This window comes from Octopus sinensis, linkage group LG1 (assembly GCF_006345805.1).
Source record: "Octopus sinensis linkage group LG1, ASM634580v1, whole genome shotgun sequence".
Lineage (NCBI taxonomy): Eukaryota > Metazoa > Mollusca > Cephalopoda > Octopoda > Octopodidae > Octopus > Octopus sinensis.
The window spans coordinates 194,652,571-194,724,659 of record NC_042997.1 but is presented as its reverse complement, the minus strand read 5'-3'; the positions used below and the strand labels follow the sequence as shown (position 1 = coordinate 194,724,659).

General features: G+C 38.3%; 2 protein-coding genes and 1 non-coding gene across 4 annotated transcripts in view; 2 read left to right on the top strand and 1 right to left on the bottom strand.

Moving 5' to 3' along the window:
• LOC115231596 (regulator of G-protein signaling 1-like) overlaps positions 1-7,740 on the bottom strand; it is a 15,100-nt gene extending 7,360 nt beyond the window's left edge. The window contains exon 1 of the mRNA XM_029801605.2: positions 7,604-7,740. The gene's annotated coding sequence lies outside the window, so the exon portion shown is untranslated. The remainder of the gene's footprint in view (positions 1-7,603) is intronic.
• Positions 7,741-20,008: 12,268 nt separating this feature from the next.
• On the top strand, positions 20,009-65,356 carry LOC115214109 (kinesin-like protein KIF22). Of its 2 annotated transcripts, none has more exons than XM_029783186.2 (18): positions 20,009-20,080; positions 34,174-34,351; positions 35,577-35,704; positions 35,801-35,949; positions 39,360-39,505; positions 40,438-40,611; positions 42,185-42,260; positions 43,111-43,155; positions 45,279-45,426; positions 47,348-47,495; positions 51,675-51,784; positions 53,762-53,908; positions 56,907-57,035; positions 57,846-57,881; positions 58,308-58,432; positions 60,359-60,418; positions 62,651-62,689; positions 64,858-65,356. In XM_029783186.2, the coding sequence occupies exons 2-18, from the start codon at positions 34,200-34,202 to the stop codon at positions 64,864-64,866; spliced, it is 1,821 nt and encodes a 606-aa protein (XP_029639046.1). In that variant the 5' UTR covers positions 20,009-20,080; positions 34,174-34,199; the 3' UTR covers positions 64,867-65,356. The 2 variants fall into 2 exon arrangements, with proteins under 2 accessions (XP_029639046.1, XP_029639031.2); XM_029783171.2 differs by having other exon boundaries at positions 62,651-62,706.
• On the top strand, positions 59,399-59,502 carry LOC115220342. Its single transcript, XR_003882511.1, has one exon. It is a non-coding gene; the product is annotated as a U6 spliceosomal RNA (small nuclear RNA).
• Positions 65,357-72,089: the final 6,733 nt, after the last annotated feature.

The following is a 72,089-nucleotide window of genomic DNA, read 5'->3' as shown; positions in this document are numbered from 1 at the left end:
GACACATACACATACATCTATATAGATACGCACACACACACACATATAACTACATACACACTCATACCTACACACAGACACCCATATACACACACATAATCTAGTTGATATTTTTTGAGTTTCTAAAAAACTTTTATCTGTGAATGGGATATGTTTTCTTTTCCTTTTAAACAGTCAAATTTACCCCAAACACTGTGAAAAGTGGCAAGCCACAACAACAACAGTAACAATAGTCCCATGAACTTCACATCACATGATTCTGAAATCTGCCACAAAAAAATCATGCCAAACATACACACACACATACATGTATATGACGGGCTTCTTTCAGTTTCTGTCTACCAAATCCACTCACAAGGCTTTGGTCAGCCCGAGGCTATAGTAGTAGACACTTGCCCAAGGTGCCACGCAGTGGGACTGAACCTAGAGCCATGTGGTTGGTAAACAAGCTACTTGCCACACAGCCACTCCTATGCCTATGAATAATTAAACACAAAACGATATACATAATTATTACACTTTGGTTTTTTGCTGAATTTTTTCTTGAGAACACATTCTTCGTGGAAAATGGCGATTTTGATGTCTATATCTAGCATATATGCTGTCCATTTTTTTTTAGTGGTCAGTCCTCTAAATTTTGTATGTAAAAAAATTTTTAATCTTCGGAATTTTTTAAAATATGCTAGGCCACTGGTTTTAATTGATTAATATCAATTTCTACCCTTATTTAATTTTAATTATATAAATATATATTTAATATATATAATTACCTTCTACCTAGACTACAATTTTGATCTCTTCTTTTCCTTGAACATTTAAGCCAATAGAGAAATCTAAACCTCAAGATACTCAGTGACAGACAAAATTAAAAAAATATATTTCTTAGGGCCTGAAGGAATCCTTATACTCATCAACATTTACACGTACCTGTACAAACACTCTCAATTCCCAGAATCTAGAAGCAGAGTAAAATGGTAACAATTCTAAAGCCCAACAAAGGCCCAAATGAATTAACCTAAATGAAGAACATCACAGAGATACATTTTCCTTCTGTGTATATCCTAAAAAATTCTGGAATGTTAATGTTGGATTTCCCTCATTTACACATTTCCACTCTCCAAATCCTAACATGGGTTCAGACCTGCACATAAACTATTTGCAAACCTGATATAGAAAACACACAATGCCTTTAATAACAAACAAAGCTGCAAGATGGGTGTGAGACGTTTTGGCACAGCTGTTTTGGTTCTGTCAGTTTGGCATCACTGATTCGATACAAACTTATTTGTCATCAGACGTTTTAATGTTTTCCTCATTTTGATCTCTCTGTTTATTTCTCTTTATGTGAATTAGCAGAGGAAAAGTGTTCATGTCAATTCTATGTGTATATTTCTGTGTGTGTGTGTCTGTGTATTTTGCTTTCAGTGCCAAAAAGTATAGTCACCAAAAGAGCCATGGCTAAAACGTCTAGTTAGCCATGCCAAATTGTCAGCATCCAAACAGCTGTGCCCAATTGTCTCATTCTGCTCCTATATATATCATTCTTATTTCTTTACTGCCCACAAGGAGCTAAACATAGATGGGACACACAAGGACAGACAAAGGGATTAAGTCGATTACATCGACCCCATTGTGTAACTGGTGCTTAATTTATCGACCCCGAAAGGATGAAAGGCAAAGTTGACCTCGGAGGAATTTGAACTCAGAACGTAACGGCAGATGAAATACCGCTGAGCATTTCGCCCGGCACGCTAACGTTTCTGCCAACTCACTGCCTTATATATATCATTCTATCAACCACATCAGCAAAGCTTTCAAATCCGTTTTTTGTCATCAAATTATGCACAATCCGCTCAACCCATGTTTAAAAAAAAAACAACACAAAATGCTGACAAGCAAATTATTTATCAGGTCAACAAAGATGAACAGTAAAATGGACCTGGGTGGAATTTGAACTCAGACCATAAAGGGACAAAACTAGATACTACTGCAAGTAATTTTTGTCTGACACTTTAATAATTCAACTCTCCGTCATTTTCTAACGATTAAATAATTTTAAAAAAAAATCGATCCTTGGATATCATTTAGCACAGCTATTTATAGTGTTTAGTTAATCAATAGATTAATTAAATCATCTAAAAGTAATAATCACATGTTAAGTGTTATGACAACAGAGAAGCTGAATGCACTTTTTAAATCCCTATTAGTTGTAAAGATAATCTGCTAAGATGAAATCGTGCTAGTAGATGAAGCAGTAGTAGTAGTACTGGTGGTGGTGGTGATGGTTGTAGTATCGTTGCTGTTGTGTAGCCCCAGGTCAGCCATGATCAGACAGACTGATGGCATTTAGGTGCTCAGGCAAACGACTTGGTGCAACACATGAATCCATGCCCTTCTCTCTCCTTCTCTCCTTCTTCTTCCACCTCCTACTCCTACTCCTGCTCCTGCTGCTGTTGTTGTTTAGCCTAGTGTCAGCTGTAATTGAGTTAACCTATAATTCTAGTTGTGGCCTATGTTCTAATTGTGACAATCTCCTCTTTTTCTTTTTTTCTCAACTGGGGTTCCCTGGAACTCTAGGGTTTCGCAAAAGGTCCCTACTGCAAGACAGAGTAAGATAAGCTAATGCTAATTTCATGATATATAATTATATACACACTCACACACATATATATAATTATATATATTATATATACATATTTATATAATTATATATATCATATATATATTTATATAATTATATATATATATATATTCTTTTATTTGTCTGTCATTTTGACTGCGGCCATGATGGAGCACTTCCTTTAGTTGAACAAATTGATTCCAGGACTATATATATATATATATATATATATATATATATACACACACAGATATATAGAGCACCGCTTGACTGGCATCCATGCTAGTGGAGTGCTAAGAGCACCATCTGTGAATAATTAAGCATTACATTTGATAGAGTAATCGAAATGCTAAAGGATTAATTGGCAAACACTCATTAAAACAAAACAATATTATTAATTGTTAATTTTAATTAATACAACATGCCGTATGCCCCTCTCTGGCTCTTCTATTCCAAATAAAAATGGTCACTGTTTGTCTGGAGCAACAGCATGTATGCTGCCTTAATCTAGGTCCATTTTGGCTCAACAATTTCTCATACTTTTGTGATTTTTATTGTCTCCTGTCTTTTACAAAATACTTTGATCAGACAATCTGCCTTCAAAATGGTAGCACAGCAGTTAGAGTGTGTGCCATAAGGGACAGTTTTTGCATTTGTTGTCTCCTGCCATTCTGACCTCCATACCGGCTTTTGGAGATTAGGCTGCTATTTTCTAGCAATTTGGACCAACCAAAGCCTTGTGAGTGGATTTGGTAGATAGAAACTGAAAGAAGCCCGTCGTATATATATACAATGCAACAACCACTACTACAACTTCTGCAACCACATGACTGCCGCTGCCACCACCACCACCACAACCACCGCCGCCGCCGCCGCCACCACCACCACCACTAGTAACATTACAAGTCAAGTACAGAGCCTTTACATGACTATTTGAATTGCTAGAAATAGCAGCCTAATCTCCAAAATTGCTAGAAATAACAGCCTAATCTCCAAAATTGCTAGAAATAACAGCCTAATCTCCAAAAGTAGATTAAAAAATGCTTTCACCATAGAAGCATCGTCCAGCGTGGGCTATCGCCATCTCCCCCTCCCTAGCTACCCTACTGTTCCAGATATCCTGCTCTGATAATTGGTGGTGACTTGGTCAGTGAATCCTGTGATGGTCAACAATCAATAGCAAGATGAGCTGCTATGGATCACACTATTCCAAAGTATGTATGTATGCGACTGGGGACCAAATGTAAACTTGTATTCCCACTGAATCTCCAACCATGAGCTCTACACCTCAACAACAAACGATGACTACAGTTATGGCTTCTGTGCTATCCAATGCATTCGCTCCCCAGTGGAGTATTTGTCAATTTTGCAAGCTGGATTTTTGGGTTGCAGGCAGAAGCTTTTTTTTGCCTGCCGGAATGTTATGGTCAACTGTCGGATGTGGTCAGCATTCAACAGAAACATAATCAACTCACTAGTCAGAGCCAGCTTAATCTACCCCAAGTGACGGCCCATGTTTCACTGCCATGTAGCATGGCTGTTCATACACATGCGTCATACAGTCTGCCTTTTACTCTGAGCGAGAGGCCCTTTGTCACCAGTAGAGGTAAGAGCTCTTTGAACTTTGCCCACTGAATCTCCAAACATGAGCTCTACACCTCAACAACAAATGACGATTACAGTTATGGCCTCTGTGCTATCCAATGCATTTGTTCCCCAGTGGAGAATTTGTCAATTTTGTAAGCTGGATTTTTGGGTTGCAGGCAGAAGCTTTTTTTTTTGCCTGCTGGAATGTTGTACTTACTTGTACTTGTGACGGCGTTCACCCAGGGCGGGTTGAGCCAGCTTCTTCTCTGGTCCTAATGGCATCCCGAACCATGGTGGCCCACGCTTGACAGTCCCGTGTGGGGTCACTGGAGATAGCGAGCCATTCGCAGTTCCATCTGCGCAGACTGACCTGAATGTTATGGTCAACTATTGGTCAACTGCTGGAATGTTATGGTTGAGCCGGCTTCTTCTCTGGTCAGCTATTGGATGTGGCCAGCGTTCAACAGGAACATGGTGAATTCACTGGTCAGAGCTAGCTCAACCTACTCCAAAATGAACAAATCCACATGTCACATGTAGGAAGCAGTACACCTGAAACCCTTTGCAACCTTATAACTGCTCGCAATTTCCAACGTACATCAATGTCCAGAAATTCAAGCTAAACATAAAAAGAAATTGATCTCACTGATCTGGGGAAGGCCAGTAAAAACTATTGGACATTGGCATTCCTTTCACTATAAAACAAACAAAAATATAAAAAGAGTCACAAGCTTCTTGACCTGCTGTGCCCTTTGTCTCTTTTTGGTGCAGACACAAATGTTCACTGCACATTGGGACCAGCAGGAAGGAAAAGACAGGATGGTCATGGAAGGAATGCTTTTGATCAAGGCACATGAGTGGCTGTGTGGTAAGTAGCTTGCTTACCAACCACATGGGTCTGGGTTCAGTTCTACTGTGTGGTACCTTGGGCAAGTGTCTTATACTATAGCCTCGGGCCAACCAAAGTCTTGTGTGTGGATTTGGTAGATGGAAACTGAAAGAAGCCTGTCTTATATATATATGATGCAGCAACCACTACTACAACTACTGCAACCACATGACTGCTGCCACTGCCAAACCCACCACCACCACCACTGCCACCGCCACCACCACCACAACCACCACCACTACCACAACCACCACAACCACCACCACCATCACCACCACCACCACCCCTACCAGCAACAGTAACATTACAAGTCAAGTACGGAGCCTTTACATGGTTATTTGAATTGCTAGAAATAGCAGCCTAATCTCCAAAATTTAGTCCTGCATATCGGTAAAAAAAAAGACGAGATGATCAAGGCTGGAGTGTCTTTGACCATAGGTTTACTCTATCAACAGCAACAACAGTAGTAACTGTAATACTAGCTACAACATCTGCAGCAGTAACAATGAGGAAGAGAACAAAAACGAAAACGAGATATTGCAAGTCAAAGTGCTTCTACACAATCACACAACCCGCTAAAAATAGCAGTCAAATCTCCCTGAACCCACATCCTACGATCTTACATCAGGGGACTTCATATAATGTGGTCCTACATATGCTGTACATGAAAAATAGGCATATCTCTGCCCAGCCCCCACTTTGCGATTTTTTTGTCCTAATAACTTTCAGGAAAATGGATATGTTTGATTGAAAATTTCTAGAAACACCATTCAGATGGTATAGTTTACGATTATATTGGAAGTTGTTGTGAAAAAAATTTTCTGAGGTGAGGCAGGGAGAGGAGTTTTGGAAAATTCACATGAGTTATCTTTGTTTCCTCATATCTTACAGCAAAATGGGAATGTTTTATTGAAATTTTCTACAAATACTTTTCAGATGGTGTAGATTACAATTATATCAGAATTTAATGTGTAAAAAAAAAAAAGAAATGGTGGGTACACTCAGGCACATGAGTGGCTGTGTGGTAAGTAGCTTGCTTACCAACCACATGGTTCTGGGTTCAGTTCTACAGCATGCACCTTGCGCAAGTGTCTTCTGCTATAACCTCAGGCCGACCAAAGCCTTGTGAGTGGATTTGGTAGACAGAGACTGAAAGAAGCCCGCCGTGTGTGTATATATATATATATATATATATAAATGAAAAATAATATTGTAATACAAATGTATTACTTTCCAGTAAAATTAAGCCCCATAAGGGTAGAATTATACGTATAAAAATAGATAAGTGGTACAACAAGGCACCAATATTTACTGGAATATGCAGTGAAGCTATACAATAGCGTCGTATTGTCACAATTTATGTTCCTACCACTAGCTGAATGATAATTAAGTTATTTTACTAAATTCTTTGTTATATTTAAAATTTATTGAAAGAAACACAAAGCATCTCAAAATAAATACAGTAATGAAAGGGTTAAATAATGTTGTCTGAAATAGAGAAAAAGATGAGGTGGCTGAAACTAGAATACTTCAATCATAAATCTTGTTCATTGAGTGACTTGGTGCCTTTGACCATATCCGTGGACATATTTACAAAGTCAGAAAACAGCACAGCTCCCATGACTTTAGGAAACATTTTTTCATACTGAGAGTTACTGAAGCATGGAACAAATTGCCGGCATCAGTTGTTAGTTGTCGGAGCACTGCATCCTTCAAAACTTCCATGCTTCCTAAGATTTGTCAACACTTACACCTGATTTTCTTCCCTCCATACACACGCAAGCATGTATCTGACTCATACACTGTTCACTTTCCAGACATTTGTACATTACTGCAGATGCTTTATACGCACTTTCTGACAAGTTGTGGTGCACCTGAGCACTGTATACAATAATTTTATTATTATTATTATTATTTTATTATTATTATTATTATTATTATTATTATTATTATTCAGTAGTTTTATTTTTATAGCGTGCTTTCACTTCACTACCGAGCGCAGCTCTGTATGCCTTGGGTATGTGCTGTGATGCTCTGATGGTTATTGTATGGAAAGTGTTCTGCGTAGGATGTGTGCAGTGCCTAGTAGTGCAATTTTCTGTATGTTATATGTGTTTGTAAGTCCTGGTGTTTTTGTTATGTATTTGTCTGAATATTTTTTTATCATGCCTAATGCACCTACTATGATAGGAATTGTTTCTGTTTTTAGATTCCACATTCTGGTTACCTCTATTTCCAGGTCTTTGTATTTTGAGAGTTTCTCCATTTCTTTTAGAGACACGTTGTCATCTGCCGGTATTGATACATCAATTAGAAAGCATTTTTCTTTTCTTCATGATCTCTGACAACTATATCTGGTCTATATTATTATTATTATTATTATTATTATTATTATTATTGGTTAATTTGACCTGGGGTTAAACAACAATAGCAACATCGACAACAATAGTTTAATATTGTCTGACAATTTCGTGAAAGAGAAACTGTTAAAAAAAGTATCAACTTACTGCAGATTGATGTGGAAGAAGGTCGTTCTGTTTCTCTGGCAAGAATGAGGTTTTCTGTCTGTAGTTTGGTGTGGACAGTGTGATTTGATTAATAATAAAACTCCATCCCATTTGTGCCTCAGGTCATGTTTTATACACTATAAATCACCAAAGATTAGAGCGTTAGATAATCTACTCTAAATGGATTATGAGCAAAACGAAAAAGAAAAAAAAAAGAACTTAATTCCAGCAGAAAAGGTTAGAGTTAGGATATAAAGGAAAAGAATTAAAATCTGCTGTTTTCGTTATTTTTTTTTCTATTTGTGTGAATTTAATTGGAGTTAGTTAGTATGCTAGAAATAGCAGGGATCACGTGAGTATATTCTAAGGTTTATCACTTACCAAACAGCCATACCAACAAATTCATCTCTGATCTCCCACCTCATTTTTTCCAATCTAAATTCCAATATTATTGCAATTTCTGCCATCTGAAAGATATTTGTAGAAAATTTTGTTAAAAAAAATATTCATTTTCCAGAAAGTTATGAGGAAACAAAGTCAAAATGACACGCTTCTTTAGTTATACCTATTAATGTTTTTGTTATTATTTTGTCCCAGGTCAATCCTGATAGAGCAAACCTATGCTTAAAGACTCTCTGACCATGATTATCTCATCTTTTTAAGGGTATGCAGGACTAATTAGTTAAGATGTAGAGAACCGAGTATTGGGGCATTTACAATTTACTCTTCCATAAATACACTCCAGTGATAAACTGTCCTATGTGTATTTACTATATGAAGAATATAGTCAAATGTGAGGTGGTATACTTAATAAAATAACTCTTTACTCTTTTACTTGTTTCAGTCATTTGACTGCAGCGATGCTGGAGCACCGCCTGTAGTCAAACAAATCGACCCCAGGACTTATTCTTTGTAAGCCTAGTACTTATTCTATCGGTCTCTTTTGCCAAACCGCTAAGTTACGGGAACATAAACACACCAGCATCGGTTGTCAAGCGATGGGGTGGGGTGACTAACACAGACACACAAACATATATATATATATACATATACATATATACGACGGGCTTCTTTTTTTTCAGTTTCTGTCTACCAAATCCACTAACTAGGGTTTGGTTGGACTGAGGCTATAGTAGAAGACACCTGTTCAAGGTGCCACACAGTGGAACTGAACCCGGAACCATGTGGTTGGTAAGCAAGCTACTTACCACACAGTCACTCCTCTGAAATAATTTTTAACAATTGGAAATTTAAACTCTTAACAAGAAAAATAGTTAGTGTTAATGATAATTTTTGTTAAGTAAAGGAAGGGAGAAAACTTCAAAATTGAAATTGAATATAAATTAAATGGAGACAAGCAGTAAGGATTTGGAGTGTGTTAATTGGCTTCTTACTTTCAAATATAATAAAGAGACAAAGGCAGAAGATCTTATAGCAAGAAAACTACTCCTAATGATCCAAATTTGTGAACAAATTTCAATTCTTGACAGACGTCTCTTTACATCTCTGACATCACTATTGACTTTGAGAATGAAGATATTATCCCTGTTACTTGTCAGAAAGATAGATATTTTATGCCTTGTGAAAATATGAATACTTTCAACAAACTGCCCGCTGATGGAGCTTGGTGTTCAAGATATAATTCAAAGCTGGTTGATGTAAATTATCATGTGAGGTATCTCACCATTTTGAATTTCTGTATCCAATTGAGATTGATGTATCATGTCATAACTAGTGCTTATTTTATCAAACTGAAGCTTTAAATAAAATATCAATAATATATAGTAATGAATCACTAGACCATATACTTTACAATTATCGATCACATGTTTACTCAACCATGGACTACTGCCAGTTAATTAACTGCTATTGACATCGATTTTTACTATGGACAAAATATGAAATTTATCACTGTAACAATACCTATTTCTTTATTACCCACAAGGGGCTAAACACAGAGGGGACAAACAAGGACAGACATAGGTATTAAGTTGATTACATCGACCCCAGTGCGTAACTGGTACTTAATTTATCGACCCCGAAAGGATGAAAGGCAAAGTCGACCTCGGCGGAATTTGAACTCACAACGTAACGCAGACGAAATACCGCTAAGCATTTCGCCCGGCGTGCTAACGTTTCTGCCAGCTCACCGCCTTAACAATACTGTAACAATACCGTTTACTGTATCTCTCTCTCTTTTACTGGTTTCAGTCATTTGACTGCGGCCATGCTGGAGCACCACCTTTTAATCGAGCGACTTGACCCGGGACTTATTCTTTGTAAGCCCAGTACTTATTTTATCGGTCTCTTTTGCCGAACTGCTAAGTGACGGGGACATAAACACACCAGCATCGGTTGTCAAGCAATACTAAGGGGACAAACACAGACACACAAACACACACGCACATATATATATATATATATATATACATATATACAATGGGCTTCTTTCAGTTTCCGTCTACCAAATCCACTCACAAGGCTTTGGTCGGCCCGAGACTATAGTAGAAGACACTTGCCCAAGGTGCCACGCAGTGGGACTGAACCCAGAACCATGTGGTTGGTAAGCAAGCTACTTACCACACAGCCACTCCTCCAAGTTTATTTACGTAAAACTCAAAAAATTTTATTACATATATAACACATATGTATATGATATATGTATATATAGTACAAATGAAAGACAAAGAAAAAAAAGCAAAAAAGGGAGAAAGAAAAGAAAGAAAGAAAACATCAATATAGTACCAAGTACTTCAATTTGTAACGGAAATAATTGAGTTGGTACAGTTACCAATTGTAACGGTAGAAATTGATTGTTAAACAATGTTATGATGATGTTGTCAGCAACAGTTGTGATGATAATTATTTGGTTGTTATAATGGTAAACTGTAGGATGTGAAATAGGAACAATGGATGAAGTTTAAAAGAGGTGTTTATTTACTGTTACGTTACAAATACCTTGCCTCGACGGGCAGATTTTGATACATCCAAAAGCATGCGAAGTAAAGTTTGTGCTTGTGTCCTCTTCATTGTTTAGTAGTAATTGCTGAGAAAGATAGAATGATGTTGTAAGAGAACAGAATTAGAGCTAGAGAGAATTATAGGGTGTTGTCTGACAGTTGCTTTCTCCCTCTGATCAAAGTTCTAGCTGGTCAGCCAGATTTCGTTCAGTCGTCACGACTGTGATGAACTTGGTTGAATCGTCACCCGGCTGGTGACTAACTGATTTTTGCTTGGGATGTGCTTGCTTATATTAAGATCCAGAGGGATAGATATATCATTGAGAACAATAGATTTAGTTGGTGATCTTGTTATCCATTCTAGCTTTTGGTGGAGTAGAAGAGGTTAGAAAGGATCAAGTGGTGAAGACATTATTTTGGCCTAGCTAATGGCATCTGGAAAATGTAAAAACTGCTGTCAGAGAAAAAACATTGTTCCATCGTGGGAAAAGTTCTGTAGCAGTGTTGATTTAAATTTGGCTATAGTGGATCGAATCCACTTCAAGCTTGCAGAATTTGCTACAAATTTGTCTCACACCACAAGATTAAACAGAACCTACTGAAGCAAGCTAGCATGTTCACAGCATTACCATGGGTGATGGCAAGGCTAAGATGTTGGAAAAGCTAAGCACCCTCAAGGGCATCACCTAACACCTCAGTGAGGCAAGCTGCCAACAATGACAAGAACTTCACCATTAGTGGCCCAATCCCTCCAAACGTTTGAAATGTCACAGGTTGGAAGGGATAGTTCATTGTCAGGTCCCGGTACTTCAGGGTTTTGTTTCGTTCAGCTACGAAAGCAATGACCCTCCCATTTATTACCCCATCCAGGATGTGAAAAGGGACAAAAGAGTCACAGACTGAAGCGACCCAGAGACAGAGAGTAAGACCATCTGATTTCCTCCCATTACTTCTGGATTATCCCACCGGCTCCAGAACTGAGGGGATATTAATCCGAGCCAAGGCCTGCTTAATGAATAGTTTTAGCTCGGTGTGGCGAGCAAAGCGATAAGCATTTTGGCAGCAAAATATCAAATGATTCATTTTGTTTTTGAAGAAGTTTTCAAAAGAACTTTTACAGGTGTAGGTGTGGCTGTGTGGTAAGTAGCTTGCTTATAAACCACATGGTTCAAGGTTCAGTCCCACTGCATGGCACCATGGGCAAATGTCTTCTACTATAGCCTCAGGCTGACCAAAGCCTTGTGAGTGGATTTGGTAAACGGAAACTGAAAGAAGCCCATCGTATATATATATGTATATATATGTGTATATGTGTGTATAAGTTTGTGTGTCTGTGTTTATCCCCCCAACATCGCTTGACAACCGATGCTGGTGTGTTTACGTCATCAGAACTTAGGATTCGGCAAAAGAAACCGATAGAATAAGTACTAAGCTTACAAAGAATAAGTCCCGGGGTCAATTTACTCGACTAAAGGCAGTGCTCCAGCATGGCCACAGTCAAATGACTGAAACAAGTAAAAGAGTGAAAAAGGGAGTAAAAGAATAAAGTATAAAACCTATTTGAACTTCACTTTGGAGCGCTTTACTTCCAGTTGCAAAAGAATAATCATTTATTTTTGTTGTAGCACCGTCTATCAGCTGTATAGTTAACATTGCAATCAAATCACGCAACCTCTTCATTTTATGGTGTCATAAAATCTGCTTAATCTATTTTCATAGCTCAGAGATCAACTCGGTCATATTGATCTGAATACGTGAAACAATATATAGTAATTTGTAGAAACTGATTAAAAAAAAGTTGCTCTGTTAATTATGTGATTTTAAATGATTTTCTCAAATCGTTTCCACATCCTATCTCTGTACTTATCGACATGATTGAGTTTGAAAACTAGTACTTGTAGGTGTGCACAGAAATTTGCTTGCGTGTAAATGTTTTCTTAGCAAAGTAACAATACCATGTACTGTATCTCCAAGTTCATTTACGTAAAATCCAAAAAATTTTATTACTTATATAGGCGCAGGAGTGGCTGTGTGGTAAGTAGCTTGCTTATGAACCACATGGTTCCGGGTTCAGTCCCACTGCGTGGCACCTTGGGCAAGTGTCTTCTGCTATAGCCTCGGGCCGACCAATGCCTTGTGAGTGGATTTGGTAGACGGAAACTGAAAGAAGCCTGTCGTATATATGTATGTGCGTGTATGTTTGTGTGTCTGTGTTTGTCCCCCTAGCATTGCTTGATAACCGATGCTGGTGTGTTTATGTCCCCGTCACTTAGCGGTTCGGCAAAAGAGACCGATAGAATAAGTACTGGGCTTCAAAGAATAAGTCCCGAGGTTGAGTTGCTCGATTAAAGGCGGTGCTCCAGCATGGCCGCAGTCAAAATGACTGAAACAAGTAAAAAAAAAAATGAGAAATATAACACATATGTATATGATATCTTTATATATAAAAGTTAGGTTGTGTGCTGTCTGTCTCCTACGATTTAGATTCCTAACTACTCCCACATTTTGCGGTGCAGTTTAACCAAAACCGGGTATCTTATAGTTGTGATTCATATCGAGCCCTTCTGGGTATTAGTGCGCGTCTACGATGAGTCTACAATTTAAAAAAAAATTTACCATGAATTTTTCCCATTTTTAATGCATTTTTGGCATATATAAGGGAAGTAACTCTCTAAAAATTTATTATTAAATCTCAGAACGTAAAAAGCTACAGTAACACCCCACTCCCTTTGTGGTTAGCCATATTGAGATGGCTATTATACTTTACATCTCTAAAAATGCTTATATAGTTATTTCCCTTACAAACCTGAGCAACGCTGGGCGATACTGCTAGTATGTATATATAGTACAAATGAAAGACAAAGAAAAAAAAAAGCAAAAATTTCCAAGTTTTCTCCCTTCCTTTTCTTAAAAAAATTATCATTAACACTAATGATTTTTCTTGTTAAGAGTTTAAATTTCCGATGTTAAAAATTATTTCGGAGTTATTTTAACAAGTATACCAACTCACATTTGACTGTATATTCTTCATATAGTAACCATCGAGTAACCATCGCCAAAATTAATTTAAAGAAAACTGATTTCATATTGTAAACCTCATGTACACACACACTTCCATCTCCTTTATAGTTGTAAAATATACGTGTACACAAGTGTACAGTTTGGGGACAACACTGTTTGTTGTATGGCAAAGTTTTGTGAAATAAGCTGTATCACTGGTCACAAGGAAAATAAAGAGATGGGTGAGAAAAGTTTATATTGCCTCCAAAAAGTTTCTGACATAAATTTCATAGACACAATTGACATTTTGTGTAGGGTGTTTAGTGAAAAAGCAACATTGTTCAACACACATTGGAAGTATTTGAACACTGAAAAAAGCAATGACGAAGGCTTTACCATGTATGAACCAGGATATAACTCCTCAGAAACTGTCAGAAGAGTATGATATGATATTAAAAGTAAGAAATCCAATGCAGAGATTGTTTACAGATAAAACCAGTGTAGAAGATAAAGTGTTTCACAAAAAAACACGATATACATCAAGAGATAAACCCATGTATGGCATGAAGGGGAAGGTACCTGTGGAGTTCTGTTTTTGATTCGACGGTCATTCGGAATGCTCACAGCAGCCATATTCCTACCGCTCTATGTCACGCTGGTGAGACCCATATTGGAGTACGGGATTCAAGCCTCTTCTCCTTATCTCCTCAAAGACATACATCATCTTGAAAGAGTCCAGAAGCTGGCTACCCGCATGGTTCTTGGTCTCAAGAATTTGTCGTATGAAGAAAGGCTGAAGACGTTCGACCTTTATTCTCTCGAAAAATGCCGCCGCCATGGTGATCTCATTCTTGCTCACAACATCATAAAGAAAGTGTAACCTCTTGAAAGAGCTGTTCTTCACTCCTGCTCCAGAGCATCAGCTGCGGGGTCACTCCGAAAAGCTCTATCTGTGATGATTTCATCTCAATCGAAGGAGAGGCGCTTTCTCCGTCCGGGTTGTGGATCTGTGGAATAAGCTGCCGGACGAGATAGTGAAGATGCCAACGACCGCTTGGTTCAAAGTCTCTCTTGACCTGAAATGGCCTGAACTCTTTGCATGAACACCCTCCCAGTACATAACTCCATGTCCCCCTACATGGCCTTGCTTTTTGATTTTTGAGCCAAAAACTTAACTTAACTTAACTTAACTTAACTTAACTGCACTGTAAAACTAAGATGACAAAAAACTGGACCAAATGAGAAAAAAAAGTTTGTCATCAGTAAACAGAAAATTGATCAAGGTGAGAATCGAAACCACTGGTATCAAAAGGCAATTAGACATGGGTAGTGACATCACTATCATAAATGAAGGTGGAGGCGCAATGGCCCAGTGGTTAGGGCAGCGGACTCGCGGTTTTGATTCCCAGACCGGGCGTTGTGAGTGTTTATTGAGCGAAAACACCTAAAAGCTCCACGAGGCTCCGGCAGGGGATGGTGGTGATCCCTGCTGTACTCTTTCACCACAAACTTTCTCTCGCTCTTACTTCCTGTTTCTGTTGTACCTGTATTTCAAACGGCCGGCCTTGTCACTCTCTGTGTCACGCTGAATATCCCCGAGAACTACGTTAAGGGTACACGTGTCTGTGGAGTGCTCAGCCACTTACACGTTAATTTCACGAGCAGGCTGTTCCGTTGATTCAGATCAACCGGAACCCTCGTCGTCGTAACCGACGGAGTGCTTCCATCCATCATAAATGAAGAAACATGGTGACAAATCAGTAAGCCCAAATTATCTAAAATAATCAGAAATATTAAATTTCTAAATGTCTCAGAGAGACATGAGTGGTGGTGGAGCGATAGAGTGGTTGTATACTGTCAACTCAATGTGACAGTCCCATAAAGGGAATCACACCACCACTGTTTAGCCCTAGGACGCATCGAACGCTTCCTGTTGGCTTTGACACATTTCCTGTGTCCTTATATTTGTGAAGGGGAGGCAAGCACCCCCACCAGCCAAGATTCACACCTGAGGACATGCATGTTTCTGGGTCAAAGCCAACAGGAAGCGTTCGACGCTTCCTAGGGCTAAACAGCAGTGGTGTAATTCCCATACGGGACTGTCACGTTAAGTTGACAGTATACAACCACTATATCTAAAATGTGGAGGCGCAATGGCCCAGTGGTTAGGGCAGCGGACTCACGGTCGTAGGATCGCGGTTTCGATTCCCAGACCAGGCGTTGTGAGAGTTTATTGAGCGAAAACACCTAAAGCTCCACAAGGCTCCGGCAGGGAGTGGTGGCGATCCCTGCTGTACTCTTTCGCTACAACTTTCTCTCACTCTTTCTTCTGTTGGCCTGCTCGCTTAGCCTGCGGGGTGGCGTCATTTGAAGGCTAAAAAAACAATGTGAAGCGCATTGTGACCAGCGATGTGTAGCAACATCTGATAGCCTGGTCGTAAAAAAAAAAAATATCTAAAATACCTTTCTTAAAATTATTAATCAGTAGAAGACAGCTGCAAGCTAGAAGAAACATTAGCAAGTTGGACAAAATATTTAGCAGCAATTCTTCTGGCTCTTTACGTCCTGGGTTCAAATTCCACAAATGTCCACTTCGCCTTTCATACTTTCAGGGTCGATGACATAAGTACCTGTTGAACACAGTGTGCAATGTTATGAATCCAGGTAAAAAAGTGACAGGAAAAAAAGTCACGGGTTTTGTCCGGGGGAGTTTTGTCCAAGGAGGTTTTGTCTAGATCCCATAAATTAATTGTGACTTTTTTCCCTGTGACTTTATTACTGGTCACCGATGTTATCGACTTACCCTTCCCTAAAAACATGTTGGGATCTAGTCAGTTTGGTTGCCAACTTCAATTCTGCTCGAATAGATTACATATTCGGTGTAATGATATACCTTTAAAGGTTAGTGAATTATGTGAAAATCATTTTCGTTATAAATCAATAAATAAAAATTATTAACTAAAATTTTATGTAATTTAGCTAATTGTAAGCCACAGACATATTCATGCATGTTTCCATAGTAACAAGCAGAACATGAGAAGTCTTTTGTGTGTGAGAAAGCACGTGTTGGCAAATATTTTCCACTCATTGAGGTGGTTGTCAATTGTACTAAAAATAGCAACTAAATAGGCCTTAAATCATGCACCAAAAAAATGTTTTAAAAAATTTTTGGACAGTCACATGAATTCCTATGTGGGCAAGACTTCTACCCGCCCAACCACCCTTTAAATTTTTTTTTCGACACAACCCTGCCCCACCTTTTCAGCTACGGGGAATACGAATCTGCAAAAAAATTGGCAAAAATCGACATTTCTAAATTACCCCCATCCTAATTTCCTTAATTTAAAACTTTTTGCACGCTTTTTTTTTTTTCAAAATGTGCGGAAAAATACAGAGATTATGATTCTGAGAAAAATTTCCAAAAATCTTTGTAACATTTTTTTTAACAATTTTTATTTTCTAAATATGTAGAAAAATACGGACATCATGATTTGGACAAAGATTTCAAAATATTTCTGTCCTTACGGTTACGGTTTTAGGGTTAGTGTTGGAGAGAAAATCAAGATTGAAGAAGTTGGGGGGAAAAGGGGGGGAAATTTCACAATGCCGATTTTTGGTAATTTTCCGGAACCTCCGTATCCGAAAACGGGGATTTTTGGTAAAAAAATTTTCAAAAATAAACAAATTTGGGAGAACATTGAGGGGCGCGGAAGTCTTTCCCCTCATGTGTAGAATACATATTCGCAAAATTTTTCTGAAAACACCAAAAAAATAATAAAGTCATGAGGGGTTAAAGATCGCCATATGGGCATTGCTTCGCTTTGAATTTCATACATGTCAATGAACGTGCGTAGAGCAGAATTTGATTTGTTTATAGTTGGCAACACATGCTGTGAGGCACAAAGTGACAGCTTACATATCCTGTTTCCTGACTGGGTAAAAATGATTAAACTTCTATACCTTTTTAAAAACATTTTTCTGGAAAAATTGAAATAACTCCAGTAATTCAGCTTGGAAAAGTATTTCATTGTGCAAAATTTAAAAATTTTCAATAAACTTTCATTTTCGAAATGTTGGCAAACCAAATAAATTAGATCCACTTGCTGGTTTTGTGCCAAAAACTGAAATCGTTATCAATTGGCTAAAGTTACACAGTAACTCAAGGACTGAGAGATACTTACCAAACTAAGTACCTATTTCTTTACTACCTACAAGGAGCCAAACACAGAGAGGACAAACAAACGGACTAAGTCGATTATATCGACCCCAGTGCGCAACTGGTACTTATCTAATCGACCCTGAAAAGATGAAAGGCAAAGTCGACCTTGGCGGAATTTGAACTCAGAACGTAGCAGCAGATGAAATACTTCTTTCTTTACTACCCACAAGGGGCTAAACACATAGGGGACAAACAATGACAGACAAACGGATTAAGTCGATTATATCGACCCCAGTGCGTAACTGGTACTTATTTAATCGACCCCGGAAGGATGAAAGAAAAAGTCGATCACAGCGGAATTTGAACTCAGAACGTAACAGCAGAAAAAATACCTATTTCTTTACTACCCACAAGGGACTAAACACAAAGGGGACAAACAAGGACAGACAAACGGATTAAGTCGATTATATTGACCTCAGTGTATAACTGGTACTTAATTTATCGACCCCGAAAGGATGAAAGGCAAAGTCGACCGTGGCAGAATTTGAACTCAGAACGTAACGACAGACGAAATATCTATTTCTTTACTACCCACAAGGGGCTAAACACAGAGGGGACAAACAAGGACAGACAAACGGATTAAGTCGGTTATATCGACCCCAGTGCGTAACTGGTACTTATTTAATCAACCCCAAAAGGATGAAAGGCAAAGTCGACCTCGGCGGAATTTGAACTCAGAACGTAGCGGCAGATGAAATACTTCTTTCTTTACCACCCACAAGGGGCTAAACACAGAGGGGACAAACGGATTAAGTCGATTATATCGACACCAGTGCGTAACTGGTACTTATTTAATCGACCCCGGAAGGATGAAAGGCAAAGTCGATCACGGTGGAATTTGAACTCAGAATGTAACGGCAGACGAAATACCGTTGAGCATTTCACCCAGCGTGCTAATGTTTCTGCCAGATCGCCGCTTTCTACCAAACTAAGTACCATGTACGAAATTCTAGGCCCTTCGTTTCAAAAGTTACTTTGTGGTTTAAAAACAAAAAAAGAGAAAGAAGGTAGTTTTTGTTTTTTTGTTTTTTGCGGTGGTACAGCGTACGCACCCCAACACTTTTTCGATTTTAATTTTTTATTGTTTTTCGACGGAATCCGACGTTTCTGCAACAGAGATTCAGAATAGGCAAAAAAAAAATTCAAGGTACTACTTAAGAAGAGTGGCCCCGGTGCGCGCACTCGCGCATCCGCACTAGCTAGTCGTGTCTAGTCGATCCTACAACGACTACCAAGCAAAGTAAATAAAACACAAAATAAATAATTTTGGGGATCTTTTCGCTTTGATTGGTTGAAATTGCCGAAACGCAAGAAATTTAACAAGAAATAGCTTACAAACTACAGAATTTTCTCAAGAACGCCAAGAGGAAAAGATGTTTTATGTAACACACTACCAGTATACGAAGTTTAAAAGTGTTTAGTTACAAAGAAATTATTTTAAATATCTGCCGGTCAAAGCGAAAAGATCCAATTTTTGTTAAACAAAGTAAATAAAACACAAAAACACAACGTAAGGATCGACTAGTCATGACTAGCTTGCGCGAGTACATGCACTGGGACCACTCTTCTTAAGCAGTACCAAAATTCAGCACTTCAAAATTTTAATCACCCCACCCAGCGCAATTTTTCCTTTTTCACTTTTTCAGAATTTTTTTTTTGAATTCCACTTAAAAAAAAAACAAAAAAACTTGTAATATAGGCGCAGGAGTGGCTGTGTGGTAAGTAACTTGCTAACTAACCACATGGTTCCGGGTTCAGTCCCACTGCGTGGCACCTTGGGCAAGTGTCTTCTACTATAGCCTCGGGCCGACCAAAGCCTTGTGAGTGGATTTGGTAGACGGAAACTGAAAGAAGCCCGTCGTATATATGTATATATATATATATATATATATATGTGTGTGTGTGTGCGTGTATGTTTGTGTGTCTGTGTTTGTCCACCTAGCATTGCTTGACAACCGATGCTGGTGTGCTTACGTCCCCGTTACTTAGCGGTTCGGCAAAAGAGACCGATAGAATAAGTACTGGGCTTACAAAAGAATAAGTCCCGGGGTCGAGTTGATCGATTAAAGGCGGTGCTCCAGCATGGCCGCAGTCATATGACCGAAACAAGTAAAAGAGTATGATCTGTAAAAGACCCAAAATGCTGTGCTTCGTTCTTCTGTTTTGTTGAAGCCCAAATCTCATGAGAGTTATCTCCCTTCGCTGCCCGTTATAAAAACCATTCATTCCAGCGCGTATTTCAAAACAGTCAACAGCTGACCTACCAACATATTCATTTATATAGACATCTTCATATATGTAAGTATAATTGTCGAAACTTATATTTGTCTATCTTTTTAACAGCTACTTAACCATGTTAATGCTTTTATATGATGCTTACTTTTCTTTATGAACGTTTAAAAAATGTTTTTTCTTCCCACTCAAATTTACTTCTCAAAAGTTTGAGTGAACAAATTGTCAAAAGCAAAACGAAATATAACCAGATATATTTTCCTTATTTCGGTAAATTTATAGTTTACCCTTATAAATTTACCCTTATTTCTCTATGATAACCAGATAGATTATTATACTTCACATAAACTTCAACTTTTAAAAAATTCGTTTCAAAAATATCTTCATATTTGTTTGCTATACGTTTCATATACTGAAATTTTCAGCTTTAAATAATATTGTAACGTATATTTTTTATGTTTATGTTAAACTAATTCTGTTACTTGCAAGGATGGTGTACTGTATCATAGTATCAACATCCGTTTATTAACGACTGATAAGCTATGGGGACAGACACCATATAACCATTCCTGACTTTATTTTCTTGAATTTTCAGAAAATGTTTACGAATTTATATTCTACACACGAGAATTAACACGACAACGAAAATTGAAAAATTCTTTTTGAATTTTTTGTAATAGACCTGCTAAAAATAAAAGCCAAATTATTTTTAAATGACATCCTGCCATTGTTAAAAATTAGGTTACGCTATTCTGTATACACCATCTGGGAAGAAACGAGGATGTTATTGTCAACATTTATTCACCTTTTCCCGAATCTTTACCTTAATAAAGCGGGCGAAGAGGCCAAAAAGCGTCGGGATTGCCTCATATTAAACTTTTGTCATAAATGTACTTGATCTTGATTGACTTCGATCTAAAGTAACTAGCGACTATTGCTGGATTTGAACCAGAAACAGCTAAGCTAGTAAAATACTTGTGGTTCATTCCTTCTCTATTCTTCTATCATAAATTTAAAAATAACAATTGTTTATCACTTTAGCACCTGACCAATATTTTAGGGACTGTCGTATGTATTTTGATATTACGGCATTTCGTTGGTCTCTATGTTATGAGTTCAAATTCTGCCGAGGTTGACTTCATCGTTCAGAAACCGCTAAACGAGTAAAATACTTCTGGTTCATTCCTTCTCTATTCTTCTATCATAAATTTAAAAATAATTGGCACTTTAGCACCAGACTAATATTTTCGGGACTTGGCCATCTTTTGACTCGACCCTGCCCAATGTATTTTCATATTACGGCATTTCGTTGGTCTCTGTTATGAGTTCAAATTCATCGTTCAGAAACAGCTAAGCGAGTAAAATACTTCTGGTTCATTCCTTCTATATTATTCTATCATAAATTAAAAAATAACAATTGTTTATCACTTTAGCACCTGACCAATATTTTAGGGACTTGGCCGTCTTTTGACTCGACCCTGCCCAATGTATTTTCATATTTCGGCATTTCGTCGGTCTTTGTTATGAGTTCAAATTCTGCCGAGGTTGACTTCACCGTTTCATCCTTTCGGAGTCGGTGAAATAAGTACCAGTTGAACATTGGAGGCGATGTAATCGACTTGTCCTCCTGCTCCAAAGTTTCAGGCCTTGTGTTTATAGTAGAAATGATTATAAAGGTGTAAACGACCGTGCGAAAGAGAGGTGATGAGAATGGCTCCTTTAGTACATCGCACTGTCGATACAATAAAGGCGAAAAGTATGAATGCGTATAAGGGCCAGAAGGAAAAGAAACGCACAACCGGGAAGAATGTCTAAGAGATGATTTTATTTATATGTTAACATGTGTGTGCGTCATATATACATAATAATAGACAGGCCATCATGTGTACAAAGGATGTGTGCGATAAATGCAGAACATTGAAAGAGTCTATAATGTGATGTTAGAAGAATGTTGAGACACAAGGATGATAAATACACGGACCGCAGCCCGTTTCGGGTTTTTTTTTCCTACAGAGACCCACCTTTTCGACTGCATTTCGACTGCAATCAATCGGCATTTCAAAATTTTAACTATCCACCCCCATTTTTTTCACTTTTTGGAATTTTTTTTTTTTTTTGTGAAATATGTAGAAAGATTGTTTCTGAAAAATTGTAAAATTTCAATTTAAAAACAAAACAAAACAAAACAAACAAACAAACCCTCCCCTCCTAAAATAGCAGGCGTAAAAAGTATCTAAACAAAACTCAGCATGTTTAGAAACAGCAGCTAAACTACGAATAGCGTTTTCAAAATTTTAATTTCCCCCACCCCCTTTTTTTCTTGGCTTGAGGGGTGGAGAGGGGAGAAATAATTTTGAAAACGTGTTTTTTTTTTTTTGGGGGGGGGGGGTTCAAAATCTTCAATTTTTAAGTACGCCCTAACCGGGAAAGTCCGACAAGCTAGTAACAACAGCCAAACCAAAAGATCCACTTTCTAAATATGAATTACCAAAATTTAGAAATGCCGATTTTTTTTTTCTAGATTCGCAGAAGTCGGTTTCTGTAGAAAAAAAAAAAAAAGGGGGTGCGGTCCAATGTCCTTTATCTGCGCCGCATCGGACTGTCACAAAATTTACTTTACTTATTTCCTGCGACTCGTCTTTGTCTTTTATGTCTTCGAGATTGAGGGCTTAACTGAATTTGGCGCCCCAGCTCCAACTTTGTTCGCTTATAACTTTCGGGAAAATGTATATTTTTTAAAGAAATTTTGCAAGATACACCTTCGAATGTAGTTTACGATTATATTGCTAAAATTTAGAAACGAAAATTTTCTAGAGGAATTTTAAATTATTTTTCTTTCGACGATTATATTGCTAAAATTTAGAAACGAAAATTTTCTAGAGGAATTTAAATTATTTTTCTTTCTTCTACCGAATTTGTTATCTCCAATATCCTCTGCTTCAGGATATTCCAATTTTTTCTCGATTTGTTCGAAATATCAGCATTATGTAAGCTACACTCGATAATTTCAGTAAATGTCATTTAAAAATGTGCATGTTAAAGAATTATGAAAGATTGGGGTTGCAGCCCCTCCCCCCAAATATCTTGGGAAAAAATTATTTACTACCAAAATCTAGTCTGGTGTGAAACTATAAATTTGCCAAAATATCTTTCATAAATTTACAAATTTATATAGGCACAGGAGTGGTAAGTAGCTTGCTTACCAACCACATGGTTCCGGGTTCAGTCCCACTGCATGGCACCTTGGGCAAGTGTCTTCTATAGCCTCGGGCCGACCAAAGCCTTGTGAGTGGATTTGGTAGACGGAAACTGAAAGAAGCCCGTCGTATGTGTGTGTGTATATATATATATATATATATATATATATATACACACACACACATGGTAAAAGAGACCGATAGAATAAGTACTAGGTTTACAAACAAGTCCTGGGGTCGATTTGCTCGACTAAAGGCAGTGCTCCAGCATGGCCGCTGTCAAATGACTGAAACGAGTAAAGAAAAAATATGAAAAGGAAATATATTAGGGGAGGGGCATCAAACTTTGGATTATGGAGAAAATCACTCAGTAGTAGGACCCGAGATTCGAAACCGAATCCACCTGCTTGTTGCTTATCAAGCAAGCGGGGAAATTGTGTTTGCATTTCCATACCAGATGATTGAGAAACACTTGGTAATCGGCTATTTCACACTAACACACAACTCTAGCCACTACAATTGTAGCGAGTAGCTGCAACGCTTGAGGTTTTCACAACGAAGAAACTAGTAATGAAATATCGAAGACTAACACTAAAAAATGGAAGGAATTCTATTTATATTTTTATTAGTCCGACAAGTGGTTAGTAAGACGGCAGTAATCGTAGTGACTGTGACAAAAGGTTCGGCCGCTGCCTGGCAGTCGATAGTGTGGAAGCTGCTTTCTGCTAGTAGAGTAGGGAATGTACGGCGCTGACAAGAGACGAAAAAAGTGTAAAGGTGGCATTGTCCCTCTTTGATTTCAGCCGTAAGATTTTAGTATGGTGAGTGAGGAACGAAGGGAAGTGTTGCAGCTGAGGGCGAGAAAAGAAATGGTCTGTTATAGATCTGCGGCCAAGTATGTAGGTCAAATCCTAAACAAATGATTGACCTTTCCGTGACCAACAAGGTCCTTGTAGGTCGTATTTTCCATTAGTCGTCTGGTGTGGAGATTGCTTGACAAACATGCAATGGATTTGGTTTCGAATCTCAGACAGGTAGGGTCAAACGAGTTCCTACACTGTAATAATTAGTACTCGCCCAATCCAAGAATATTTTTTCTTGTTTTATGGGAAAACACTCGGTACTATTTAAGAGTGGACCCGACGCGCGCATCCGTACGAGTCAGTGGACGCGCAAGTCACCCGAGATAACCCCCCCCCAAACTCCATATATTAATGTGTAAACTGTAAATCGGGAGGTGTGTGTGTATTATCTATCTAATAAAACAACCGACTGAATGAAAATATAACATTTTGGATCTTTTCGGTTTGAACGGCAGTTTTTTAAAATAATTTCCACGTAACTAAACACTTTTAAACTTCAACATCTTTTTCTCTTGTCTTTATTGAGAAAATTCTATAGTTTGTAAGATATTTGTTGTTTTTTTTCTTCGATTTCTGCAATTTCAACCAATCAATGACGTCTATTTTAGGTGAAAACATTCTGTGCCGTATGAATATGTCCCTCGTTTAAGAAACAGATTGGGTTTATTTACATTTGTGAAGAAAAAAAAGATACCCTTCCCCCTAACCCCAAAACGGATTGAAATGCAATAGATCGATACTAGGGTCATAATTATGGGTGACAATTTCGTATGACACCGCTAGAAAAAAACTGCCGTTCAAAATGAAAAGATCCCAAATTTTAAATTAGAAAATGTTACCCAAAAGTAGTCATAAAAGTGAAAATAAAACGAATTTTGAAATAAAATCTTACTCAAAAGTAGTCATTAAGAAAAGTGAAAATAATGAAATAAAATGTTATTCAAAAGTGAACCTAATTGAAAGGTGTTTTAGAATGTTCTGAAAGCAATTTTCATTCCCGTCAATTGATTGTTTTATTTGGTAGCTAGATAACCCTTCACCGTTTACATGGGGTTTCTTTTTTTAAATTGAGAGTGCGCCCGTCGGGTCCACTCTAAGTAGTACTAGGCACGGTTAAATGCTTTAGTTTAACCCTAGGCACTCCTGCAAATTAGTTGTAATATAAATTGTAGTTATTTAATTTTTCTTATGATGCAAAATAATTCGCTCGACAGGACTTCCTCAAACTCGTTGCCTACATATTTGATTGTTCCTGTGGCGGGAGAGGTACCGCAATAGAACATTTGAAAATTTGTTCAAATAACTGAGCAATATAGGATTTTGAACTCGATACAAACACTTATATAAGGCACATACATACTGACTCAATTTTATTTTCGAAATTTCAAGTTTCGTTTTGTAAGAAAAAAAAACTCAGAAAAATTACACTTGTCATTTTTCTGTCTTTTTATCTCATTATGCCCAGGAAATCTTTCTAAAAAGGAAAGTTCAATGCTAACACTAATTATTGAATGCACATTTCTTTCATTATTTTATCGCAATAAACTCAAGCAACCCATCCTCTACGCAGTCATTTCGCATGCTAGGAATAGAAGGATAGCAAGGTTCACATGGTTATGTTCCTAAGGCCTATAGCGTATCAAAAACAGCCATACCAATCAATGGCATTATTTCGTTGGCGAATATTGATATTTCAATATTCGTCCCCTTTAAACACATTTATGCTATAAAAAAAAATTAGATTTTTTTAAAACCCCACTCATTTTTTATAATTATAAAAAAATATTGGAGAGCCTGAGAAAAGTATTGCTGGGATTTATCCAGAGTGATTTTAATGTAAAAGATGACAGCATAATTTTGTTAGAAAAGGTTTTTCTTACAAATACACGGTCTTGCTCTGTTGGGGTGCGAGTAAAAATTTAAATTGCCATTTTTTTTTTTTTTGCTGATATACCCCAGCAATAGATTATGCGGGTGTTACTTTGGCATCATTCCATAAATTGTGTTTATGGGGAGGAAAATATTGAAAAACATCAATAGATGTGAATGAGAAAGAAATGACAGAGGTCTTGGGATGTGCTAGAAAGAACAGCCAGGTCTCCCTTAAATCACAATTTCCTCTGAAATTATTAAGAATTTTAATTCGAAAACGTTTTACGTATTCTTCCGCCAAAAAGCCAGTTGACTTTTTTCCAGTTTCATTTTGTGGGATGCGGTGAACCGGAAGAAAAGGTCAGTGACGTCAACGGAAGAGGGAGCGACGAAGTTAGAGAAACGGGACCAGTTCATTTGGCCTGGGGCAGTCGTGATGAGCAGACACATGTGCACGCGTGTTGAGACAGGGCGGTAAATTTTAACAAGTTCACCCTCAGCCGATTCACTAAGATAACGTCCATGCCCATCACCACATCATGCTGTTACTATCGCTCGCGGTTTTAGTGTTCTACCCTGCACAGCCATTTCCACTTCGCTGCCATCGACCTCGGAGTTTTCGCGTGGAATCAACTACCCTGACCTAATGTATCTGAAAAGGTCAATATAAAGATCCTCACCCGTTGACGAAAAAAAAACCCCAACCTGCTGGGTATTAACTGTTTAGAAAACGAATATGAAAGAAAAAATTGCGCAAACGAACCTGGTGGGGAGAGAGGACTATGGGAAAATTCACAAGATCCGATTTTTCCCTCATAACTTTCTGGAAGATGGATATATATTGAAAAACCCCAAACCCTTCCCTCTCAATTCTACGGCTTTTGCCTTCAAGCAGGCTATCCACATTCTTGAAATAACAGCCAAATCTTAAATGGGTAAGATCACTTGCACATATAAAACATTGAAATTTCGTGGAGGGACATAAGAATGGGTAAGAAGGACAGGTATCTATTTTCATCAATACCTGGCCTGATATTTATTCATTCCCTCAAAACAATTCCAGGTACCCTGTCCCTGTTCTAGGTGAATTCGTCTACATTTTATCTGTGTGGGTTTCAGATGAATTGTAGACAAATTCAAAGGATAAATCGAAAGCCCTCCATACAAAATTGCTTTTCAACTGCATAAAGTAAGTCTCAAGTTTTTAAAAATCTCATTAGCTTCGTATCATTTGTTTTCTTATTTTCATTTGTCTCCCCTCTTTCATAGATTGCCCTTTCTTTCTTACTTTATCCATACTCATCTTTCTCTCCCTATTCACACACACACACACACACACACACACACACACACACACACACACACACACACACACACACACACACACACAGTGAAACGCATTAGTTTCGGCGGGAAAACTTACAAAGTGAAAGATACTATTTCAAATACTCTTACTTGTTTCAGTCATTTGACTGCGACCATGCTGGAGCACCGCCTTTAGTCGAGCAAATCGACCCCGGGACTTATTCTTTGTAAGCCCCGTACTTATTCTATCGGTCTCTTTTGCCGAACCACTAAGTGACGGGGACGCAAACACACCAGCATCGGTTGTCAAGCAATGCTAGGGGGACAAACACAGACATAAACACACCCACGCATATATATATATATATATATATATATATATATATATATATATACGACGGGCTTCTTTCAGTTTCCGTCTACCAAATCCACTCACAAGGCTTTGGTCGGCCCGAGGCTATAGTAGAAGACGCTTGCCCGAGGTGCCACGCAGTGGGACTGAACCCGGAACCATGTGGTTGGTTAGCAAGCTACTTACCACACAGCTACTCCCACGCCTCTGGGATTAGTATGTCCAATGAGTCTAAGAGGTACGAAAAAGCTGTTTTGTTTTAATGTTATACATTTAGTTGTCTCACACACAAGCACTAACGCTTATTTTAATTTTATTAAAATTCTTTTTTTGAATTTTGTATCATTCTTTCTCTCCTACCCACCCTTCGTTACCACTAATTTCTATAACTTTAGCATTTTCACTTATTCTTTTCAAACTTGTTCGAATTTTGGATCTTTTCGGTTTGAACGGTAGTTTTTTCTAGTGGTGTCATATGAATGTCACCCATAATTATGACCCTAGTATCGATCTATTGCATTTCAATCTATTTTAAGGTTAGGGGGAAAGGTATCTTTTTTTGGCACTGTCATGCTTTTAGTTGTCAGAAGTGAAAGTAGTCAACTTCGTTTTCTTCACAAATGTATACCAACCCGGTACCAATAAACCCAATCTGTTTCTTAAACCATGGACATATTCATACGGCACAGAATGTTTTCACCTAAAATAGACGTCATTAATTGGTTGAAATTGAAGAAAAAAAAAAAACCCCAAATATCTTAGAAACTATAGAATTTTCTCAATAAAGCCAAGAGAAAAAGGTTAATATAGGGCGTTACGATTATCAGAAAAAAAAAAGTGTGTAATAGGTGTAAAACAACTTCCTATGAACGAATATGAAAAAAAAAATTCGCGCACGCGAAAGGGGGGTGGGGGAGAGGCCTCGGAAAATTCACATCGGGAAGTTCCGAAAGCGTCTGAGGGGCTGACCCGGGCACTAAAACAAAAAAAAAATAGTGTAATATGTGTAAAACAACTTGCTCTAAACGAATATGAAAAAAAAATGCGCTCTCGCGAAAGAGGGGTGGGGGAGAGGCTTCGGAAAATTTATATCGGGAATTTCCGAAAGCGTCTGAACCGGGCACAAAAACAAAAACAAAAACAGCGTAATAGGTGTAAAACAACTTGCTCTAAACGACTATCATGAAAAAAATGCGCGCTCGCGAAAGGGGGGTGGGGGAGAGGCTTCGGAAATTTCACATCTTCAGTCCACGGCCTTTAAACTAAGAAAAAATAGTGTAATTGGTGTAAAACTACTTGTTCTAAACGAGTATCAAGAACACACACTCACACATGAATCATAAACTCCGTATTTTTGTACATATTTCGCAAAAAAAAAAAATAATAAAGAGAAGAAATTCTGGAAAAAGTGAAGAAATGTTGGATCTCCGCCATGTGAATCAAAATACGTGTCAGAAACATCTTGAAATACTACAGAAATTATGTTACGAAAATGATAATGTATACATACCTCTTTGAGTGGTCCATCGATAATGATGATAAAGAAATGAGTTGGATTTGAACTCAGAATATTGACTAACACAACTACATACTACAAGACTCAAAATATTCAGCCAAGTCACCACCCTTTAACTAGCAATAATAATAACATCAATAACATAACAGCCAAAAGATTTATTTGTTCTGAAAATAACAATCATAGTAAATAAATATGTTCTTTAATATTCACATTCACGTGCACAGTTAAACACACTTACATACAAACAGTCACGCATGCATAATACAGAACGGAACACATAAATGAAGGATGCATTACTTAGTATATATTACATCTAGAGAATTTTGATTAATAAGTCAAATATGCAAATTATAAAGATAATTAATTGCTTTACTAAACAGTGTTGTAAAGGTGAAAAAATAAATTTGGGAAAAAAATACACGCCAAAACTAATTAAAGGATAATTAGGGAAGGATTGACACAAAATAATTATTTTTTCTGTCTCTTTTTCTGATAAATGCATCTTAATAAGTGAGAAGAATTGCATATATCTGAACTATTTCAAAGAAAAGCATAAATTTAATGTTTAAAATAGCTTTAACCAAGGAATGAGATCCAACATTTCTTCACTTTTTCCAGAATTTCTTTTCTTTTTTTTTTTTTTTGCGAAATATGTACAAAAATACGGAGTTTATGATTCATGTGTGAGTGTGTGTTCTTGATACTCGTTTAGAACAAGTAGTTTTACACCAATTACACTATTTTTTCTTAGTTTAAAGGCCGTGGACTGAAGATGTGAAATTTCCGAAGCCTCTCCCCCACCCCCCTTTCGCGAGCGCGCATTTTTTTCATGCTAGTCGTTTAGAGCAAGTTGTTTTACACTTATTACGCTGTTTTTGTTTTTGTGCCCGGTTCAGACGCTTTCGGAAATTCCCGATATAAATTTTCCGATGCCTCTCCCCCACCCCTCTTTCGCGAGAGCGCATTTTTTTTTTCATATTCGTTTAGAGCAAGTTGTTTTACACATATTACACTATTTTTTTTTGTTTTGGTGCCCGGGTCAGCCCCTCAGACGCTTTCGGAACTTCCCGATGTGAATTTTCCGAGGCCTCTCCCCCACCCCCCTTTCGCGTGCGCGAATTTTTTTTTCATATTCGTTCATAGGAAGTTGTTTTACACCTATTACACATTTTTTTTTGATTTTCTGATAATCGTAACGCCCTATATTAACCGAGAAAAAGATGTTTTACAAACAAATTCTACCAGTATACGAAGTTAAAAATTTTTTAGTTAGAAATCATGTTAAAAACTGCCGTTCAAACCGAAAAGATCCCGAATTTTCGCTCTTATGTAATCCACACTCTCGAAAACGTATACTCTTTTACTTGTTTCAGTCATTTGACTGCGGCCATGCTGGAGCACCGCCTTTAAGCGAGCAACTCGACCCCGGGACTTATTCTTTTGTAAGCCCTGTACTTATTCTATCGGTCTCTTTTGCCGAACCGCTAAGTAACGGGGACATAAACACACCAGCATCGGTTGTTAAGCAATGCTAGGGGGACACACGCATATATATACATATATACGACGGGCTTCTTTCAGTTTCCGTCTACCAAATCCACTCACATGGCTTTGTTCGGCCCGAGGCTATAGTAGAAGACACTTGCCCAAGGTGCCACGCAGTGGGACTGAACCCAGATCCATGTGGTTGGTGAACAAGCTACTTACCACACAGCCACTCCTGCGCCTATCTCTGCAAAATGTTATCTAAAAATATGGGTAAAGAGACAGCAGAAAGCAATTTAATGTTTGCGATATTACCCGGAAACAAAAGCGAAACAAAGAAAACTAGTGCAACAGGTATTAGAAGAAAAAGAGGTAGATTTCGTTTTGTGTAGATTTGTAAACAAAGCCCTCGGCAATATGTTTCTTTATTGCCCACAAGGGGCTACACATAGAGGGGACCAACAAGGACAGACAAACGGATCAAGTCGATTACATCGACCCCAGTGCGTAACTGGTACTTTAATTTATCGACCCCGAAAGGATGAAATGCAAAGTCGACCTCGGCGGAATTTGAACTCAGAACGCAACGACAGACGCAATACCTATTTCTTTACTACCCACAAGGGGCTAAACATAGAGGAGACAAACAAGGACAGACATAGGTATTAAGTCGATTACATCGACCCCAGTGCGTAACTGGTACTTTAATTTATCGACCCCGAAAGGATGAAAGGCAAAGTCGACCTCGGCGGAATTTGAACTCAGAACGCAACGACAGACGCAATACCGCTAAGCATTTCGCCCGGCGCGCTAACGTTTCTGCCAGCTCGATCTGTGAGCACGTGTTGTCGGCTACGTGCCTTGTTCTGCTTGACGTGTCGAAGTGGAAAGAGGAAGCTAATGGTTTGTACGTCTGTGTGTGCATGCTTTTCTGTTTATGTAACCCTCACCCAAAATTCTTCAATTTTGACTTTCCCGAAACCCTAACCGTGACTACAGAAATGTTTTGAAACTTTTGTCGGCATTCCTTCGATATAACTCGACAAAATCAAAACATTTCACTTCGGGTGCTGGCAGAAACGTTAACACGCCGGGCGAAATGCGTAGCCGTATTTCGTCTGTCGTTACGTTCTGAGTTCAAATTCCACCGAGGTTGACTTTGTCTTTCATCCTTTCGGGGTCGATTAAATAAAGTACCAGTTTCCAACTGGGGTCGATGTAATCGACTTAATCCCTTTGTCTGTCTTTGTTTGTCCCCTCTATGTTTAGCCCCTTGTGGGCAGTAAAGAAATATATTTCCGTGGAAGCAAATGACAGTTCGAGGATCTTTTCGGTTTGACCGGCAGTTTTTTAAAATAATTTCCACGTAACTAAACACTTTTAAACTTCGTATACTGGTAGAATGTGTTTATAAAACATCTTTTTCTCTTGGCTTTATTGAGAAAATTCTATAGTTTGTAAGATATTTGTTGTTGTTTTTCATTTTCTGCAATTTCGACCAATCAATGACGTCTATTGAGGTGAAAACATTCTGTGCCGTATGAATATGTCCCTCGTTTAAGAAACAGATTGGGTTTATTTACATTTGTGAAGAAAAAAAATACCCTTCCCTCACCCCTAACCCTAAAACAGACTGAAATGCAATAGATCGATACTAGGGTCATAATTATGGGTGACATTCATATGATATCGCTGGAAAAAACTGCCGTTCAAACCGAAAAGATCCTAGTTCGATTATAATAAAATGAAGGAAATGGGGGGTGGTAAATTAAAAATATCGATTTTTGCCATTTTTTGCAGATTCATATTCCCCGTAGCCGAAAAGGGAGTTTTGTGTCGAAAAAAAGAATTTTAAAAAAGGCGTTCATTTCGGGGGTGGCGACGGAAATCTGGCCTTGAATTGTAATCTTATTTTTCATCGGTTTTCGCAAAAGAATAAAAAAAAAAAAGCAGCCAGATTCCAGGAGGGGTAATTGAAATTTTGAAAGTGCGATTTTTGAAAACCGTGACCCCACCTACATCTGTTGGTTTGCGCGCATTTATTCATTCGTTTCATACAATTTTACACCTGTTGTACTAGTTTTTTTGTTGGGTAATATTGAAAGCATTAACCGGGTCTGTGAAATTTCCGAGAAAGCTTTGAATTTTTCTGATGGAATCAACTACCCTGACCATGTGTCACAAACCACTTATTTTGATTTGAAAAAGGTGGGGTGGGAAACTGAACCTCTTCTCTCTCACTCTTGTACTTGTTTCAGTCATTTGATTGTGGCCATGCTGGAGCACCACCTTTAGTCGAGCAAATCAACCCCAAGACTTATTCTTTGTACTTTATCTAGTACTAGAATAGTACTTAAGAGAACACATTCGCAAAAATTTTCTGGAAACTCCCAAAAATGTGAGGCTATGATATGCTTAAACCATAATTCTGCCAATTTGTATTTTATTCTTGCATAATTCTAGTTAACTAAACACTTTAAAACTTCGTATACTGGTAGAATGTGTCAAAATAAAACATTTTTTTCTCTTGGCTTTCTTGAGAAAATTGTAATTTGTAAGTTTGACGTAGTTTAATTTTTCGAATTTTAACCAATCGATGGCCTGTATTTAGCTAAAATCATTTGCTGCGTCTAAAACAGACATCCTGTCACTGACCCTCACCCCAACCCTAACCCTAAATTTTAGCCTTTTTTTTCTTAATTGTTAAATTAATTTAATTGTTACGCGTGTCTAAAATTATTTGCTTTGTTTTTGTTTTGAGATACACGTGTATTGTTTAAACTATTTTCCATTGATTAAGAAAAGGAAAAAACGAAAGGCTAAAACGAAAGCAATGGAAAATAATTTAAACAATTAACAAACAAAATAATTCTATAATTTTATACACATGCTTTCCGTACTTAAACACAACAGTGACAGAATGTTGTCTCAGTTTTAGACGCAGCAAATGATTTTAGCTCAATAGAGGCGATTGATTGGTTAAAATTCGAAAAATTAAACTACGTTAAACAAATTACAATTTTCTCAAAGCCAAGAGTATACGAAGTTTAAAAGTGTTGAGTTAACTAGAAATTGTATTGAAAACTGCCATTCAAAAGGAAAAGATCCCATATTCCAACGTGTAGAATATTTACAAACGTAAACTAAACAATTACCCATAAATTAATTCTGAAAAAAAAATTAGTGGGTGAGGGTTTATAAGGTGTTTCATAACCTCACCACCGGATCCCAAAATTTTCACTCTTTATCGTAATTTATTTTTCATAGTTTTATATGGAGAATCCAAACCTTTTAAATGAAAACTAGCAATCGTTGTTTAGTACCTGGTTAATCCTGAGTGGTTACAGGTTTGTGATCAGATGTTGCCTCTGTCAGGCGCAGGGAATCGTAGATCACACTTAAGGTGGGTGTTTGGTTTGAGAGAGATTTGACTGCTATTTCTAGTACATTGAATGATCATACATGTATATTCTTCAGGTAAATAGCTCCGAGATAGCACCACGGTGTCTATCTGTAAAACCTCTTTCTCTTAAGTTAACATACATGTTGTCTTCTATGTTTTGCAGGTAAATATCTCCTGGCTAGCAGCACTATGGAGTCTAAACCAGCACTTCAGAATAGAGTAGAGGTTGCTGTTCGAGTGCGACCCCAATTTATTGAAGCAGATTCTTGCTGCATCACTTGTGAGAAAGACAGCTTGGAAATCGTGAATCATAGAGACTATACTCAGAATATCAAATACAAGTGAGTATTAAAATGATCTTTTGTTTTGACTTGAATTCCATAAACACACTACTCGATAATTTCTGTGAGCAAGTGTGGTCAACTGTCAGTTGACGTATTGAAGTGGAAAGAGAAAGCTAACGGGTTGTACATTTGTTCTTGTGTACTCCTACACTTTTACTTGTTTCAGTAATTTGACTGCGGCCATGTTGGAGCACCGACTTATTCTTTGTAAGCCTAGTACTTATTCTCAGTCTTTTTGCCTAAGTTAAGGGGACGTAAACACACCAGCATCGGTTGTCAAGCGATAGTGGTGGGGGGGGGGGGACAAGCACAGACACACAAACATATACGATGGGCTTCTTTCAGTTTCCGTCTACCAAATCCACTCATGGCTTTGGTCGGCCCGAGGCTATAGTAGAAGACACTTGCCCAAGATGCCATGCAGTGGGATTGAACCCGGAACTATGTAGTTGGTAAGCTAGCTACTTACCACAGCCACTCTTGTTTGTTTTTTCTAGGCTTTAAAAGGGCGCATTTATTTTATTTTTTGGGTATTGAGTACCAACCATGACATCTCTTGTCTCTATTTTATCTATCTCTGCTAATCTGTTGATGACAAACCCTATTGTTTCTTCATGAGACTGGGTGATATTTTCTGAGCTTGCATGAAGGAGCAATCGTAGATGAATCGTAGAACTAGGGGCTGTGTCAGATGGGTTGGTATTAAGACAGATTATTGAAGACTTTGTGCTACATTCCACTTCAGAATCTCAATCTTTTAAGTTTCTCAACCCTACTTCTTACTCTGTTAAACACTTGCCTGTATTTTGTCTGCTTCTGGACTTTGAATGAAATCTGCACCAGTTTTTCTATTTTGACTGGCTGAAGCCAGTGCCGCCTCGACTGGCTTCCGTGCCGGTGGCACATAAAATGCACCAATCTGACCATGGCCATTGCCAGCCTCGCCTGGCACCTGTGCAGGTGGCACGTAAAAAGCACCCACTTCACTCATGGAGTGGTTGGCGTTATGAAGAGCATCCAGCTGTAGAAACATTGCCAGATAAGACTGGAGCCTGGTGCAGCCTTCTGGCTTCCCAGTTCCCCGGTCGAACCGTCCAACCCATGCTAGCATGGAGAACGGATGTTAAACGATGATGATGATGTATCTCCTTTTTAACCTCCAGTTTAATTCTTGATTAACTTGTTTTCAATTTCTTCAATGTGTTATTCATCCTTTCCTCAGGTTTACTACAGTGTTTGATGCTGACAGTACCCAAGATGATGTTTATAAAACCTTCGTGGCACCTAAATTAGATAAAGTCTTCAATGGAGAAAATATGTCAGTTTTGGCATATGGAGCTACAGGAACAGGTAAAGAGCTTTTTTTTAAAAAAAATTGGTTTTTCATTTTTTAATTATTTGAAATATTGTAAGTCTCACCACTGGGTTTTGATTTATCCTTTTCAGGAAAAACCTATACAATGATCGGAACCAGTGATAATCCAGGAATTGTACCACAAGCATTAAGGGATTTATTCCAGACCGTTGAAACTGCTACAAATGAAATGCATACTTATAAAATGAAATTGTCATTTTTAGAGATTTATAATGAAAAGGTATTTTTGTTTCTTTTTTCTTTTTTCTTTACATTATATTTTCTTCTCCAATATTGTTCTATTAACATTGGAAGCACTCCGTCGGTTACGACGAGGGTTCCGGTTGATCCGATCAATGGAACAGCCTGCTTGTGAAATTAACGTGTAAGTGGCTGAGCACTTCACAGACACATACCCTTAACGTAGTTCTCGGGGATATTCAGCGTGACACAGTGAGTGACAAGGCCGGCCCTTTGAAATACAGGTACAACAGAAACAGGAAGAAAGAGTGAGAGAAAGTTGTGGTGAAAGAGTACAGCAGGGATCACCACAATCCCTGCCGGAAACTCGTGGAGCGTTAGGTGTTTTCGCTCAATAAACACTCACAACGCCCGGTCTGGGAATCGAAACCGCGAGTCCGCTGCCCTAACCACTGGGCCATTGCGCTTCCACTCTATTAACATTAACCCTTTAGTGTTCAGATTACTCTGTTAAATGTAATACTTTTTCACTCAAATTATTTTGAATTAATCAAGCATTGTTATAGCTTTGAGATTTCAATGATGTGATTGTTTTTCAGAATGGCATTGTAGGTTAGGTGTGAGATGCTAGATATTGCCTGTTTGAATATAAAACATGTAGAATATATTGGGCTGGATTTGGCCAGTTTAAACACTAAAGGGTTAAACACCTCATAGGACAATTAAGTATGGAGTATATCTTTTCTTGGATCTTTTTGGTTTGAATGGCAGTTTTTAACATAATTTCTAGGTAACTAAAAAAAAATTTTAAACTTTGTATACTGGTAGAATGTGTTTATAAAACATCTTTTTCTCTTGGCTTTATTGAGAAAATTCTACAGTTTGTAAGGGATTTGTTGTTTTTTTTCTTCAATTCCTGCAATTTCAACCAATCACTGACGTCTATTGAGTTAAAAAACATTCTGTGCCGTATGAATATGTCCTTCGTTTAAGAAACAGATTGGGTTTATTTACATTTCTGAAGAAAAAAAGATACCCTTCCCCCCAACCCCTAACCCTAAAACAGATTGAAATGCAATAGATCGATACTAAGGTCATAATTATGGGTGACAATTTCATGACACCGCTAGAAAAAACTGCTGTTCAAACCGAAAAGATCCCTTTTCTCTTCCTCCAATTATATTGTCTACTGATTTTCTTCAAAATGGACAGCCTTTCATCTTTCACATCTCCCACCCCCAGTTTTCCCCACTTGTAGTGTGAGGGGATGTGGCTTAACCCTTTAGTATTCAGATTATTCTGTCAAACGTAATGCTTATGTAATCAAATTGCTTTGAATTAATCATGCAAAGACGTAGCATTAAAATTTTGAGGATGTAGTTGCTTATTTTTAAAATGACGTTGTAGAATGAGTGTGCAAAGCCAGATCCGGCCAGTTTGAACATAGAACAGGTAGAATATTTGGGCTGGATATGGCCGGTGTAAAGGGTTAATGGTTAGGCTTTTAGGTTCACGTTCATAAGGTTGTGGGTTTGATTCCTAGTACATTGTCTTAGAGTAAGACACTACATTTCATGTTGCTACAGTTGACTCATTTGTAACAGTGATAATGCCACTCTCTTGCGAATCTCCATTTGACACAACCTTAATATTCTGTTGGGTCAACGGCAAAAAAGGTCAAGGGTGACCAGACATCTAAACAAAACATTGCACAAATTATAATAATAATATATAATAATGAAATTATTGTATACAGTGCTCAGGTGCACCACAACTTGTCAGAAAGTGCATATAAAGTACATGCAGTAATGTAGAAATGTCTGGAAAGTGAACATGCTTGTGTGTGTATGGAGGGGAGAAAATCAAGTGTAGTGTTGGCGAATCTCAGGAAGCATGGAAGTCTTGAAGGATGCAGTGCTCCGACAACTAACAACCGATGCCGGCAGTTTGTTCCACGCTTCAGCAACTCTCAGCGTGAAAAAAACTTGCTTGCAAGTGATGGCTAATCATATACATTCACTTATTTTCGTGAATTCCTGGCATTTCCCTTCCAATTTCTTTTGCCGTGTGTCTCTGGTTATGATTCTAAATGTTTTCCTTAATTTTCTATATTTTCCTTTTATTTTTTATTCATCTTCCAAATTATAATTATTGATTTTTTTTTTTTTTAACATAACTCTTCCAACCCCTGCCAGTATGGACAATGGATGTTTAACATTCATCTCGTCCTACTACTAGAAGAAATAATCTGGTCTCCTATAGGCACGAGGCCTGAAATTTTGGGGGTGTGGTCTAGTCAATTACATCGACCACCAGTACTTGACAGGTTCTTAATTTATCAACCTTGAAATGGTGAAAGGCAAATTTGAACTTGGGCTGTAAAGTCGGACAAGATGCCACTAAGCATTTTGTCTGGCATGCTAATGATTCTGCCAGCTCACCACCTTGTCACTACCACCACCACTACTACTACTAATTATTATTATTATTGAGTGAGAGAGCAGTGCATGCCATCAAAGTGACACTGGGGTAAAATATACAGAGCCCAGTATACCCATCATGACTACTCGTCTGATAAGGGTACACCAGGCACATGCATCACAACCATATGTGCGCGACATGGTGATCCCATATCAAGATAAGCAGCGCATGACCTTGCAGGTGGGGCCCAGTTAGAATTTTCTTCTGGTTGAATAGCCCATCCCGCTCAAAAGGTCCCTGAATAAGGATTGTTTAAGGATGTCGAACGAACCACCCATGTTTCCAAAGGTGAATTATTCAAACCCCAAAGAATCCCTCTCAACACATGGCTATGATGCTCCCCCACTACTTCTGCTCGTGATCAGAGATGCAAATATCGTCAGCCACTAAGGGACATGCTCAACTGGTTAAGGTCAAACAACTGACAAGCAAATCTGTGGTATTGAGCAGAATATTTGCTGTAGCCCATCTTTTATACCAAGACAAAATAATGTACATGATAACACTTCCAGTCAGTTAAGATCAGGAGCCATGAGACAGTGTCTCTCTTTTTCTCTTTTACTCTCTTTTACTTGTTTCAGTCATTTGACTGCGGCCATGCTGGAGCACCGCCTTTCGTCGAGCAAATCGACCCCAGGACTTATTCTTTGTAAGCCCAGTACTTATTCTATCGGTCTCTTTTGCCGAACCGCTAAGTGTATTATTTATTATTATTTATTTATTCATCCTCATCATCGTTTAACGTCCGCTTTCCATGCTAGCATGGGTTGGACGATTTTGACTGAGGGCTGGCGAACCAGATGGCTGCACCAGGCTCCAGTCTTGATTTGGCAGAGTTTCTACAGCTGGATGTCCTTCCTAACGCCAACCACTCTGAGAGTGTAGTGTTATTTATTTTTTATTATTTTTATTACTACTACTACTACAGTAATGTGATGGTATCAGTAACAGCTGGCCTTTTTGTTTTAGTTGATAGACTTGTTGCTTGTACGTAAATCTGATCTGCAAATCTGGGAAGATACCAACAAGAACATCATAGTTCATGGCCTTACTGTGAAAGACATAGCTTCCTATGAGGAATTTGAATCCATATTCCTGCCTGCCATGTCACAAAGGTATTTTATGAATTTCTCCATTTATTTTTATATATATATATATATATATATAGACAAGCTTAAGGTGACCCACTCTATGTGAGGGTGTGGTTGTTACTTTCTGTTATTGACACATTCTCACTCTTTGTTTCTCTTTCCTTTTTCTCTTACTTTCCCACTCTCTTACTCTCTATTTTTATCTCTCTCCCGTTTATAAAAAGACAAATGATCTTGAGTAAGTTGAGAGAAAATATTTTGAAAGATCAATCATAAATATCAAGCAGTGACAACAGAAAGCACACTTGCCTTTTGTACGTGCCACTATTTGAGTGATTAAAAATAAGGGAAAAAAGGATTTCTTTGTTAAATTTAGTACTTATTTTGGGAATTTTTCAACGATTGACTGTGCAAATGAAACCTCTAAACACGGGCCACATGCAGCTGTAAATTTCTTTCAGAAAAAATGAAAACTGTAAACAATAAAAAATAAAAGGCAAAAATGTTAAAAAAAAGATCTTTTTTTTTCAACTTCAAAAATCTTGCCTTAATTTTCGAAATTTCGAACCCATTTTCTGCATTTAAATTACAAATCTGCTTCCACTTTACCATGTTTAAAAATTGGGCCAAAGGTGTCTAATCTAGACCCCCCAAGTGTCCCCCAAAATCAATAAAATCCCCGTTTTCACACCAAAGCAACCAATCAATTTCTCACCAAGTTACCCCCTCCTGTAAATTTTAATTCCCTTTCAGCCCCATTTAGACCTCTTTTTACATGAAAATCCAATTTGTATCAACGTTTGCCTTCACTTTATTGATTAGATTGATTTTTCAAATTTTCAAGGTGATTTGTTGACAAGCGAAATAACGTTTTCTTTTGCTTTCTCATAAGAGATTTTCTTCTGAAGTTTTTAGTTTCATGACTTTCAAAGATATTTGCGCTTTCTTTTCTTCAGAACCACTGTTTCCAGCAACTTGAATAGCCATTCCAGTCGCAGTCATACCATTTTGATGGTAATTATTGAGAAAACCCAAGTGTGTTCACCATTTAGGACCAGTGTTAGTAAAATACAGTTTGTTGATTTGGCTGGCTCTGAGAATAACAAATTATCTGGAAATAAAGGCTTGAGGTGAGGGTTCTTTCATTATATTCGTCATCATGGGCACAGTTGTGGCTGTGTGGTAAGAAGCTTGCTTCTCAACCATGTAGTTCTGGGTTCACTTCCACTGCATGGTACTCTGACCAAGTGTCTTCTATAGCCTTGGGCTAACCAAAGCCTTGTGGGTTGATTTGGTAGATGAAAACTGAAAGCCCATCGTGTATGTCTGTTTGTCCTGACTTGACAACCAGTGTTGGTCTGTTTACATCCCTGTAACTTAGTGGTTCGGCAAGAAACTAAATAAGTATGGGGTGTAGAATATAAAGGGGGGAAAAACCTGGGCTCCATTCATTCGACTAAAAATTTAAGGTGGTGCTCCAGCATGGTTGCAGTCTAATGGTTGAAATGGATTAGGTAAAATGGATATTTTCTGCCAGTGTTTATTGTTTTAACCCTTTAGTATTTAAACCGGCCATATCCGACCAAAATAGTTAATGTGTTTTATGTTCAAACTGACCAGATCCAGGCTTTCACACCTACCCTACAATGTTATTCTACGTTAAGTAATTACACCATCAACATCTTGAAGATATGAGATAATGCATGATTAATTCAAATCAATGGGAATCAATAAGCATTATGTTTGATAGAATAATCTGAATGCTAAAGGGTTAAACATGTTTTCCATACTGCCATGGTTGGGACAATTTCAGAAGAGCTGATTTGTTAGAGCTCTGGTGTCTACTTTGGTTTCTACAATGAATTTTCTAATTTTTGCAGACAACCACCTGTTTTCTCAGATCCTGGATTTTATTTTATTCGGTATACTATATCTGAATAAAAATGTGATAGTTATGGTTACATTAGATTTACTGGATGAAGGCTGACCTTTTTTAAAATTGTTATTGGTGCAACTTACCTCTGGTGGCCTTAAAATGTTGCCTATGTCTGTTATTTACAGTTGTTCAGTGTGTTAGAAATAGCAGCCAAAACTTTCAGGTGACATTTTCATCTGAAGCTAAGACTGATTTACTCTTTTACATGTTTCAGTCATTTGACTGCGGCCATGCTGGAGCACCGACTTTAGTCGAGCAACTCGACCCCAGGACTTATTCTTTGTAAGCCCAGTACTTATTCTATCGGTCTCTTTTGCCAAACTGCTAAGTGATGGGGACATAAACACACCAGCATCGGTTGTCAAGCAATGCTAGGGGTACAAACACAGACACACATACATATACATATATACGACAGGCTTCTTTCGGATTCCGTCTACCAAATCTACTCACAAGGCATTGGTCGGCTCGGGGCTATAGCAGAAGACACTTGCCCAAGATGCCACGCAGTGGGACTGAACCCAGAACCATGTGGTTGGTTAGCAAGCTACTTACCACACAGCCACTCCTGCGCCTATTTTTTTTATGATAGTTCTCTAACAGCTTTTGGTTTATGAAGCCCTCAGTTTCATTAACTTGAAATTTCAAACTGAAAATAAAACGGATGTTTTTTATTTTTGTTTTATTCAGAGAAATATAAAATATTTCGATTGGAAAATTTTGTTTGTGATCACTTTTTGTTTTTTTTTTTTAAATTTCATTTTCAGGATGCGAGAAAGCTCATGCATCAACAAATCTTTATTTGTCCTCCATGAAGTTGTCGATGCCATTCGAAGACGTCAGGTAGGTTAGAGCTAACTTTGATTATTTATGGTTTTGCATTTGTTACATTTGTCATCACCACTTAATGTTTGTTTTCCATGATGGCATGGGTTGAACAGTTTGACAGAAGTTGGCAAGACCAGGGGCCACATCAGGTTCCATTGTTTTGGTCTGGTTTCTACAGCTGGATGCACTTTCTAATGCCACCCACTCTAGTGTGTTTACTGGGTGCTTTTTATGTAGCACCATGTACCCCATTGATCATCCACCATATACCTCATATAGTATATCCTTGGGGATATACAATACATCTATGATCAGCATTATAGCGTTGATCTTCAACCCCTGAATATTAACTGTCTTCTAACTAAAATTCATTGGGCTGGTCACCTGTTATGAACCACATGGTTCCGGGTTCAGTCCCACTGCGTGGCACCTTGGGCAAGTGTCTTCTACTATAGCCTCGGGCCAACAAAAGCCTTGAGAGTGGATTTGGTGGACAATAACTGAAAGAAGCCTGTCGTGTGTGCGCCTGTGTACGTGCGTACGTACATGTGTGTGCGCGTGTATGTTTGTGTGTCTGTTTGTTCCCCAACATCATTTGACAACCGATGCTGGTGTGTTTACGTCCCCGTAACTTAGCAGTTCGGCAAAAGAGATGAATAGAATAAGTCCTGGGGTCAATTTGCTCGACTAAAGGCGTTGCTCCAGCATGGCCATAGTCATATAACTGAAACGAGTAAAAGAGTAAGGGATCAAAATTTTCAAATCACAAATGAGGTAAAGAAAATTATTTTTTTTTAAATAAAAATATTTTACTTTATTGTATTTTCATTTTCTCATTGTATCCCAATCTTTATTTTTTTTTCAGAAAAGGATACCCTATCGAGACAGTAAACTTACAAGACTTTTACAGGTAAACATGATTTTCAAGAATTACATTTATGAACTAGCACTATGACCCGGCGTTGCCAGGTCATATTGCTAGTGCATGCATATACAGCTGTGTGCGTGCGCACATACATGCGAGTACTATCCAAATCTCCAACCAATCACATACAGCTAGCTGGCATTCAATTGGCGTATCAAGTTTCGGGCATTTTGATTGGGTTTTGGATAGAAAATTCACAAAAAAGTCACTTCTATTGATTTTTTTTTAATGGCTTTGTGGGGTGACTGGGGAAATGTAAAGATGTGCACGACCACCCTTGGACGGTTTTGAATGACCATAGAAAGTGCGAGCCCTCTAACTGAAAAATTGTGGATTTGTATAAAGGATACACACACACACACACACACAGAGAACATTATTTACATTCGGATATTTGTCCTCATCTTGTTTGTTGTTAACTGTTTTGAGCTCTAACTAAAATTCATTGGTCTGGTCACCTGTTACAAACCACGTGGTTCCGGGTTCAGTCCCACTGCATGACACCTTGGGTGAGTGTCTTCTACTATAGCCTCGGGTCGACCAAAGCCTTGTGAGTGGATTTGGTGGACGGAAACTGAAAGAAGCCTGTCGTGTGTGTGTGTATGTTTGTGCATCTGTCGTGTGTGTGTATGTTTGTGCGACATTTTGCCGTTTATATAGAGATAACCTTTTTAAGAGGGCTTCAGGTGTAAAATCAAAACATTCCATAGATGGTTGGATATGCCATTGTTGATTGTTTTCATAGGTGCTGGTGTAGTTGTGTAGTAAGTCTGATTCCCAATTACATAGTTCTGAGTTCAGTCCCATTGTGTGGCATTTTAAAGAAGTCTCTTGTGCTGTAACCCTGGTGTCTAAAGGCTTGAGAGGATTTAGTAGATGGAAACTGAAAGAAGCTTCTGTCTATGTTCATGTATGTTTCATAATGTTGCATGATGATTGTAAATGAATGTCTCTGTCAGGCAAGCAGTGTCCTTGTTCCTGATCTCATTCCCAACCGTCTGACCCATGCCAGCATGGAAAACGGACGTTAAAATGATGACTGGCTGGGGTTAATGTGATGAAAACCCTTCAAGGCAATCTCCTAGTATGGCTGCAGCCTAATGATTGAAACACAAGTAAAAGGTAATGCAGTTTGAGAACATTAGCATCGTGAATTACAGGCCTCCAGCAGGCTAATTAGGGTTTTTTATATTTACACTGTGCGGGTGGCACGTAAAAAGCACCCACTACTCTCATGGAGTGGTTGGCGTTAGGAAGGGCATCCAGCTGTAGAAACACTGCCAGATCAGACTGGGCCTGGTGCAGCCTTCAGGCTTCCCAGACCCCAGTTGAACCGTCAAACCCATGCTAGCATGGAAAGTGGATGATGATGATGATGATGACACTGATGTACATCAGTGAAAGATATGTGCATGTGCACACATTCTTGCGCACCATCATGTAGGGCTTCTGCATAATTTCAATTTATCAAAATCTTTTTAGAACATTATTTACATTCAGATATTTGTCCTCATCTTGTTTGTTGCTAACATAATGTTTCAGCTGATATACCCTCTAGCCTTCTTCAGGTGTCTTGGGGAAATTTCGACCCTGAGTTCTCATTCCTATGGTATTTTTTGATATTATTGTTGTTAGTGTTCAATAATAATAATATCGAAAAATACTTTATTGTTAGTGTTCAATAATAATAATATCGAAAAATACTTTATTGTTAGTGTTCAATAATAATATCGAAAAATACCTTATTGTTAGTGTTCAATAATAATAATAATAATAATAATAATATTGAAAAATACCTTAGGAATGATAACCCAGGTTTGAAATTTCCCCAAGACACCTTAAGAAGGCTGGAGGGTATATCAGCTGAAACGTTGTGTTAACAACAAAGATGAGGACAAATATGTCGAATGTACATAATTCCTCATCTCTTAAATATAGAACTGTATCTTTTCCGAAGCTATTGCTTAACCTGAGACTCTGGTAGGAGACATTTGCTGAAGTAGCTGTTCAGTAGGATTGAATCTGGAACCATGTGGTTGTGAAACAAATGCCTTAACCACACATCCATGCTCATCTCTGTTACGGTTTTCTAATTTTCTTTCTACCAGGACTCCTTTGGTGGTAGAAGTTCCGCACTGTTGCTTGCAACTATTGCACCTGAAGAGAGATGCTACTACAACACCTACTGTACGCTGAACTTTGCTACAAAGAGTAAGAAAATTGTCAACAATCCAGCTCTTTGTCAAGAGGACCAAGGTAAAATTTCATGCCTTTATCATTGCTTTCATAAGTTCTGAATTACTGCCTTTGGCAGTAATTACAGCTTCAATTGGCTCATACAAAGTTTGAATTGTTTCCAAAGAATTTTTGTCCATTCTTCAGATGAAATAGTCTCCAGTTCTTGTAGTGATGATGGAGGATATCGACTCCTTACTTGTTTTTCTAAATGCACCACTGTGGTGGCCAGATAAGATGTTCCACTTCACTAGAATGTTCCTTGTGCCATTATTAACAACTTTAGCTGTGTGAAGTGGTGTATTATTACCCTGAAATATTACTGTTTTCCTCTGGAAACAGTTCCACAACCATAGGATGAATTTGATCAGATAAAATGCTTAGTCTTGACTATTAATTCTGCCATGAAGGGAAATCATTGGACTGGCAGATTTCCAAGATAAGCCCCCCCCCCCCAGCTGTAGAAACACTGCCAGATCAGACTGGGCCTGGTGCAGCCTTCTGGCTTCCCAGACCCCAGTTGAACCGTCCAACCCATGCTAGCATGGAAAGCGGACGTTAAATGATGATGATGATGTTTAACAGTTGGAATAAGGCAGTCTGGGTCAAATGTTTCTTTTCACTGTCTCCACACACGTACTCAGCTGGTGGTCAGAAATAGGGACTCATCTGAGAAAAGAACATTCTTCCACTGCTCTAGGGACCAATTCTGTAGGTTTTTACACCACTCTAAATGCTTTGCAACGTTTGTTTTTGAAAGTAGTGGTTTTCTGATAGAAGCCCTCTCGTGAAATCTGGCTTTATGCAGCTCCCGGCAAACAGTTTTTGTGGAAACTGGGTTCTTGAGGTGGTCATTAAGCTCTGCAGTAATATTTTGAGCTGTACTTTGATGTAAAGTACAGCTTTGGATCATCTTTCTAACAATTTGTGTAAGAGTCCAACGGTCCCTATCTGAAAGGTGTGGTCTCCTTCCGGAGTTTTGTTTCCACGAGCAGGTTTTTCCTCTTTCTCAAAGGCTGTCATTACTTTCAAGACACTACTTCTTGATACACAGAACATTTCAGCAGCTAGCACCTACCATGACACCAACAATTTGACCTCTTTGAAAGTTCGATAGATCTGTCGTTTTAATGAATTTCAATTACCTTTTTCTGATGATATCTGAAAAGAAACAGCAATTTTAGCAAGACATTAAGCAACACTAATAATAAATCAAAGAACATAAAAATAAACAAGCTTTTGACGGTTTTATAGATATTTAAAAATTCTGATGCTATGATGCTAGGTGTTTCCATTATTCTGTCCAACCCCTGTATATCAAGGTTCATTGACTCTTTATCCATGAAGAAAGCTTATTGTAACTTGATTTCAATCAATCACAAACAGAAACTTACCTAATGGCCCGTATAATTTGCATACAATAAAAATATAAATAATTATTAAAATGCATAGGAAAATTGATACATTCATAGCAGTTAAACTACAGGACCTGTACTTGGCCAAGAACTGCTGTACAAGTCAGGGCAATTTTCTTTATTGTTCTTGGTATAAAGCCCTGTGGTGGCACGTAAAAAGCACCATGGTCAATGCCAGTGCTGCCTGACTGGCTCTCATGCTGGTGGCATGTAAAAAGCACCTGCTACACTCAGTGGTTGGTGCTAGGAAGGATATCCAGCTGTAGAAGCCTTGCCAGATCAAATTGGACCTTGGCACGGCCTTCTGGATTGCCAGTCCTCAGTAAAACCGTCCAACCCATGCCAGCATGGAAAGTGAACAAGAAAATGTATTAACATCTGTTTAGTTTTGCAGTGAATGACTTCAGCACTGTTAATTATTTCAAATTTATTTATTTGTGCTCATTAGTGCAATAAATATTAAATTATTTTACACTTGTAAGGGTTTTAATTTGATTTCTTCATATCCTCCTTTTGGTTATCTGCAGCATGTGATCCTGATTTGAATGTTGACAATCTTCAACTGGACGTTGCAAAGGAACCAGTATCTTCGGAAATCTCAGTTGGAAACGCATCTGGAAATACATCTGGATCTTCAGTTGCATCTCCAACTTCTGTAGATTTTGACTTAGCCAGGTGAGTTACCCATCATTTAATCAATTGAACAAACTCAGATTTATAGTTTCCTACAAGATGTACTCATTGGGGGCTTTGGTCTTCAGAGCTACATGGAAATACTTGTACTATGGAAAAACGCACCCAGTATTGGGAGTCCAGCTGTAGAAATCATGCCGGGGCAGACATTGGAGTGTGATGCAGTCCTCTGCCCACTCGGATTTTGTTAAGTCACCTGATCCATGCCCAGCATCAAAGGTAGATGCTAAATGATGATGATGATGCTGATGTTTAAAAATGTACCTGTAACACTACCACTTCCTTGTATCAGATCTTCATGAACTTAACAAAAACATGTGAAGGATGTCTCTGACGTTGTCATTGTGACAACACATTAATGATTTAGACCCACATTTTCAGAAGGAAAATTTGCTCGTGCCTCACTTAAAGGTCTAGAGCAGTGTTTCTGAACCCCTTTACCCTTGCGTAACCCTTAATTTACATGTGTGAAGGAATCCCTGCCCCCCCAAAAATGATATACCATATCCATCTCATTTTTTCCCTCAAAGTTCACGTGCATATATATATATATATATATATGGAAATTGCAGCTGTGATACCAGTGCCGGTGACAAGTAAGCGAACCATCCGATCGTGGCCGTTGCCAGCGCCGCCCTTACTGGCCTCCGTGCCGGTGGCACGTAAAAAGCACCATCCGTTCGTGACCGTTGCCAGCCACGCCTGGCACGTAGCACCATCCGTTCGTGGCCGTTGCCAGCCTCGCCTGGCCCCCGTGCCAGTGGCACGTAAAAAGCACCATCCGTCCGTGGCCGTTTGCCAGCTCTGTCTGGCACCTGTGCAGGTGGCACGTAAAAAGCACCCACTACACTCGCGGAGTGGTTGGCGTTAGGAAGGGCATCCAGCCATAGAAACACTGCCAGATCAGACTAGGCCTGATGCAGCCTTCTGGCTTCACAGACCCCAGTTGAACCGTGCAACGCATGCTAGCATGGAAAGTGGACGCTAAATGATGATGATATATATATATATATATATATATAAGGGTAAATAATATGTGGAGCTATATTTGTAGAAAATAGGAACAAGCGGTCTTTGACTGCTATTTCTAAATTTTCGCTATGTGGCTAATCAACTTGTTGCTTAACTCTATTCATTTATACATATATATATATATATATATATGTTTTATTTTTAGTAACATAATAGGTAATATAGGATATTGTTGATAATGCTGTCCTCCAATTTGCAGGCCCGAGTAACTATATTCTTAATACATAATATAATGCAAAATTTTCCCAATGATAATATTGGTCAGTAATTTTAACTATTTATACTGGGTCTCCTACCTGAAATTACAAGTAACCCATAATAATATTTTAAATTTGGAAATCCTATTTTTATATGAATTTTTAAAAACTTTCTGAATCATTGAGTTTGTCGATCATTCTGCTGCACCATTTGGGAATCTCATTTAGACAAAAGTACCTCTGTCGTTGCTAGAAATGGCAGCCTAATCTCTTCATTCCTTTTTTAAAGGAAGGACATAATGTAGTGAGATAAATTGTGCCTGTAAATACAGGATGGTCATGGTTGGAATCTTTCATAGGTCTGTCTGATAGTGGGTTGGAATGGGACTAAACACCACCACCATAATGAAAACCTCTTAAGCGCCAGTTTGTGACTAGAAAATTTCCTTCAACAAAGGAACAAATCTGATTTCCTCCTCCTAGATGAAATGGTTATGGCTGACCAATCACCTGTTTGTCTCTTCATTTAATTACTTATCTTCGAACAAATGTAGGCCTCGTTGTTGTGCAACTTGCGTGTTTAACTCAAAGCAACTGCTGCTACATGCACAAATATGATGGGTACCTTGACAAAGTGCCAAACCTTTGTTTCCACCTCAAGATGAAATGGTCAAGGCCGAAGGTTTTGAATTGGTACTGCATTCATCATCGTTTAACGTCCGCTTTCCATGCTAGCATGGGTTGGACGTATGACAGGGCTGGCAAACCAGATGGTTGCACCAGGCTCCAATCTTGATTTGGCTGAGTTTCTACAGCTGGATGCCTTTCCTAATGGCAACCACTCCGAGAGTGTAGTGGGTGCTTTTATGTGCTGGCACGGGGCCAGTCAGGCGGCACTGGCAACGACCTCGCTCGAATCTTTTACACATGCCACCGGCGTGGGTGCCAGTAAGGCGATGCTGGCATTCCAAGTTAAAATCCTGCCATGGTTTATATATATTTCTTTACTACCCATAAAGGGCTAAACACAGAGGGGACAAACAAGGACAGACAAAGGGATTAAGTCGATTACATCGACCCCAGTGCGTAACTGGTACTTAATTTATCGACCCCGAAAGGATGAAAGGCAAAGTCGACTACAGCGGAATTTGAACTTCAAACATAACGACAGATGAAATACGGCAACGCATTTCGCCCGGGCGTGCTAACGTTTCTGCCAGCTCGCCGTCATGGTTTATATAAATTATCCTCAGACAGTGGAGTGGTTGAACTATTAAAACTGGTTCTTAAAGTGGACAGTATTGTCTCCTTGGGAACAATGGAAAGTTCCAAGGGGTCATTGAAGAAAAGTGGGGTGACAATGGGGTAACAATTCATGTAGAAAAAAAATGGATTCATTGGATTAAATTTTATTTGTGAAATACAGTTGCCTTGAATTTGCTTCAGAAAGAGGTCTATGCTTGTGATGGTTAGTTGGGGCGGGGTCACTAGTAATGTGGTTTGGGTGTCAAAGGGGCAGCAGCCTGAAAAAGATTGGGAACCACTGTGTTACAGGATCAGGTTAGACACCTTGGGGTATCTTTGAGTTCTTGATGGTCCAAGTTTTTTAAAAAAACCTGGACCACGTAAAACCTAGCTGATGACAGTCAAGGCTGATCTGGAACCCAAACTAGGCCCCCATATCTACGGTGTTTGCCGCTGGAATAAGGAGTGGTTGGAGATCACGTGGTCATTAGCCTCAAATCGCCAGGCCTGGTCGGCATTTGTGAGAGATGCAGCATTGAGGATGAATGAAGCCAGCTCAACCCATCTTGGGTGAATGCTGTCTCAAGTCAGTCTTGATGGTCCGATAGCTTTTGCTACAACACTGGTGCCCAGCTATATCAGTCTTTGCTGTGGATGAACATTGATAATGTGAAGGGAAGACTAAGGCATTTGTTAGTCATCGACTTCAAAAAATTTAAGGTCATGTGTCTTATAAACAATTATTGGTTGGCAAAACCATTATAACATTGAACAAAATGACATGAGGATTTTATTCTTTCTCTTTACACTTTGGGTTCAAATCCTGCTCAGGTCAACTTCATATTTCTTTCCTTCAGGGTCAGAATAAAGTACCAATGAAATATTGGAGTAGTTTTAATGACATTACAGTTATCCCGAAATTGCAGGCCTTGTACTTGAGTTTAAACTAATTTACCAAGTGGCGAGCTGGCAGAATTGTTAGCATGCTGGGTAAAATGTTTAGCGTTATTTTGTCTGTCACTACGTTTCGAGTTCAAATTCTGCCAAGGTCGACTCTGCCCTTCATCCTTTCAGGATTAATAAAGTACCAGTCAAGTAGTGGGTTTGATGTGATCAATTGCACCCCTCCCCACAGAGAACCAGGCCTTGTGCCTATAGTAGATAGGATTATTATTATTTGCCGTTTGCCAGCTCTGTCTGGCCCCGTGTCGGTGGCACGTAAAAGCACCATCCGTTCGTGTCCATTGCCAGCATCGCCTGGCCCCGTGCCGGTGACACGTAAAAGCACCATCCGTTTGCCAGCTCTGTCTGGCACCTGTGCAGGTGGCACGTAAAAAACACCCACTACACTTGCGGAGTGGTTGGCGTTAGGAAGGGCATCCAGCCGTAGAAACACTGCCAGATCTGACTGGGCCTGACGAAGCCTTCCAGCTTCACAGACCCCAGTTGACCCGTCCAACCCATGCTAGCATGGAAAGCGGACGCTAAATGATGATGATGATTATTATTATTATTACTGAGTAATTTATGGATAATTAGTTTTTATAATGTAATTGTGATTTCCCCACCTAAATTTCTTAAGCATTAAAAAGCTGATTAGAAACATTATTAGAGCGAATTTTAAGTTTGAAATAGATTTGTTTCAATATGTCTGTATATAATACCTGATTTCCCTTTGATTTCAAAGAGAACTTCTGAAAGATATTCAAGAAAGAACTCGAATGCTGAAGACAACCATGGAAAAAGAAAACCATTCTGAGAAAGACAAAGAAACGACTGAAGGGAAATGCATTTCTAGTGAGTATAAAATATCTATTTATTATTATTATTATTAGGTGGCTAGCTGGCAGCATTGTTAGCATGCTGGGCAAAGTGTTTTGCAGTATTTCGTCCGTCCTCACGTTTTGAGCTCAAATTCCGCTGAGGTCGACTTTGTGTTTTTCCCTTTTGGGGTCAAATAAGTACCAGATACGCACTGGGGTTGATGTAATTAACTTAATCCCTTCACCCAAATTTGAGGCTTTGTGCTTCCAGTAGACAGGGTTATTATTATTGAGTGGGTGACGACAGTGAGCTGGCAGAATCGTTAGCATGCTAGATGACTTGCTTAGAACACGAAGACAGACGAAATGCCGCTGAGTTCAAATTCTGCTGTGGTTGACTTTGCCTTTCATCCTTTCAGGGGTCGATAAAATAAGTACCAATTGTATACTGGGGTTCAATGCAGTGGACTTACTCCATCCCTGAAATTGTTGGCCTTGTGCCAAAATTTGAAATTATTATTAAGGGGTCGAGTTGGCAGAATCGTTAGCACACCGGGCAAAATGCTTAGTGGTATTTCATGTCTTCACATTCTGAGTTCAAATTCCACCAAAGTTGATTTTTGCCTTTGAATCCTTTCGGGGTTGATAAATTAAGTACAAGTTGAATGCATGGGGTTGATGTAATCAATTTAATCCCTTCCCCCAAATTTCAGGCTTTGTACCTATAGTAAAAAGGATTATTATTATTATTACAGCAGTGAGCTGGCAGAACTGTTAGCACACTAGACAAACTGATTAGCAGCATTTTGTATTTGTTTGGAGTTCAAATTCCACCAAGGTTGACTTAATCTTTCCTATTTCCAAGGTTGATAAAATAAATACTAGTTGTGTACTGGGGGCAAATGTAATTGACTTATTCTGCTAAAATTGCAGACCTTGTCCCAAAATTTGAAGCTTATTATGAAGGCAGTGAGCTGACAGGACCATTAGCACACCAGGCGAAATGCTTTGTGGAATTCTCTTTCTTTACATTCTGCCGAGATCAACTTATCCTTTCTGGACTGCTTGGTGTTGATCTCATGAACTAGATCTCTTCTCCAAAATTTCAGACCAGGCACATCCGTGCTGGCGGCACGTAAAAAGCACCAACCGATCGTGGCCGTTGCCAGCCTCCCCTGGCACCTGTGCAGGTGGCACATAAAAAGCACCCAGTACACTCATGGAATGGTTGGTCTTGTGAAGGGCATCCAGCTGTAGAAACACTGCCAGATCAGACTGGAGCCTGGTGCAGCCTTCTGGCTTCCCAGACCCCGGTCGAACCATCCAACCCATGCTAGCATGGAAAACGGATGTTAAACGATGATGATTTGCCTGTAACTGAAAGGATTATCGTTTGTTGCTTAGTAATAACTGTCTTACTGATATGTGTAGATTCCTTTCTCTGACAGATATTTCATTCAGATCAAGTGTACTTCAGCACTTAGCTCAGTACGTTAATAATCTACACATGCAGATGCATTTGCACAGCAACACCGTCTCCGTTTAGATATCATGCATGCACTACCAGTTCAGAAGTTAGTCTATGATATTGCATAGTCATTTCTCTTCCATTCTCCTCATGCATTGGAGATGATTATGGAGGCAGTTAGGCATTTAACCAATATCCTAAGGTTTAGGTGTAAACTATTTTTAACCCTTTAGCATTTAAACCGGCCATATCCAGCCAGAAGTATTCTGCCTGTTTTATGTTCAAACTGGCCAGATCTGGTCTCTCAGACCAACCCTACAATATCGTTTTAAAAATTAACAGCTACCTCATCAAAATCTCATAGCTACAAGATAATGCATGATTAGTTCAAAACAATGTGGATAAAGAAGCATTAATTTTGGTAGAATAATGCAAACAAACATTAAAGGGTTAAGAATCATTGCTTCACACAGTTTGAATCTCATTGGGAATTTAATTCCTTTAAAATTGAAAGCCATTCTACCTTTCCCTATATTTTTCTAGACACTGGTAACCTTATTGACGATATTTCAAAAACTGAAAATTCTCAAAGCTTGCGTTTGTGTCGAAGATCTTCAAGTTTAAGAGTAACGTTTGACATGGAGAAACAATCCCACAGTGAAAACCAAATGTCAAATAAGACTAGGAATGGTAAGTATTATTGCAACCATCAATTACCATGGTCGCCCTCACCATCACTTGCCTATATATATATAATATATATATATATATATATATATATATATATATATATATATATATATATATATATATATAATATATATATATCTATATATATATATATATATCTATATTATATATATATTATATATATATATATCTATATATATATATATATATATATATATATCTATATATATATATATATATTATATATATATATATATATCTATATTATATATATTATAATATATATCTATTATATATTATATATATCTATATATATATATATATATATATATATATCTATATATATATATATATTCTATATAATCTATATATATATATATATATATATATATATATATATATATTATATATATCTATATAGATATATATATATTATATATATATATAGTCTAGGCTTATAGGCCCTCATTATTTGTTTTCCTGTCCTGTTTCTATTCCTTCTTGTACTGTATTTTTTTGTAATTGTATTTTTATTTTGTAGTTGTTTTTTTTTAATTGTATTGTTTTTACGTCCTGTTTTTGTCACTTTTTTTTTTTCCTTGTTTTTACTCCTCTGCAAAGGAATTTTATTTAATTCTTTCGCAGGAAGGACTAGTTCGACGAGACGTGTTCTGTCCTCACCTTCGAAACATTCTGGAGTTAGGGACAGCTGATGAAGGGGATTTTTCCTTGTGTAGTTGTCTTGTACTGTTTTTTCGTTGTTAAAAAAATGGTCCGTTCCATGCTGTTTTTACTTTTTCGTTTCTCGTTGAGTTCTACGTCTATTTGTGGTGTCCTATACACACGTATATATATTTATATATGCATGTATATATACATGTAGATGTATATGCATATATTTTATTTATTACACTATTGTATGACTGAGCGCCTTCGCGTCGGTTCGTTTCGTTTCTTCTCTAAGCTGGTTTATATATATATATATATATATGAAAAAACAAGTCAAAAATAGAAAATGCTAAAATATATATATATATATATCTATCTCATCATTCGACATCTGTTCTCCATACTGGCATGGGTTGGACAGTTTGGCAGGAGCTGACTAGCTAAAGGGCTGTTTAGGCTCTGTGTGCTTTGGCATGGTTTCTGCCCTTGACCCATTTGTTACTGTATTTATTTTGTGGGGCTCTGCATTTCTTTCAATTACTTTAAATATAACAAAGAATTTAGTAAAATATCTTAGTCATCGTTAAGCTAGTGTTTGGAACATAAATTGTGACTAAAGGTTGGGAGAAGATTTTAATTCAGAACTTTTGAAAACAAGACATTTTGTACTCAGAACCAGAGCTGGTTTCAACCAGGTTGGTAACGAAAGGGTTAATGTCCACTCTTTAACCCTTTCGTTACCGTATTTATTTTGAGATGCTCTGTGTTTCTTTCAATTACTTCAAATATAACAAAGAATTTAGTAAAATAACTTAGTTATCATTAAATTAGTGTTAGGAACATAAATTGTAACTAAGCTTTGGTGGGAGATTTTAATTCAAAACTTATGAAAACAAGACATTTGTACTACAGAGCCAGAGCCGGTTTCAGCCGGGTTGGTAATGAAAAGGTTAATGCCAACCACTTTACAGTGTTTAGTGGTACAGGTACTTTTTACATGTTACCAGCATATATATATGTGTGTGTGTGTGCGGGAGTCACTCTTCAGTTATATATTTTACTATTGTCATCAGTACCATCACCATTTACAAAGTTTAGGTGGAGTGTTGCTTTTACTATAACCATTAGCATTCAAACTGGCTGGATCTGGCCTCTTACACCTCTACAATATCTATCTAGAGATAAACAATCACGTCATCAAAAAATACTTAATTAAAAAAAAAACAATGTGAATAAAGCATTGTATTAGGTAGAGTAATCTGAATGCTAAAGGATTAAATGGTGATGGAAACTTTGATAATGACTAACTGAACTGTAGCTTTGACTGATGGTGATTGTAGCTATGACTGACCAGTTGTGATTAGTCAATTGGTCCCACAACTGTCCTGCAGTTGTTACGACTGATTGTATCGTGGCTGTGACTATTGTTGCCATAGTTGTCATGACTACCAGTAGATATAATAACTGTGTGGAGATGCAATGGCCCAGTGGTTAGGGCAGCGGACTCGCGGTTATAGGATCGCGGTTTCGATTCCCAGACCGGGCGTTGTGAGTGTTTATTGAGCGAAAACACCTAAAGCTCCCCGAGGCTCCGGCAGGGGATGGTGGTGATCCCTGCTGTACTCTTTCACCACAACTTTCTTTACTTCCTGTTTCTGTTGTACCTGTATTTCAAAGGGCTGGTCTTGTCACTCTCTGTGTCATGCTGAATATTCCTGAGAACTACGTTAAGGGTACACGTGTCTGTGGAGTGCTCAGCCACTTACACGTTAATTTCACGAGCAGGCTGTTCCGTTGATCGGATCAACCGGAACCCTCGTCGTCGTAACCGACGGAGTGCTTCCATAATAACTGTAATGGAGTTGTGACTGATTATCATGCAGTTTACAGCTATGAATGTACTGTAGATGTGACTTTGGGTGTTTTGTGAATTGCATTCAAATATTTCAAAGCGAATCCATTAGAAAGTGAACTGTTTTTTTCACTTTGATTTGAAAATTGCCGCTGCCAGCCTCCCCTGGCACGTAAAAAGCATCCACTACTCTCAGAATGGTTGGCATTAAGAAGGGCATTCAGCTGTAGAAACACTGCCATATCAGACTGCAGCCTCCTGGCTTCCCAGACCCCAGTCGAACCGTCCAACCCATGCAAGCACGGAAAACAGACATTAAACGATGATAATGATGATATCCAGCCTGCAGATCTGGCCTGTCATACCTATCCCACAATGTCATTCTAAACCTAATCATATCATTGAAATTGTTTAATTCAAAACAATGCGAATAATTAAGCATAAAATTTGGCAGTATAATAATCTGTATACTTCTAGCTGGAATCCTGAAAAATATTGTGAATTCTACACCTGTGCGGCCAATTCCAACTCGTAAATGTCATTCAGAAATAAGGAAACGTAGATACAGTGAAATGGACACTGTGGTCAGTGACTCATCTAAGGATGGTAAGTATATTTGTCACTTGGTTTAAATGGGTGTTATCCCTGCTGGTTTTAAAGGATTTTGCTTATCTTTTTGTTGATGACAGACTGTGAAGCTGACAGACACATCATCTTGATTTTTTGAAGTCTACTTTTCTCTGCCCTAAAGTGGTGAATTCTGATCCATGCAAGCAATTTTTTATTGAGTTCCTTTCTGATGCCATCTCTTGTTTCCAAGCCTGACTGGAAACAAATGGAACCCTTTGAATGAACCTTTTGTTTACAAGCAGTGAAGACGGGAGTAATATAAACTCACTGACACATAACTATAGTTTCTATCTTCCTGTTTTATTTGCAAGGTATTGGTCCACCTGTGGCTATGGTACACAGCACTAGTTGACTATGTCCATGTTGAGGGACTGAACTCCTAACCACTCTGGAGTAAAATTCTTAACTGCATAGCTTTGCTTGCAAGTAAAGAGTGTGTAGTGTTTGAAGAGGTCTAATAAGACTGAAACATATGAAAAGGTGTCACCATGTTCAGCAAAGAGTTGGTTTATTTATGTCCCTGTAACTTAGCAGTTTGCACATAGAAACTCAACGGAATAAGTACTGGGCTTTGGTTTGTTTCACTAAACCCCATGGAGGCAGTGTCCCAGCATGGCCACGATTCAATGACTGAAAAAGATATGAGTGTATATATGGAATGATAGAGGCTGTGTGTGTGCTTGTTCATTAGTAAGTATGAATGTGCGTATGTGAGAGGGGGGGTCTGTGTATGTACAATATAGTGTTTTGTTAATTCTAATTATCTTTGTTTCCCTGTCATTGTAGATGAAATATTGATCAAACACCGACATAAAACACACAGTAAGTATTTTCTCAACAACCATATTACAGAATGTGTTAGTTTTCAGAGATACCAATAAATTTCATTGTATACTGTTACACTGAGGGAACTATATGTGTGTTTGTGTGACTGGCACTCTATTTGGTTACAGCAATAAGGGTTCCAGCTGGTTTGAATATAATAGAACAGCCTGATATTTTACTCATTTGGACTCTAATAAACATTCAATTTTTAAAAGATCCTCATATTTTTATAATTAAATACAAGGAATTCTATTTTTTTAAAATTGAAATATTTTCTGTAGTAGTATAACCACTGTATTGCATAAGTTTTAACAGCAAAATCTTATGTAGAACCCACTTTAGAGCCATTAGTCCCAAATTTTGAATATATTAATATATTCCTTCTATTAGTCTGTATTTATTGAATTTTAATTCCATTTGCAGAAAACCATATTTTATGTTTGCTAAACTCCCAAAACAAAGCAGATATTCTTCTCCTTCATACTGTTGGCACTCGAAGAGCTGATCTGATATATGACTGGCAGCAGGAACATGGTCCTTTTGAAAAGGTAGGTGGAAATGTTTTTCACACTAAGAGTTGCTGAAGCATGGAACAGACTGCTGGCATCAGTTGTTAGTTGTCGGAGCACTGCATCCTTCAAAACTTCCATGCTTCCTGAGATTCGCCAACACTACACCTGATTTTCTCCCCTCCATACACACGCAAGCATGTATCTGACTCATACACTGTTCGCTTTCCAGACATTTGTGCATTACTGCATATGCTTTATACGCACTTTTGACAAGTTGTAGGGCACCTGAGCACTGTATACAATAATTTCATTATTATTTATTATTAAGTACTTGCAATATCATCAGTAACACCTTTGGCACGATGCTGCGCTTAAAGATGCATCAAGTCAAGTGAAATTGTAGTTGTGGCAGATTACTAGTGTCACGCAAATGGCACTTGTGCATGTGTCATTAGGTTGCCGGGTCACCACTGGTAGCTTCAGCTTCATTTATTATATGTAGGACTGATATCTTTTTTATCTTGTATTATTTCAGTTATTAGATTGTGGCCATGCTGGAGCACCACCATGACAAATTTTTAGTCAAATGAATCAACTCTAGTACTTCTTTTTTCTAAACCTCGTACTTATTCTGTCAGTCTCTTGCCAAACTGCTAAGTTGGGGGTGGTGCAAACAAACCAACACAGGTTCTCAAGTGATGGGCGGTGGAGACAAACATACAGACATGGTATTTTTCTTTTTTCTTAAGGTATGACTCCAGAGGTTCTTAAAGTTGGGCTGCTGGCTAACCTGACACTTGTTCGGCATACAGTGCTGCCACTGCTTATTTTATCATTTTAGGTGATTGTACGACAAACTGATTTTATTGAGGCAGATTTTGTAGGTCCTGGTGACCTTCCTTAGCTGTTTCTATGCAAGGTAATATATCCCCATGGCCAGATATGGTTTTCACAGAAGCATCTAGATCAATGGCTCTCTACTGAGGTCCGTAAAAGATTTTCTGAAAATTTATGTACAATATTCTAAAATTGGAACAATACAGAGAAGATTAGCATGGCCCCTGCGCAAGGATGACACGCAAATTCGTGAAGCGTTTTATATTTCTTGGCTGTTTACTAGCCTCTTCTGGCCCCTGTACCGGTGGCACGTAAAAAGCACCCACTACACTCACAGTAGTTGACGTTAGGAAGGGCATCCAGCTGTAGAAACACTGCCAGATCAGACTGGAGCCTGGTGCAGCCTCCTGGCTTCCCAGACCCCGGTCGAACTGTCCAACCCATACTAGCATGGAAAATGGACGTTAAACGATGATGATGATGAATAAAACTTTGACCGACATAGACTACCTCTGCTCTCACTGAGTTGTAAAACTGATTCTCTACTGTCTTTTGTGATTTTCCTTTCATGCAATGTAACATTGGGATCTTTTCGGTTTGAACGGCAGTTTTTTTAAATAATTTCCACGTAACTAAACACTTTTAAACTTCGTATACTGGTAGAATGTGTTTATAAAACATCTTTTTCTCTTGGCTTTGAGAAAATTCTATAGTTTGTAAGATATTTGTTGTTTTTTTTTTCTTCAATTTCTACAATTTCAACCAATCAATGATGTCTGAAAACATTCTGTGCCATATGAAAATGTCCCTCGTTTAAGAAACAGATTGGATTTATTTACATTTCTGAAGAAAAAAAGATACCCTTCCCCCACCGCTAACCCTAACTCTAACCCTAAATTTAAAATAGATTGAAATGCAATAGATCGATACTAGGGTCATAATTATGGGTGACAATTTCATATGACACCGCTAGAAAAATACTGCCGTTCAAACCGAAAAGATCCTTACATAGTACATCCAATGCACCATTTTTAACTTGTTCTTCTGCAGATCCTCATCCCTCGACACCTATTTGTGTTTTGCTGCCATGATGTATTAAAATAATTTTAAAATTCTTTCTTGCAGGTTGAAGATCTGAATCAAATTCTGGATTTGGGAGAAAAGTATGTCTCAACATTTATGCATGTAAGTATGAAGTTGTTTTTCTCTTTTTATATCCTCAGCATTTAATTTCTCTCTTCCATGCTGGCACGCAGTTCCATTTATGTCTTGGCATAGCTTCTACAGTTGGATGCCCTTCCTACCGCCAACCACAGAGTGGTCTGGGTATTACAAATTCTTCAATCAAGAATATGAAGCCCTTGGTCCATCAGGAGTTATGACAAATATGCTTAAATGTTGGATGGAGTGGGATACAGTTTTGTTACTTGTATCAGGTTTTTCAGGAAGGGATCATACACAGTGACTGATAGCATTATATTCAACTACTGTTGTGATTTTGTTAGGATTTGAACCTGTTGGGAGCATTGTATCACTCTACATAGCAGGTGAATGTGTTCATTTATTTGACATTTATCAAGTGGACTCTTCCCTTCTATATGTAAGAGATGAGGAATTATGTACATTATTTACATTTGATGGATATTTGTCCTCATCTTGTTAGTTGCTAACACATTTCGGCTGATGTACCCTCCAGCCTTCATCAAGTGCCTTATGGAAATTTCGAACCTGGGTTCTCATTCCTAAGGTATTTTTTGATATTATTCAGGTCACTGGAATTTGAACTCGGAATCTTGGGATTAGTAGCCCATGCTCTTAACCACTATGCCATATGCCCATGGGTATATCAGCCGAAATGTTGTGTTATCAACAAACTAGATGAGGACAAATATCTGTCAAATGTAAATACTCTTTCTTTGTCAAGAGTATTGGCTTGTGCCAGATGTATGTATAAATTACTCATAAGTAAAAGTCAAAGTTCATGGTTAGAATTGGCTGTTTACTATTTTGTTACTTACTTGTATATATACCTATATACATATTTGCTGTTTACTACAATAATTTAGTTCACTATAACTATTATATGGAGGCGCAATGGCCCAGTGGTTAGGGCAGCGGACTCGCAGTCGTAGGATCGCGGTTTCGATTCCCAGAATCGTGTGTTTATTGTGTGTTTATTGAGCGAAAACACCTAAAAGCTCCACGAGGCTCCGGCAGGAGGGGGTGATCCCTGCTGTACTCTTTCACCACTCTTTCTCTCTTCTGTTGGCCTGCTCGCTTAGCCAGCGGGGTGGTGTCATTCGAAGGCTAAAACAATGCGAAGCGCATTGTGACCAGTGATGTGTAACATCTGATGGTCTGGTTGGTCACATGATAACTATTATAGAAGGAAAGGTAATGCCTCAGACAGAAATGATTGCAGAAATATCAAATTACTGGACCTGGTCATGAAGGTTGCAGAAAGGGTCACAAGTTCTCTAATTAGGAACAGAATAGCCCAGATGAATTGCAGTTTGGTTGTGTGTCAGGGAGAAGCACTACTGATGCTACTTTCTTAATAAGGCAACTGTAGAAGCATTTAACCAAATGTAAATTCGAACTTAAATAGTATGTCCCAACAGGAGTTGGCTGTGTGGTAAGTAGCTTGCTAACCAACCACATGGTTCCGGGTTCAGTCCCACTGCACGGCATCTTGGGCAAGTGTCTTCTGCTATAGCCCCGAGCCGACCAATGCCTTGTGAGTGGATTTGGTAGACGGAAACTGAAAGAAGCCTGTCGTATATATGTATATGTATGTGTGTCTGTGTTTGTACCCCTAGCATTGCTTGACAACCGATGCTGGTGTGTTTACGTCCCCATCACTTAGCGGTTCGGCAAAAGAGACCGATAGAATAAGTACTGGGCTTACAAAGAATAAGTCCCGGGGTTGATTTGCTCGACTAAAGGCGGTGCTCCAGCATGGCCACAGTAAAAAAAAAACAAAAAACATCTTCATAGCCTCTCTTTATCTCTTTTCCAACTGGGACAGCTTTGTATCTCCTCTACAGCAAGACATCTATTTCTGTCCACTTATCATACTTTAAGCTCTCATTACCTTGCAGAGAGCCATCTCCCTCAGTCCAACACCCCAGGGGGCTTGGGAACCTCTTTAGTGCTGTGCTGCATAAAAAGTACCCAGCACACTAGTTGGCCTTAGGAAGGGCATCCAGATGTGAAAAAATGCCAAAACAGATCTTGGTGCAGTCCTCTGGCTAGCCAATTGTCAAACTGTCCAATCCATACCAGCATGAAAAATAGGCATTAAATGATGGTATATTTTACCTACTTTTCAGACTATGTAACTTTAGTTTTTTTTAAATATGTTACACTGGGCAATATTTGAAATACAGCATTTTTTTTCTTTTTAATATTTTTCAGAGAAACTTTTTGCACTTTGATGAAGAAAATATGGACCCTGTCAGTATAAACCTTCTGTAATGTTCACGCTAGACTTTTTTTTTCCCCTTTGTTGCTGGATAAATAGTTGGATGTAATTTAAAGAGCAGACAACAAAATCCATCTGCTTTCATCAACAATACAAACTGCATTCAACTTTGCAAAATGATTATACATTCTACATAATTGTTGTTACCAGCCATTAATTGTTATATATATATTATGTATTTGCTATTAAGAAAAAAAAAATCATTATCATTGTTACTAGCAACATTTTTTTATTGGAAGTATAACCAGTGACTATTATCAATATAACCGGACCCTAAAATATAACCATTGGTTATGTTATAACCGGTGTCTACATTTACTAATAACCAGTGGTGTTTATTATTGTCGGGGCAGGGAATTAACGGAATTGTAAGGCGGCAAGCTGGCAGAAACACACCAGACGAAATACTTAGCAGTATTTTGTCTGTGTTTATGTTCTGTATGCAAATTCCGCTGAGGTCGAGTTTGCTTTTCATCCTTTCGGGGTCGATAAATTAAGTACCAGTTGCATACTGGGGTCGATCTAATCGACTGCGCCCCCCCCCCCACTTCCCCAAAAATTTCAGGCTTTCTACTTGCAGTAGAAAAGGATTAAGTGTGATGGAGGAAATGATAGTATTTCTTCCAGCTCTGTTCTTAGGTCAACTTTGCCTTTCATCCACCAAGGTTGATAAAATACCAGTCTTGTATTGGGGGGTTGATGGTGTTGACTGGATTCCTGTGACTCAAAATTGCGGGCGATGTGCCTAAATTTACAAATTTTATTATCAACGGTTTTAATTAGGGCAGTGAGCTGGCAGAATTGTTTGCATTGCGGACAAAACGCTTAGCAGCGATCGTCCTTTTACATTCTGAGTTCAAACTCCACTGAGGTTAACGTTATCAACCCTAAAAGGATGAAAGGCAAAGTACCAGTCAAATAGTTGGGGGTGGCATGGGTGTGGGCAATGTAATCAAGTAGCTCCTTTCCGCCACAAATTTCAGTTTTCATGCCTAAAATAGATGAAATAATTATTAAGGTGACGAAGCTGGCTGAATAGTAAGCATGCCAGGGAAAATACTTGGCAGCATTTTATCTGTCCTTATGTTCTGAGATCAAATTCTGTTTGTGGTTGGCTTTGCATTTCATCCTTGAGGTCAATGTAATTGACAAGCCCCAACCCCCAAAATTTCAGGCCTTGTGCCTACAGTAGAAAAGATTGTTATTATATAGCTATTTTAATATAAATAGCTATAATTAGGGTGGCAAGCTGGCAGAAGGCTTAGCATCCTGTCTTTGTTTGGAGTTGAAATGCTGATTTTACGTTTAGTCATAATTACCCCAGTACACTGGGGTAATTATAACTGACTTACCGCATCCCTTGATATTGCTGGCCTTGTGCCAAAATTTGAAACCATTATTATACAGCAACTATATTAAAATATCATCAGTGGTTATCATCGTCCTCATAACCAGCATCCTATTCAAATATATCTCCAGTTCTTGTTATCATAAATGTATGTTACATTAAAAATATAACCATTGACTATGTTATCTTAAAACCGGTCCCTAACATAACCAGTTATGGTGGTAGTTATTAGGGCAGGAGATTGGCAGTTATTAAAGGGTTGGATGAAATACCTTTTGTGGTATTTAGTTTCTTGTCTTTATGTTCTGTTCAAATCCTGCTGAGGTCAACTTTGACTTTTATCCCTCCAAAGTCACTAATATACCAGTCACCACTTAGGGGTAATGATATTGTGTAATCCCCACCCCTTATAATTGCTGGACCGGTATTAAGGTCGCAAGTTGGCAGGATCATTACCATTCTGGGCAAAACGCTTCGTAGCATTTCGTCTGTTCTGAGTTCAAATTCCACCTAGGTCAACTTTATCTTTCGTTCTTTTGGGGTTGGGGGTCAATAGAATAAGTACCAGCTGAGCTCTAGGGTCAGTGTAATTGACTTACCCCACTCCCTTGAAATTGCTAGCCGTGTGCCTAAATTTGAAACCATATTGATATTACCATGGTATGAGTGATGGAGTGGCAGAGTTGATAGAAGATTGGACAAAATATTTTAGAAAATAAGCACATGCAACAAAAAATATCCTGAGTTCAAAACCTACTGAATACTTTTCTTTTATTTTTCTTATTCTTCCAGGGTTGTTAAAATACAATACCAACCAAATATCAAGTATTGATATAGCTGAACATACAAAACTAAAGTTTGGTGTCTTGTATTTATTATATTTACTTGACTGAGTTGTACCCCTAATTTAGTGTTAACTTCATACAAAGTTTTAATTTTGTTCTGTATAAATTGAACCCCAGTTCTTAGAGTTAACAATCAAGCATAAAACATTGCAACCAGGAGTAGATACAGTAAGATGTCCAGTTGTTTTCAGTTTTTTTTTATTTTTAAAAAATATTTTTTAAATCTGAGAATAATTTAATGAATAAAGAATCCGTTTTAAGGTTTAGATATAGCAATATTTAGCAATCTATGGATGGTTAATCTGATAACGCTTGAATAATCTAATGCTGTTTGGATGAAGAATCTTCGTTTGAACAGTCGGACATTTTAACAATGATTTATCGAGCAAATTCAGCCAGGACTATTTCAAGTTTATTTTATTAAAATCTTTGTTCAAAATTGTCAATTTTAATTCTCTTTATTTTTCTGTGTCTTTTAATTTTCTATTTATTCCGTTCATTCCATTTTTAAAGTCTAACCTCTTGGAAAGTTTGGCTTACTTTCATTGTCCTGTTCATTTGATGTCCATTTTCCATGCTGGCATGGGTTGGTCTGTTCGACTGAAAACTGCTAAGCTAGGGGGAACTGCACCAGGTTTCAATCTGATTTGGCATAGTTTCTACAGCTGGATGCCCTTCCAACCACTCCAAGATTGTTGTGGGTGCCTTTTATGTGCCACCAGCATGGGTGCCAGGTATACGACACGGGTGCCAGAATTATGCATACACAGAATGGTTAAGGCTTCCCTATTGCCAGTGTGTGTGTATATTTATGTGTGTGTGTGTGTGTAAATAAGGGCAACAGATGCTGAGGCATACGAAGCATCTCAAGTCATAATATCTTATATTCTTAAAATAGTTGAGGTCTTAAAGCTGTTTGTGGGATATCCCAAGTGATAGACCTATATGCCTGAATATGGGGTATTCTGTTATTAGAGAACATATAAAAGATCTAGAAAATTCACAGGTAAGTGATGAAATGAAAGAGTAGAGAGTAATGGAAACTGAAAGAAGCCAAGTATGTGTTTGTTACTGTCTCTTTGATAGTTGTGAACGAGTGTCCCTGTTCAAATGGTGTCCTTCACATCAATATTGTCTTGGAAACACGCGACATTTAGCAACAGGAAAGGTATCTGGCTGTAGAAAATCTCTCTCGGCCAATTCTGCCCAATCCACAAGCACGGAAAATTGGAGGTTAAAAATGACAATGATTAAGGTTGATGGCTCTTTTTTTTTAGCACTGCATCTTGTCTCTTGTGGCTGTGGCTTTATCTCTGTTGTGTGGTTCAGCAACCTGACATTAACATTCACCATCTCTTCCTATGCCTTCCTTAATCTTCCTCTTTCCTACCTGGCATTGCTTCACCCAACTCTCATTTTTACGTGCATAGCATGTCTACAGTCTTCTCTCTTGTTGACCCCCCCCTTTTTTTTTGTCTCATCACTCATGCTCCATCATTCATGGATGCAAGCATTACACATGTAGCATTCTCATCTTTGTCCAATTTCTGCACTACTACATTTGGTACTTATGTCTTGCTTCTATGTAATATTGCATTTTGTGCACAAGCATCGTGCATTCTATCCATCACTAAGAAAAGTAAAGCTTTTAATGCTAACTAAATAGCTTTCTGAACATTTCATCTCTGTCCTTGCTTTGGTTACCTAGGTAACAGAAGCTGACGATGTCTAAGTATTTGAAGGAATTCATTTTATAGATGCTTTTACTGCTGATGGCTTCTCTGCTATATTAAACGTCCTTTCATCCTGCCTGTTATCTCATTACAGCTTTTGTGTGACTGGTTTATATTGAGTACACCATGGGGTTATTGTTGCTTTTTTTTTTCTGCATGCTGAGCATGGATACAGCCTATATGGTTGTGAAGTCTCCTCTTTCCTACTAACTGATTCCTTTTCTTTCTTTTTCTTTTAATTGCTATGTTTATTATTGAAAGCCTGCATCCTGTATTACACAAGTTCTTGTTCAATTGAATGTATCTATGTGTAGTGGATGTGCTGTTGAGTTAAGTTAATTTTTTGGGCGCAAAAAGCAAGGCCATGTAGTTATGTACAGGGTGATGTTCATGCAAAGAGTTCAGGCCATTTCTGGTCAAGAGAGACTTTGAACCGAGCGGTCGTCAGCATCTTCACTATCTCGTCCGGCAGCTTATTCCACGGATCCGCAACCTGGACGGAGAAAGCCCCTCTCCTTCGATTGAGATGAAATCGTCGCAGATAGAGCTTTTCGGAACGACCCTGCAGCTGACGCTCTGGAGCAGGAGGTGTTTGTGTAGTTTTCAAGAAAGACGGGTGACCTCTGTTGAGAAAGCCAGGAACTTTTTGTTACATTCAATTCTTGGCTGTGTTGTTTCCCAGATGAGATGTCACCATAAATGAACATGGAGGGCTGCATTTGTGTGCCTGTTACCTTAACGTACAGTGGTACGAACACATTGCTGATGAATGACGTGGTGCACTAGGAATTCTTGAATGTCTACCAAATTGAGATTGACTATTAGATTGACGTGCAGAAGGGATACCAAGTAACAGGACCTGAATTTGTTGCACCATGGCCTGTATTCGCATTGCCTGCTGCATCATCAAGGAATGGAATTGGGAAACCTCCAAGGCACTGAAGGATGGAAGGAAAGCATTGGTCGAAGGAATGGTTGGCATCACAGTAGCTAAGGTGAATGAACTTACCTCAGATACTTAAAATTTTTCTTTTAAGTGTGTGTTTGTTGGAGGGCAGATGCTGGAAAAAAAGCTATTCTTCAGATATCAGGAACTGATGGAGGCACTTTTGGTGTCCTCTTTAATGTCATATGGCACAATGTTGATGGGGTGAGACAGTGTTTGTGTTCGCTCATAACTGCTGCTGTGTTTTCTCTGCCATCTCCATGACTATCTCTATGGTTTCTCTTCAGCTCTCTGTCTGGTTGTAGTTTTACAAATGTACAACAGTTATATGGATGTGCATATACCATAATGTAGGTTGACAGTTATCGCCTGTGAACTTTGATACTCACAGTTCACAGGTCAAGAGGGAAATAGATTAACCATGCTTACCTTTTTGACAGAACAATAGATGGAATGGCAAGAAAATTTTTAGATTCTATTTAGAATCTCAGCCAGGAAAAGAAATTCAGTTTCTACATATTTTAAATTTAGTAACTAGATGGTACTAGCTTTTTAATGTAACCGAGAAACTAGTGCTATTTTTACTTATGCTATTATTCTTTTATTTTGTTTTAATATCCCAAGTTTTCTTGCTTAGGAGATCTTTTCTTTAGCTTATATATATTGAATTAATTTCATTCTTAAATTTCAAATATATTTTCCCTTAATAAATTGACCTCTTATAATTAGAATAAGAATGATATTTCTCATGTGTATACAGAGCCCCTCCACAGATACATGCATTTGTATAGATGTACCTAGCACTAATATAGGATCAGGTTCGGTAAGACTGGAAGGGGTGTCCAATCTGATACCGTCACATACAATTTAGGTAGAAAAACAGACACAGTCAGGCGTCTACGATCACAGTAAATGGTGGTTTATTCTCGGTTACAATCAAGAACTAGTGCAGGTGTTCTCTAGTGGGAAACCAACAGCCAAATCCGCAGGACTGATTGCTATGCTTTCTTGTGAGTCAAATGATTCATCGGGTTCGCTCCCGCTTCGTTGGGGTGAGGTCCTCAGAGAGAAAGTCAAGACACGTCCGTTCTCGAGCGCCGCTTGAGCCAGAAAGGATGAGTTAGCGATCCGCATTTTAGGGGTCAGTTCCTGCACATGAGCATGAGGAAGACTTCTGGTGCCCGACCGGAAGTAATACAATTCTGCGCATGTGCGCTGAACCTTACACAGCAGCATCACTACAGATGCATTCTTTTAGTGTTGTGTTTCTGACATGGTACTCTTTACTCTTTTACTTGTTTCAGTCATTTGACTGCGGCCATGCTGGAGCACCGCCTTTAATTGAGCAAATCGACCCCGGGACTTTTTCTTTCGTAAGCCCAGTACTTATTCTATCGGTCTCTTTTGCCGAACCGCTAAGTAACGGGGATATAAACACACCAGCATCGGTTGTCAAGCAATGCTAGGGGGACACACACACACACAAGCACGCATATATATATATATATACGACGGGCTTCTTTTAGTTTCCGTCTACCAAATCCATTCACACGGCTTTGGTCGGCCCGAGGCTATAGTAGAAGACTACAATCAGGTGTAGTTTCGGCGGATTTCGGAAAGCATGAGGGCCTTAAAGGATGCAGTGTCATGGCAGTCAACAACTGACGCAGGCAGTTTGTTCCATGCTTCGGCAACTCTGAGTGTGAAAAAATGTTTCCGAAAGTCATGGGAGCTTCTCTAGTAGACAAGACTGTCTCATCCATCTCAACATTTTGCCTAGGACCAACCTATTTGAACTGGGTTGAGGAGTAAGGGTGTTTCTTTAGGAGTGCACCTCCAAGAAAATGATTCCTGATTTCTAAAAAAAAAATTTACGAAAATGGGAAATATATCCTAAATAATTGAGGTATGCAAAAAATTAAGATTCATCCATTTTTAAATATTCTCTATTAAAATATAAAACATGGAAAACCGGCACTCGCGAATATAAACAAACATGTTGGCAGATACAAGGGGTGGTTACATTAGATTATTAAATGATATGAGGGGCCTGACAATGTTTGCAAATTCTTGTTTTTATTCAGATTTTTTACTGCACAAAATGGTTAGGGTTAGGTAGTGTGCACTCGCTTTATCTTTGCCCGTTTTATGTGATATACAATAGAAATAATTATAAAACAACTAGCAGTATTGCTCGGCGTTGCTCAGGTTTGTAAGGGAAATAACTATGAGCATTTTTAGAGAGTTATAGCCAAAAAATGATGGTAAATTTTTTTTAAATCGTTGACTCATCGTAGACATTTTTAGAGAGTTACTTCCCTTATATAATAGCAAAAAATGCATTAAAATGGAAAAAAATTATGGTAAATTTTTTTTAAAATCGTAGACTCATTGTAGACGCGCGCTAATACCTAGAAGGGCTCGATATGAATCATGACTATAAGATAAACTGCACCGCAAAATGTGGGAGTAGTTAGGAATCTAAATCGTAGGAGACAGACACACAACTTGACTTTTATATATAAAGATATGCAAGTTATGGCACTCCACAACAAATTTCTTGTCTTGATAGTAATCCAAATTTTCTACACCAGTCTTTTCCGTTGTTCCCAAATCTCTTCCGAGATGAAATGAGGTAATAGCATCAAAGATTCCCTGTTCAGGTGCAAAATTTGACATAATAGCACATATTAGTTATAAACTGACTGTTAAGAAAAAGATTGTAGAATGATCTTACAATTTGCAGACGATAGTGTCGGGCCCCTTGTATCATTAATATCTGACTGGTAAAATTGAGTTACTGCCCCTTGGATCGTCCGACAAGTTTATATTCGCAAGTGCCCAGTTTAGTATAGAATATTTTTTAATAATTAAAAATAGATGAATCTTCCTAATTTTTTGCAAGCTTCATTTATTTTGGATATGTTTCCCATTTTCCTAATTTTTTTTACAAGTAAGCATATTTTCTTATAGAGATGCGCTTCTAAAGAAGCGCCGGAGTAAGTGCTGTGTGCACACTTCTCTAACAGAGATGTTGTAATTGACTGTTCCCCTGTGGCAGCCATTCAAAGCTTGGAAAACTTTAGGCGGGTGTAAGAAATACAAAATCAGGTTTAGATCATAAAACGAACATCCCTGAATACATTCAATGAAGATTTTCAAATTTTGTGATACCTTATAAGTTTTTGGAAAAGATGGCATTCTTCGTACCATCTACACCATATAAGTTTGTAGAGATAGGAGTCAATCATAGAGCGTTGTGTGGCTCACTGTTGCTTGTTACTGTTTCATACAGGGCCCAAGTGCTTTCCATTGTTGGAATTAACAAACTCAATGCTGTGGTTCACCGTTCTGTCGAAAGGTATAGTCCTCAGTCTCTGGAATATGTAAATATGCTTTCCGTAGGTCACTAAATAACGTGGTTCCTGGGAGAATGGAATGGCGCATGCATTCTTCTGGTGTCGTGTTTTCAACATGGTACTGCATAAAGAACTTGTCTGGTCTTGCGACACACTCCTCTGAAAACCCATTTGCGAGGTATCACCCTTCCCCGATTATATTCTCTCAAAGACAAGACTCTCATCTATCTCGACAAATTTCCTAGGACCACCTATTTGAACTGGGTTGAGGAGTAAGGGGGGTGTTTCTTTAAAAGTGCACTCTCCAAGAAAATGACACCTAATTTCTAAAAAAAAAATTATGAAAATGGAAAATATATCCAAAATAAATGAGGTGTGCCAAAAATTAGGAAGATCCATCCATTTTAAAATATTTTATACTAAAACATAAAACACAGAAATTGGGTACTCACAAATATAAACAAACATGTTGGAAGATACAAGGGGCAGTAGCATGTATCAGATTATTAAGAGACGAGCAGCCCAACATTGTTTGCAAATTCTTGTTTTTAATCAGATTTATTGCACACATGAGTTAGGGTTGGTTTTAGGGTGAGGGTCAGGTGGTGTGTACTCACTTTATCTTTGCCCATTTTATGATGTGATATGCAACAGAAATAATTATAAAATAAAAGAGTAAATATGCTCAAAACGTATGCAAGTTATGGCACTCCACAACAAATTTCTTTTGATAGTAATCCCAATTTTTTACACCAGTCAGTGGCCTTTTCCGTTGTTCTCAAATCTCTTTCGGGATGAAATAAGGTCATAGCATTAAAAATGTCCCATTCAGGCACAAAATTTGACATAATACTGTATATTAGTTATAAACTGACTTTTAAGAAAAAAGATTGTGGAACGGTCTTCTTACAATTTGCAGACGATATTGACAGGCCCCTTGTATCATAATATGACTGGTACTAGTAAGTTATTGCCCCTTATATCATCTGACATTTTCTTGGAGAGGTGCGCTTCTAATGAAGTGCTGGAGTAAGTACTGTGCACCTACTTCTCTAACAGAGCTTGTTGTTGACTGCACCCCTGCGGCAGCCATTCAAAGCTTAGAAAACTTGAATACCAAACTGGCCAGCTGACACCATGC

Coding starts and splice junctions, on each gene's coding strand:
- LOC115214109 (XM_029783171.2), top strand. CDS start 34,200: ATGGAGTCTAAACCAGCACTTCAGAATAGAGTAGAGGTTGCTGTTCGA. Junction 35,950..39,359: donor TAGAGATTTATAATGAAAAG/GTATTTTTGTTT, acceptor TTTTTGTTTTAG/TTGATAGACTTGTTGCTTGT. Junction 42,261..43,110: donor ATGCCATTCGAAGACGTCAG/GTAGGTTAGAGC, acceptor TTTTTTTTTCAG/AAAAGGATACCCTATCGAGA.